This window comes from Centruroides sculpturatus, unplaced genomic scaffold, assembly GCF_000671375.1.
Source record: "Centruroides sculpturatus isolate CEXI.00-Female unplaced genomic scaffold, Cexi_2.0 scaffold4, whole genome shotgun sequence".
In the NCBI taxonomy this organism is placed as follows: domain Eukaryota; kingdom Metazoa; phylum Arthropoda; class Arachnida; order Scorpiones; family Buthidae; genus Centruroides; species Centruroides sculpturatus.
The window spans coordinates 1,772,684-1,835,487 of NW_019384444.1; the positions used below are offsets into that span (position 1 = coordinate 1,772,684).

Sequence of the window (62,804 nt, forward strand, 5' to 3'; positions counted from 1 at the left end):
ACTTAATATATATTTAACTGGAATCCATTCCAATAAGTTGAAAAATTAAACATTATATACAATATACAGTATGTTCTAGAAAGGTCATGCTAAACTATGAATCTTTGGTCCTAATAGATATAGAAGTTTAAAACATGGAGTATACTAATACAAATACAAGCTGCATTTTTGTTATTTTTAATAATTTAACCTTTACCACAAGTTTTTTTTATAAGACTCATTTTCAACTAAATATTGTAATAAATAATTCTATAAACACAGATTTAATCCTAAATATACAATTTTAATGTAGTAGTTTATAATTTTCTAATTTCATATAAAAATTTCATTTACTTTTATAATGCATAAACAGTCAAAATATTTCTTATTAAATTTTTCGCAATTATTTATTGTATTTTAGTTTTAAAAGAATTAAAATAATTTAATGTTTGATTGTAAAAATAAAAAATGGCTTATTGTTTATTAAAAAGAAACACAAAAATTTTATTAATGATGAGGGACTAACACTTTTCCTGAATTCGAATATTAACCAGACCTCCAATACACGAATACACCGAANAAGAAAATTTGCAGTGTAAAAATTTTATTATTTACATTTTAATAAAATTTAATAGAAAGTCTTTTTCAAGAACCATCATTATTATTTAAATAAAAAAAGACACTTCGCAGAATCGCAAAAGCCAGAAACTTATCGGAATTGGTTAGTCACGACGAAAAATATCTTGCTCTATTTTGCATCTTGTGTGTGTGTGTGTGTATGCAAGAAAGCTTGGATAAAAGTGTCAGATCATTTTTGATTAGACAAACGGAAGAATGAAATAACAATAGAAAAGCAGTTGTGTCGAGTATAATTGAAGTCGAGAAGTTCATTGATATACAAATATTGCCATATCGAGTATACAGGAATGAAGTGGCATTTGCTATTGAAAGTAAACTATCAATCGCGAAAACTTTGGAATTGATTCTGTTATTAGCTGGAACTGGTGATAAGTTAAAGTCACATGTCAGTAAAGTGACAGCAAAAAAGAAAACGGTAAAAGGAATTGTAAAAGGAAAAGACTACCAATAGAAGAAAATCTGGTAGAAGAATTTTGGTTGCATTTCTGAGTCGAACTTTTGTTATAAATATCATGAAAGAAATTAGAATCGAAATGGTTTAAGAAATTTCTGCAGATGTTTGAGAGGAGGTAATTTATTCAGTTAAAATGGATACAATCATAAATATCTCAATTTATGATGAGTGTGTTCTAGTTTCGTGGTATGTGTTAAAAGACGGTTTTTGAACATCTAGGACAGATTTAAGTGTTTTTAAAACCTTGAAGACTATTTTCATAGACCAAGCGATTCCTTTGAAAAATGATAAGTAAAAGCATTCGATGGGGCTTCTACTATGTCGAGGCAATATCCGGGTGTTGCAGCACGATTGTGAGTAGTTAATTCCCAATCATATCCATAAGCGGTATTACGCCCATGTACTAAACCTCGATTTACAACCTTCTACAAAAGACTAACACATTCTTAAAATAATCCTAAGAAAGGTATTTGTCTATGAGAAGTAGAAAATAAAAACGGTGAAAAATTTCTCCACCTTTCAACCATTGGTAGAATGAGATGTCCAGCAAAAGCGATATTACTGTTTATATACTAAGCTCACGAACTGATCTTTTCGTGGATTGAAAGCATTTCCGAAGAAGACACGCAGAAAACGCTGCAAAGATCTGTTACTTGTACTTTCTCAACATCAAAATTCTCGAATTTAAAGCAAAGGGACAAAACGATGCCAGACAGTTATTAGGTAGATTTGTTGTTTTGGAACGATTTTTGTCGCAATAACATTTCTAATGATACATGGAGTTCTACTATCGGATTACTTACAAACGAAGAATCTCGACTTTGCTCAATCCTGAAGTCAAATAAATCAAGATTCAACATAGTTTCTCTAACAACAGAGAAACTTTCCGAGAATATTCGAAAGAGCAAAAGTCTCTGCTACTATAATAAACGAGAAATTCTGTAATAATTTCTCAAAGTTGGATATTTGTATTGAAACATCGCTTCCAAGGAAACATTACAGAGATGTTAGAAGCAAGACTAAGAAAATGAGAAACACGAATTTATTGGCGAAACGGAAGAGTAGTTTTGACTACTAGTTTCTAACCGTATAACGGATAAGGTCGTATCAAACATGAAAAAACAATTTGCCGGAAACAAGGAACTTTATCAGGATCGTAGATGTTTTGATTTACCGATATCTCGAAACAGATATCTGCAGATTTTTAAAATGTCTGTAAACTAATGTCATCGCTTGATAAGAAAAGTTGATATCTTTTGTATCGCTATAGCCGAAAATTACTAAATCTCCATTCAATGATTGTTACAAAACTGATACAGCCCTAACGAGGAATGGGCCTAAGATTACAGAGTGACACCGAAAAAGAAGTCGGAGAATAGAACTCAAATGCAATTTCAAGGAAAAATTGACCATTGTACCAAACAACGCAAGCCATACAACCTCTGCTTGTCTTGTGTACTTATACATATAATTTTTTTTTAGTTTGATTTATTTGGTAACATCTGCCTCCCAGGAGGTTTAATATGGGAAACTGACCTATTTACGTTGTTACTAACGTGAAGAAAACCCGGAAAATTCCACGTGACCAGTCCGTTGGCGAGGCGCAAAACCACAACCAACTACCAGCGTTTAGTAGTTTTAGCCACTCTGCCAATGGTAGGCTTATGTTCTCTGGAAAGTAGAAATGTATACAACGTTTGCTAGTTTCTTCTAACAATTTTACTCACCAACTTACGAAACTAAAAATGCTTAAAACGAGAATCAAGTCAATGCTTACTGAAGAAGAGTTGGAGTTCGTCTTATGTTTTATGAACGAATATTAACTGAGTGCATCGAACCTAAAAATCGTTGAAAGGCTGTGTACTAAAAGTTCTGAAATACAGCATTTATTAGTTGTATAAGTACTGGCAAATTTTTTAATTGTATAAGTGTTATTGCTTATAATTCTTCAAGTGGGTGTGAGTACTTCCACGAGAGTTCATTTTGTGAAAATTTGGAATTAAAAGCTAAAAAGTAAAGACAAAAAACAAGATGCACATTGGGAAGGCTTTATAGACACCTAGCAAGCATTCATTTAGTAGTGCTAAGTGAATGCTTAGCGCTTGGTGAACCTACATCTATGTAAATGAGACTAGCCGGCCCAGGCTGATAACAATATGTTTTTGGTGTGGTTTGCCCGTCATAGTTACGTTTTGTTGTGGTTTTACTAGGATCACTGGGGAGTAAGTAGCTGTAAATTCCCAGACTTTCTATTGCGCGAATTCTCGAATATAATGATAATAAATTACAAAAAAAAAAAATTAAAGTTCTGAGAAACTTATTTTAATAATTCTATTATTTAGAGCTAAGCATGATTTGAACAAAAGGCTACTATGGAGAAATTTCGAAATTAATTTTGAAAGGATAAATGGTAAATTTACTATCAAATTTTAAACGATATATTATATTTTGCAAACATATGCTTATTATTATAAAAATAACATTAATTTGAAAATATTTTTCCCCTTTAATAAGGAAAATAAGGTTTTATAATTATTGTAATAAAAAAGAAAAGATGAAAAAATATATGAAAGAAAAATTCCTTCATAAGGTATATTTTTAATAATAATAAAATAAAATATGATGTTCAGCTTTGTTTCTGTATACTGTATACATAAATATCTATATTAGAATACAGATTTTAATAAATGTCTCTCAGCTGAAATAATTGAAGGAAGTGTAACATCTACATTTTAACCGTTGAGGGGTCCATTTAGAAATTTATTTTTAGTTAAATTTTTTGTAAAATTTAAAAATCTAGGATGAAGTAAGTGTTTAAAAAATTGAAGACTAAATACAGATAAAAATTTGGTGTACAGTAGAGCATCGATTATCCGACTCAATTGGGGACTGGTTTTAGTCGGATAACTGAAAAAACGGATAACCGAAAAATATGAAAAAATACATTATTAGGATAGTATATTAGTATATCTCATGTAATTAGTATATTAGTATATCGCTATTAACCTACTTCGCGTTGAATTTTCATCGATGTTAAGCCTAATAAAAATTTTTTAAAAATAATAATCGTCGCTATTGTATCGTTAAAAATTAGAAAATTAAGCCTCGTTTAAATACTGGCTCCCTTTCATGGTCGAGTCAGTGTTGCCAGCTAAAACACATAAAAGTACTATTAAAGTAGCCAAGACAGCCAAATATTGTAGCGCCACATCAGTAGCGGACATTTGAATTTGCCGACTAGAACGGTCGGTTAACCGATGTGACGGTTAATCGGGGGTCGGATAATCGATGCTCTACTGTATTTACTTATGCTTTACAATCACAGGAACACAATTCACATAAGCAGAATCTATCTATATTCGTAAGCTCTTCTTTGCTTACGAATATGTAAATTGATTAAAAGTCTCTCTGGAATCCGATTCTTTAAAAATATTTCTTGAAAAACTTTTAAAAATTCAGAATAAAATTTATTTAAAAGAAAAATATATTTCATTCTTGTTAAATTGGGGTTCCTGTGGTTGTAAAGGATGTATGAAGGAATAAAATTTATAGTTGTATTTAATCTTCAATTTTTTTTTCTAATTCTTGGTGTTGTAAATATTGAAGTTTTTATATTATATTAAGCATAAAAGTATGAAAGTCTTTAAGTCTTTAATTTAAATAAATTAACAATTTCATTATAAATAATATAATACTTTAAACTACAATTAAAATTTTAGGCAAACAAATACGCCATTTTAATTTAAAAGATTTTTATATCGTCGAAGTGTTTTTACTTTAAATAAATCGGCTTAAAAACTGAAACCGTTTTCAATCACCCACCCGTGGGAAGAAATCAAGATACAAAATCTAAATAACTCGTTTAATTACTCATTGGTTTTTTTACATTACGTAATAGGATACTGTTCAATTGTCTAGTGTGGTATTCCCCCAACGGACAAAATCGCACTATTATGGGCGAAGCGAAATTTTGATAGTTGAGTAAGAGACTTTTGTAATTTTTTGGTACTTCCGTTCACTTTTTTTGTTGATACCTGTAATAACCATGTATTAATCTTATTAATGATTATTTGGATTTAATGGACTGGTCTCTTCTCCTTGTTAACATTTTTGATAATTTTTTATACAATATAAATGGAAAAATAAATAATAGCGTATATAATTGTTAGTATAAGGATTTAAATGCCACGTTTTTTGATAATTCTTTATACAATCAGAATGTTTCTCTTAATATTTTGTCTTCATTTATACAGGCTAGGTGTAATTCATTGAACTTTTTAAATAATTATTTGAGAGAATCGTGTAATTTTTGTGTCGAGAAAGAAATTGTGGATGCCTGGCATATTTTGGCTAAATGTTGGCATCTTAAAGTGCTACGTGAAGAAATCTTTGGTTGCGAAGTTCTTACTAGATCTTTACTTCTTAAAATTTTATCGGAATCATGTTATCAATTTAAAGTGTTTTGTTTTTTAAGAAAATCAGTTGATTTTTGTTTTAGTCGGCGTGATTCCTCAACTATAAATTTGGCCTTATTACTGGTGTTGTTTGGGAGCATCTGTCAGTTCTATCTTTGTTACTAACTTATTTCTTTTTTATAGGGAGCGAATAAATCATTAGAACTATTTCGAATGATTTCGATAATCGAATGACAGATTATTTTTTATTTGAAAAACCCATATTCATTTTTTAAAACGTGTTTTTCATTTATTTATTATTAAAAGCTGATTAATTTTTATGCAAATAATTTATGAAAATTCTGTTATCTAACAAAAATGATTATATTTTATAAAATTTTTCAAAAATTTGCTAATCAGCAACAATTCAGTATAAAAGTGTTTGTTAGTAAAATATTCTTTTAATTATTTTCTGGCATCTGTTTGCAAGAATTTATGAATGTTTTCATAAATATATAATGTTATACAAATGATTTTTCGGAACATATAATATGGAATTAAAACAGAATTGTGAATAATTTTTTGTTTTTATTTAGACAAACAAATCATAAATTAGTTTTGCATTATTGTATTTGGGTTAGTTGGTTGATTAGTTGCTTTTTATAGTTCAAGGACATTTTGAACTATTCCATTTGAAAATAAATACAAACTATTTTAATTAGAACAAATATCTTTACTTCTAAATTAATAACAGATTTCCTATCATTTTAATTTATATGCTATATTATTTTTTAAAATATTTTTCTTTTAGTCCAATTATGAAAAATTTTTCTAAAACTCTTATTATTTAAAAAATGCATAATGTTTTAATTTATAAGTTTGCCTATCTCTGAAAAAGTTTTGTCCTAATCTAATGAAATTGTCAATAGTAATTTCAAATTTTGCATTATTTCCTAATTTTTGCTGATAGAATTGACCTAGTCAATATCTTGAAAAAATACTGAAACTTTAAGGGGGGAAAACATTCAAAAGAAAATATCATGAAATTTTCAGCAAATTGTAAATGAGATCCTAAATTTTCAAGCATTTCTTTAAATGCTGAATTAACAATTACAAATTCTGATTGGCATTTTTTTCAAATCTAGATTAAAAAAAATAAATTTACAAATAAAAACATTAACAATTTATTATTTATATTAATAAGGTAATTAATAATGTAAATAGATTCTACCAATAAAAAAATTGATAATTAGAAAATAAAAATTTAAAAAAAATAAAAATGTTATCTATATATAAGATATGTTTTTAATAAAAATAACATAAAAAATAATAATAAAAATAATTAATCATCACTTTTGAAACATAATAGTTCCGTATTATAAAAAAGGAAAAATATACATAAAGCAAAATTTTTCATGTATTTATTGTGTAAGTCTATCGAGCTAATAAAATTACATATTGAAATTTTGTAATACAAATAATTTTAAAAGTCATCACTTGAGAATGAATTTTTGACATCAAGTAATTCTAGAAAAATACAGTAACGGCAAACATTTCGAATAGGGAAAATCTAAACCAAAATGATTCAATACAAAAGGATGTGGGATTTTTCAATCGAATTGTGTATTTCAAGAATATTTCATTAGGAAATGCAAATCGTCAGTAAGCAGCCAACATGATTAAAATTGTTTTACGTATTTATGATGTAATAATATAATTATAATGTATTATTTGTTTATTTCCTTATTTATTTGATACATTTGTAGAATGATTATTTGTACAGTATAATAAAAACTGTATTTTTAAAACGCTTTTAATAGTGAATTGTAAGTTGGTGTGTATAATAATTGCACACAATAAATTTTGTTCAAAAATTCATTGAATAAATTAAAAACTACGCTATTGTGGTTCCGTTTATCGTTTCATTTAATAGAAATAATTTATTTTGATCTAATATAATTTTTAAATTAGCTCAAATATTTCTTGCTGATAGATAAACAAGACTTTCTGTAGGAAGGAATAATGACAACATTATTCTATATTCTCATGCAATAATTAAAAGGAAAATCATTTAATTTTATTTTTTTCTTTCTGTTGTCTTTTAATTAAATAGAAATGTTTATCTTTTAAATTTCAGAATAACGTTCAAATTAATTAGAATGCGCTTCTAAATTTATTCTAATCATAAATATATTATTTGTTTAAAGGGTATAAATAATTAAATAATTATAATAATTAATAATAAAGAACTTAGAACAAACTGTTAAAAGGAAATAAATTAAAAATAGAAGGCAAGAGAAGAAAAGTAATATCAAGAATAGAATGGAAAGATGCCATAAGAGAGAAAAACTAGTTGACACCATTAACAATAAAGAAAGATGGTAAAAGAATTCCTTATCCTTGTATCAAGAAAAGAATTACTATGAAATTAGACTAATCTATATGTTTTTATCTATATATTATTATAAATGATTTTTGCTTTATTTTTCTAATTGTAGTTTGCATTTATGTGTTGAAGAATATTAAACTATTATATACAGTATATTATTATGTTTATTAAAAAATAATATTTAGATAGTGCTGAAATCGTTTCAAATTTAAACTTTCAGGAGTTTCAAATTTAAACTTTCAGGAACTGCATATTTTGTTTGGTTGTATTAAATTCTGTTCTATCAATCATTAATCAATTGTTTGTCTATAATATTAAAAATGTAAAAAAGTCTATTCATGATTATTTACTTACAAGCATATTGGAATAAATTTATCTAAATAAAATCCACTTGATAAGTTATAATTAACTCTTAAGTATGGTGTGCTTTAAACAATTATAAATAGCTACATTATATATTTGAAATAATTATAATCATAACGTTAGGCACCCATCAGTGACCGAGTGCATAAAACAGCTGAACACTAGTCATGAGTTTGCACCTCGCCAACGGGATTATTGCGTGAAAATCCACGCAATCATCAAACGTTTTCTTCACGTTTGTTACACCTAAATAGGGTAACAGTTTTTCATAGAAAGTCCTTTCGGGAGGCATCTTCCTTCGGCAGATCGCCTGCATGTTAAAATTGCCATCTACAAACATTAATAATGTTAGCGACAATTTTTCATTTAAACTCTTTAAATTTCTCTTTCTATTTTTATTAAATTACTAAGGAGTTTTCTTTTTGGCGATTTTGGAGATTTGAAAGTATTAAGCGTCGACGGATAGAGGAGGGTTTTGCAGCAAGCCATTTGTGAATGTAAAGTAGTTTATGAAGGAATGTGTGGCCGAATAAAGAGTTCTGTTCGGTATGAATTTTCCGCACTTTATAAATGTCCACTGATCATTATGTAATGACTTATATGTGACCCAAAGCTGTACTTCATTTATTAGATAATGTATGAGAGATCATATGAAGTACTATAAGTTTTCGTGTCCCTGTTACTCACGTGAAAGTGATGATGAGTGGCACATACCAAATGAACTTGGCATACTGAACCATGAATATTTACATTGTGAAGCATTTAATTTCTCTCCAAAATAGATCCAGCGTTCTCAGCGCAATGCTGCCACAATGACCAGGTGTCATTTCCATCTTATGCATAACTCTTCTATGCTCGTGGCTTCCATGTTTTTCTCTCCAATCTTTGCTCATGACAACTTTACGTTGCTGTGAATCGTTCACGGTCCTTCGATGGCTTAAAGATATTAATTGATAGCCAAAGTAGGACTTGGATTCTACTAGTAGGCCTAAAGAAAAAATTTTGTAATCCATTTTTGTAGTTGGTATAGAGAACCCGGATATATTTCATATAGTATCTAGACTACAAGTAACTTTTGATAGACATTAAATTACAATTTTTTATCCTATATTAACTTTTTCTATTCACTGTTTTATCTCGCAGGTATCGCGGGTTGTTCGCTAGTTATATAAAGCATTTTAAAATCAATAATTTCATTAAGTAGTATTTCATCAAGATATCGAACCTCATTATACAGGTGTATCTGAACCCCCGCCAGAAAATTTGCATGCATAAACTTACTAGTATAGTCGTATCGGAGATATCTAGAGCGCCGCTTCAGAATTATTTGAATACCGGATCTTTTCCAAGGGAAAATAGCATATTAAAATTACAAAATTACTTAATTTTTTATTAGCAACAAAATTTAACTGCATATCGTGTGAGTGCCAAAAGAAAACATTTTTGTAAACTTCTAATTGTTTGGTAATTTATTATTATTATGGCCTTTATATAGCCCGATGGCATACGACAATGGTTGGCTTTATTATTATAATGTATCGTGTTTTCTTATAGTTGTTTGTCTAACTTCTAATGCTGCAAATGCACATTTTCTGCGGGAAGAAGGCAGAACTCGTCTAAATATAAGGACTTAAGCGATGTGATTCTCCAGGCGTGTTAATTCGGGTTTTATTCAACTTTATAACACCTAAATAAGAGCCAGTTTCCCTTGGAAGATCCTCGTAAGAAACATCCCCCTGCGGTAGATAGTTCATATGTCGCGTTGCTATATATAAATAAACCATTACTCGATCCAGCAAATTTTTGTTTACGATTGGGCTACAATCTTGCTTAAACTATTTACTAAAATAAATAAAAAATATTGTTGTAAACAAGAGACTTGAAAACAGCAAAAAGTTTCTAGGTTTGGTTAACAGATCATCCTGAGACAATGGGTGCAGGTTGTTAACCAAGCCTGGAACTTTTTAGTTGTTTTCGGGATCCATGATTAATAGAAAGTTTTTTAATAGGTAGTTTATGTATGCAAATTTGCAAACGGGATCAAACATATTCTACCTCGTTTGATTTATATTCAGTTTTAACTGTTTCGATCTTTGGACACGAAGCGGATTTTATTTCTACCCATCATAGATTATGTCAGGACAATGAACGCCGCTGGATAGTGAGTTACAAGGTTTGACGTATTCAGAAATATCCGCCCATAAAAAATTTCTAAGGAGTTGTTGTCTCCCAAGTATCCCAGAGCGGCAGTCTAACTGTCTGTGCCATACGATCGTTTTTCTCAGTGTTTCTCAACCTGTTTTTGATGTTTGGTCCCTTTTGAGCTTAATATTTCTCTGTGGTCTAGTAATGATGGCTCAGGGAAAAATAAAAAAAAAAAAAAACATTAAAGATTCTGCCACTATTTTAAATATTATGAAATGGATTTTTATTAAAATAATTATAGTACTGTATATTCTAATGAATTGCATACATATGTATGTACAGGGCATATACATTGATTTTAAAACATGAAACGTAATAGACAGACATTTAGCCTATTTTATTGACATTCATTTTATGAATGAAAAACAATGTACAATAAACATAAGTTAGAATATCTACGGCCCACCAGTGGCTAAGCGGTCGTCGTTCCCTAAACACTGGTCGTTCGGTCATGGGTTCGCGCCTCGCTCGGACAGTCTGGCCACATGGAGCTTTCCGGGTTTTCTCCACGTCTGTAATGCCTAAATAGGGGCCAGTTTCCCTTAAAAAGATCTCCCGGAAGTAATCCCCTAAGCAGATTGCCCAACTGTTGCGTTGCCATAATGCAAACAAACAAGAATATCTACAGAATATTTTAAATTTATATTTAATTAATATACTGTAAATTAGTAATATTTGTTTATATATCAACTAACTACATTCATTAATCGATTAATATATCAATAGTTAATCAAGTAACAATAACAGAGCTGGACAGTTCACTTTTCAAGGGCTGTGTTTGTCATTTGTCTGCTTTTTTCGTCGATGATTTCAATTGTTGTTTTCTTACAATTATTGTTTTACGGATAATATTTTTTATCTATACAAATCCACTGATCCTTTATTTCTCATTGTTGTTGATTGTCAATATTCTTCAATCGAATAATCGAATGCTTTATATTCTTTTTCTTTGGCTGTCAAAAAAACCAAAAGAAAAACTATACACAACACTTTTCAAGATTTTTTAAGCAGACAAATAATGCTTATGAGAAAGTGTTTACGCAAACACATAAGAATTGGGGACCCCATTTGAAGGTTTCAATTCTATATTTGGAGGAATCGGGGAATCGGAGGATCGATATAGGGGAATCGCTGTACTACACAACATTGTGTAAGTATAACAATTGCAAAATGATCAGAAGTGCAAAAAGTGATGCTATAAAATAATCTTATATTATATTTAATAATTTATTTTACCATTTCTGTACACTTTGCACTAGAAAATTCTCTCGAAATTGTCAAAACCATTATATTTCGATTAAAATTTTGACTATCAGTTTTTTTGGGGATGGCAAATGTCAGCTTTTTTGGATATGATATCAACTCTTTTCAAACTCACAGGTTGAGAACTCTGCAATGATATTGACGTGCACGAGTACCGACAGTACGCATACGTACAGTACAAGATTTAACCTTTTGCGTGCATGTGCAAGACATAGCCCAGTTGAGAAACACTTTATCTTTCCTGATTAAAAACGAAATGGAGCCATATAAATCAAGGCATGTTAAAATTCATCTATTAAAAAAGTAATATTAATATACTGTTATTAATTCTGATTATAATTATTATGAATATTATGCCCACGAAACCATTTTAGCAAATGAAGCGTACGTTTGCCGCTTTAATTTTTTTCATCTGGCAGTACTGTACATACGAAATTGCTTCGTGGCGCACCGATTGGAACGACTGTATTAACAAATCATAAATAGATTTTAATATTCATAATTATAATCAGAATTAATAACAGTATTTTAATATTACTCTTTTATAGAGGAATTTTAACATGTCTTGATTTAAAGATTTTCAGTAAACAATTTGAGGGCTTAAGGGTGCGGCTATGCAGACGCGAATTTAGAGCGAGCGAGAGGTTGCGAGCGATTTAGTTTTCGCAAAGGAAAACCATGCACAAACGAGAAGCGAGAAATAACGCTAGCGAGAGCGAATTTCTGGTTCTCGCACATATCTGACAGGTTTTGATATTTATCGCGTATCGCCTCTTCTCGCCACATATTCTCGCTCTCTCGGAAAATTCGCGTCTGCACAGTCGTACCCTAAGTTCGTTCCAATATAGGAGAGGTATNCTCATGTAATTAGTATATTAGTATATCGCTATTAACCTACTTCGCGTTGAATTTTCATCGATGTTAAGCCTAATAAAAATTTTTTAAAAATAATAATCGTCGCTATTGTATCGTTAAAAATTAGAAAATTAAGCCTCGTTTAAATACTGGCTCCCTTTCATGGTCGAGTCAGTGTTGCCAGCTAAAACACATAAAAGTACTATTAAAGTAGCCAAGACAGCCAAATATTGTAGCGCCACATCAGTAGCGGACATTTGAATTTGCCGACTAGAACGGTCGGTTAACCGATGTGACGGTTAATCGGGGGTCGGATAATCGATGCTCTACTGTATTTACTTATGCTTTACAATCACAGGAACACAATTCACATAAGCAGAATCTATCTATATTCGTAAGCTCTTCTTTGCTTACGAATATGTAAATTGATTAAAAGTCTCTCTGGAATCCGATTCTTTAAAAATATTTCTTGAAAAACTTTTAAAAATTCAGAATAAAATTTATTTAAAAGAAAAATATATTTCATTCTTGTTAAATTGGGGTTCCTGTGGTTGTAAAGGATGTATGAAGGAATAAAATTTATAGTTGTATTTAATCTTCAATTTTTTTTTCTAATTCTTGGTGTTGTAAATATTGAAGTTTTTATATTATATTAAGCATAAAAGTATGAAAGTCTTTAAGTCTTTAATTTAAATAAATTAACAATTTCATTATAAATAATATAATACTTTAAACTACAATTAAAATTATAGGCAAACAAATACGCCATTTTAATTTAAAAGATTTTTATATCGTCGAAGTGTTTTTACTTTAAATAAATCGGCTTAAAAACTGAAACCGTTTTCAATCACCCACCCGTGGGAAGAAATCAAGATACAAAATCTAAATAACTCGTTTAATTACTCATTGGTTTTTTTACATTACGTAATAGGATACTGTTCAATTGTCTAGTGTGGTATTCCCCCAACGGACAAAATCGCACTATTATGGGCGAAGCGAAATTTTGATAGTTGAGTAAGAGACTTTTGTAATTTTTTGGTACTTCCGTTCACTTTTTTTGTTGATACCTGTAATAACCATGTATTAATCTTATTAATGATTATTTGGATTTAATGGACTGGTCTCTTCTCCTTGTTAACATTTTTGATAATTTTTTATACAATATAAATGGAAAAATAAATAATAGCGTATATAATTGTTAGTATAAGGATTTAAATGCCACGTTTTTTGATAATTCTTTATATAATCAGAATGTTTCTCTTAATATTTTGTCTTCATTTATACAGGCTAGGTGTAATTCATTGAACTTTTTAAATAATTATTTGAGAGAATCGTGTAATTTTTGTGTCGAGAAAGAAATTGTGGATGCCTGGCATATTTTGGCTAAATGTTGGCATCTTAAAGTGCTACGTGAAGAAATCTTTGGTTGCGAAGTTCTTACTAGATCTTTACTTCTTAAAATTTTATCGGAATCATGTTATCAATTTAAAGTGTTTTGTTTTTTAAGAAAATCAGTTGATTTTTGTTTTAGTCGGCGTGATTCCTCAACTATAAATTTGGCCTTATTACTGGTGTTGTTTGGGAGCATCTGTCAGTTCTATCTTTGTTACTAACTTATTTCTTTTTTATAGGGAGCGAATAAATCATTAGAACTATTTCGAATGATTTCGATAATCGAATGACAGATTATTTTTTATTTGAAAAACCCATATTCATTTTTTAAAACGTGTTTTTCATTTATTTATTATTAAAAGCTGATTAATTTTTATGCAAATAATTTATGAAAATTCTGTTATCTAACAAAAATGATTATATTTTATAAAATTTTTCAAAAATTTGCTAATCAGCAACAATTCAGTATAAAAGTGTTTGTTAGTAAAATATTCTTTTAATTATTTTCTGGCATCTGTTTGCAAGAATTTATGAATGTTTTCATAAATATATAATGTTATACAAATGATTTTTCGGAACATATAATATGGAATTAAAACAGAATTGTGAATAATTTTTTGTTTTTATTTAGACAAACAAATCATAAATTAGTTTTGCATTATTGTATTTGGGTTAGTTGGTTGATTAGTTGCTTTTTATAGTTCAAGGACATTTTGAACTATTCCATTTGAAAATAAATACAAACTATTTTAATTAGAACAAATATCTTTACTTCTAAATTAATAACAGATTTCCTATCATTTTAATTTATATGCTATATTATTTTTTAAAATATTTTTCTTTTAGTCCAATTATGAAAAATTTTTCTAAAACTCTTATTATTTAAAAAATGCATAATGTTTTAATTTATAAGTTTGCCTATCTCTGAAAAAGTTTTGTCCTAATCTAATGAAATTGTCAATAGTAATTTCAAATTTTGCATTATTTCCTAATTTTTGCTGATAGAATTGACCTAGTCAATATCTTGAAAAAATACTGAAACTTTAAGGGGGGAAAACATTCAAAAGAAAATATCATGAAATTTTCAGCAAATTGTAAATGAGATCCTAAATTTTCAAGCATTTCTTTAAATGCTGAATTAACAATTACAAATTCTGATTGGCATTTTTTTCAAATCTAGATTAAAAAAAATAAATTTACAAATAAAAACATTAACAATTTATTATTTATATTAATAAGGTAATTAATAATGTAAATAGATTCTACCAATAAAAAAATTGATAATTAGAAAATAAAAATTTAAAAAAAATAAAAATGTTATCTATATATAAGATATGTTTTTAATAAAAATAACATAAAAAATAATAATAAAAATAATTAATCATCACTTTTGAAACATAATAGTTCCGTATTATAAAAAAGGAAAAATATACATAAAGCAAAATTTTTCATGTATTTATTGTGTAAGTCTATCGAGCTAATAAAATTACATATTGAAATTTTGTAATACAAATAATTTTAAAAGTCATCACTTGAGAATGAATTTTTGACATCAAGTAATTCTAGAAAAATACAGTAACGGCAAACATTTCGAATAGGGAAAATCTAAACCAAAATGATTCAATACAAAAGGATGTGGGATTTTTCAATCGAATATTTGTGTATTTCAAGAATAAATGTGTATTTCAAGAATATTTCATTAGGAAATGCAAATCGTCAGTAAGCAGCCAACATGATTAAAATTGTTTTACGTATTTATGATGTAATAATATAATTATAATGTATTATTTGTTTATTTCCTTATTTATTTGATACATTTGTAGAATGATTATTTGTACAGTATAATAAAAACTGTATTTTTAAAACGCTTTTAATAGTGAATTGTAAGTTGGTGTGTATAATAATTGCACACAATAAATTTTGTTCAAAAATTCATTGAATAAATTAAAAACTACGCTATTGTGGTTCCGTTTATCGTTTCATTTAATAGAAATAATTTATTTTGATCTAATATAATTTTTAAATTAGCTCAAATATTTCTTGCTGATAGATAAACAAGACTTTCTGTAGGAAGGAATAATGACAACATTATTCTATATTCTCATGCAATAATTAAAAGGAAAATCATTTAATTTTATTTTTTTCTTTCTGTTGTCTTTTAATTAAATAGAAATGTTTATCTTTTAAATTTCAGAATAACGTTCAAATTAATTAGAATGCGCTTCTAAATTTATTCTAATCATAAATATATTATTTGTTTAAAGGGTATAAATAATTAAATAATTATAATAATTAATAATAAAGAACTTAGAACAAACTGTTAAAAGGAAATAAATTAAAAATAGAAGGCAAGAGAAGAAAAGTAATATCAAGAATAGAATGGAAAGATGCCATAAGAGAGAAAAACTAGTTGACACCATTAACAATAAAGAAAGATGGTAAAAGAATTCCTTATCCTTGTATCAAGAAAAGAATTACTATGAAATTAGACTAATCTATATGTTTTTATCTATATATTATTATAAATGATTTTTGCTTTATTTTTCTAATTGTAGTTTGCATTTATGTGTTGAAGAATATTAAACTATTATATACAGTATATTATTATGTTTATTAAAAAATAATATTTAGATAGTGCTGAAATCGTTTCAAATTTAAACTTTCAGGAGTTTCAAATTTAAACTTTCAGGAACTGCATATTTTGTTTGGTTGTATTAAATTCTGTTCTATCAATCATTAATCAATTGTTTGTCTATAATATTAAAAATGTAAAAAAGTCTATTCATGATTATTTACTTACAAGCATATTGGAATAAATTTATCTAAATAAAATCCACTTGATAAGTTATAATTAACTCTTAAGTATGGTGTGCTTTAAACAATTATAAATAGCTACATTATATATTTGAAATAATTATAATCATAACGTTAGGCACCCATCAGTGACCGAGTGCATAAAACAGCTGAACACTAGTCATGAGTTTGCACCTCGCCAACGGGATTATTGCGTGAAAATCCACGCAATCATCAAACGTTTTCTTCACGTTTGTTACACCTAAATAGGGTAACAGTTTTTCATAGAAAGTCCTTTCGGGAGGCATCTTCCTTCGGCAGATCGCCTGCATGTTAAAATTGCCATCTACAAACATTAATAATGTTAGCGACAATTTTTCATTTAAACTCTTTAAATTTCTCTTTCTATTTTTATTAAATTACTAAGGAGTTTTCTTTTTGGCGATTTTGGAGATTTGAAAGAATTAAGCGTCGACGGATAGAGGAGGGTTTTGCAGCAAGCCATTTGTGAATGTAAAGTAGTTTATGAAGGAATGTGTGGCCGAATAAAGAGTTCTGTTCGGTATGAATTTTCCGCACTTTATAAATGTCCACTGATCATTATGTAATGACTTATATGTGACCCAAAGCTGTACTTCATTTATTAGATAATGTATGAGAGATCATATGAAGTACTATAAGTTTTCGTGTCCCTGTTACTCACGTGAAAGTGATGATGAGTGGCACATACCAAATGAACTTGGCATACTGAACCATGAATATTTACATTGTGAAGCATTTAATTTCTCTCCAAAATAGATCCAGCGTTCTCAGCGCAATGCTGCCACAATGACCAGGTGTCATTTCCATCTTATGCATAACTCTTCTATGCTCGTGGCTTCCATGTTTTTCTCTCCAATCTTTGCTCATGACAACTTTACGTTGCTGTGAATCGTTCACGGTCCTTCGATGGCTTAAAGATATTAATTGATAGCCAAAGTAGGACTTGGATTCTACTAGTAGGCCTAAAGAAAAAATTTTGTAATCCATTTTTGTAGTTGGTATAGAGAACCCGGATATATTTCATATAGTATCTAGACTACAAGTAACTTTTGATAGACATTAAATTACAATTTTTTATCCTATATTAACTTTTTCTATTCACTGTTTTATCTCGCAGGTATCGCGGGTTGTTCGCTAGTTATATAAAGCATTTTAAAATCAATAATTTCATTAAGTAGTATTTCATCAAGATATCGAACCTCATTATACAGGTGTATCTGAACCCCCGCCAGAAAATTTGCATGCATAAACTTACTAGTATAGTCGTATCGGAGATATCTAGAGCGCCGCTTCAGAATTATTTGAATACCGGATCTTTTCCAAGGGAAAATAGCATATTAAAATTACAAAATTACTTAATTTTTTATTAGCAACAAAATTTAACTGCATATCGTGTGAGTGCCAAAAGAAAACATTTTTGTAAACTTCTAATTGTTTGGTAATTTATTATTATTATGGCCTTTATATAGCCCGATGGCATACGACAATGGTTGGCTTTATTATTATAATGTATCGTGTTTTCTTATAGTTGTTTGTCTAACTTCTAATGCTGCAAATGCACATTTTCTGCGGGAAGAAGGCAGAACTCGTCTAAATATAAGGACTTAAGCGATGTGATTCTCCAGGCGTGTTAATTCGGGTTTTATTCAACTTTATAACACCTAAATAAGAGCCAGTTTCCCTTGGAAGATCCTCGTAAGAAACATCCCCCTGCGGTAGATAGTTCATATGTCGCGTTGCTATATATAAATAAACCATTACTCGATCCAGCAAATTTTTGTTTACGATTGGGCTACAATCTTGCTTAAACTATTTACTAAAATAAATAAAAAATATTGTTGTAAACAAGAGACTTGAAAACAGCAAAAAGTTTCTAGGTTTGGTTAACAGATCATCCTGAGACAATGGGTGCAGGTTGTTAACCAAGCCTGGAACTTTTTAGTTGTTTTCGGGATCCATGATTAATAGAAAGTTTTTTAATAGGTAGTTTATGTATGCAAATTTGCAAACGGGATCAAACATATTCTACCTCGTTTGATTTATATTCAGTTTTAACTGTTTCGATCTTTGGACACGAAGCGGATTTTATTTCTACCCATCATAGATTATGTCAGGACAATGAACGCCGCTGGATAGTGAGTTACAAGGTTTGACGTATTCAGAAATATCCGCCCATAAAAAATTTCTAAGGAGTTGTTGTCTCCCAAGTATCCCAGAGCGGCAGTCTAACTGTCTGTGCCATACGATCGTTTTTCTCAGTGTTTCTCAACCTGTTTTTGATGTTTGGTCCCTTTTGAGCTTAATATTTCTCTGTGGTCTAGTAATGATGGCTCAGGGAAAAATAAAAAAAAAAAAAACATTAAAGATTCTGCCACTATTTTAAATATTATGAAATGGATTTTTATTAAAATAATTATAGTACTGTATATTCTAATGAATTGCATACATATGTATGTACAGGGCATATACATTGATTTTAAAACATGAAACGTAATAGACAGACATTTAGCCTATTTTATTGACATTCATTTTATGAATGAAAAACAATGTACAATAAACATAAGTTAGAATATCTACGGCCCACCAGTGGCTAAGCGGTCGTCGTTCCCTAAACACTGGTCGTTCGGTCATGGGTTCGCGCCTCGCTCGGACAGTCTGGCCACATGGAGCTTTCCGGGTTTTCTCCACGTCTGTAATGCCTAAATAGGGGCCAGTTTCCCTTAAAAAGACCTCCCGGAAGTAATCCCCTAAGCAGATTGCCCAACTGTTGCGTTGCCATAATGCAAACAAACAAGAATATCTACAGAATATTTTAAATTTATATTTAATTAATATACTGTAAATTAGTAATATTTGTTTATATATCAACTAACTACATTCATTAATCGATTAATATATCAATAGTTAATCAAGTAACAATAACAGAGCTGGACAGTTCACTTTTCAAGGGCTGTGTTTGTCATTTGTCTGCTTTTTTCGTCGATGATTTCAATTGTTGTTTTCTTACAATTATTGTTTTACGGATAATATTTTTTATCTATACAAATCCACTGATCCTTTATTTCTCATTGTTGTTGATTGTCAATATTCTTCAATCGAATAATCGAATGCTTTATATTCTTTTTCTTTGGCTGTCAAAAAAACCAAAAGAAAAACTATACACAACACTTTTCAAGATTTTTTAAGCAGACAAATAATGCTTATGAGAAAGTGTTTACGCAAACACATAAGAATTGGGGACCCCATTTGAAGGTTTCAATTCTATATTTGGAGGAATCGGGGAATCGGAGGATCGATATAGGGGAATCGCTGTACTACACAACATTGTGTAAGTATAACAATTGCAAAATGATCAGAAGTGCAAAAAGTGATGCTATAAAATAATCTTATATTATATTTAATAATTTATTTTACCATTTCTGTACACTTTGCACTAGAAAATTCTCTCGAAATTGTCAAAACCATTATATTTCGATTAAAATTTTGACTATCAGTTTTTTTGGGGATGGCAAATGTCAGCTTTTTTGGATATGATATCAACTCTTTTCAAACTCACAGGTTGAGAACTCTGCAATGATATTGACGTGCACGAGTACCGACAGTACGCATACGTACAGTACAAGATTTAACCTTTTGCGTGCATGTGCAAGACATAGCCCAGTTGAGAAACACTTTATCTTTCCTGATTAAAAACGAAATGGAGCCATATAAATCAAGGCATGTTAAAATTCATCTATTAAAAAAGTAATATTAATATACTGTTATTAATTCTGATTATAATTATTATGAATATTATGCCCACGAAACCATTTTAGCAAATGAAGCGTACGTTTGCCGCTTTAATTTTTTTCATCTGGCAGTACTGTACATACGAAATTGCTTCGTGGCGCACCGATTGGAACGACTGTATTAACAAATCATAAATAGATTTTAATATTCATAATTATAATCAGAATTAATAACAGTATTTTAATATTACTCTTTTATAGAGGAATTTTAACATGTCTTGATTTAAAGATATTCAGTAAACAATTTGAGGGCTTAAGGGTGCGGCTATGCAGACGCGAATTTAGAGCGAGCGAGAGGTTGCGAGCGATTTAGTTTTCGCAAAGGAAAACCATGCACAAACGAGAAGCGAGAAATAACGCTAGCGAGAGCGAATTTCTGGTTCTCGCACATATCTGACAGGTTTTGATATTTATCGCGTATCGCCTCTTCTCGCCACATATTCTCGCTCTCTCGGAAAATTCGCGTCTGCACAGTCGTACCCTAAGTTCGTTCCAATATTAGAGAGGTATTAGAGAGAGAGCCCCGTGATTGACCTGTTCCCGGTCCAGTTAATATTTAATAATAAAGTGTGCCGCAACCTTCGCATGATTATTTAAGTGTGCCGTAAGTCCAAAAAGGTTGGGAACCACAGTGTTAATGGATAAAATAATTAAAAGATTTTTAAGTTTAAATTAGAAAATCATTAAACGTTTATTTATGAAAATATTATTTTAATATCGGTCTATTTTAAGAATAATGTTAAATATCAAAAATTGTCTTTTTTAATAGCGTCTTTCATATCTTACTATTTTTATAAATGTATATTTATATAGTTAAAATTAGTATTATATTTTATCTTATAACTCTAAATTTAACATCTATTAATATTTTATATCCAGTTTCTATTAACGTCGGTCGATCTTTTTTCGTAAATCAGTGAAGCGGAACGATTTTCTTATTTTTTAAAACATTTATTGTGACCCTTTAATCGTCTCGTATAGTATTTACTTATATTTTATACACTCATATATTATTATATCCGCGTATTAAGAATTTTTTTACTTTGAACAAATAGAAAATTATTTAATTTTTTAATTTCGAACCTGTAGCAATTTCGATGCATCGAACGAAATGCTTAATACAAGTTTATTTGTATGAAGAATTAAGATATTGTATATAATGTAAACATATTTGCTTAATCCAAACGATGAGCTCGGTTATCAGTTAACTATGATCTGCATTTGGCGTAATATTCGGAATCGTTTTTCTCAAAACATTTTTCAAATTAGGTTTGAAACTTTCGTTTATTAGGTTTCGTTTATACAGCTAAAGTTTTGAGAAATTCTCTCGCATAGAAAATGCAAGTAGAAACAAGAGAAGCGATGTGTTGTTTCTACTTGCTTTTCGCTAACAGTTACGAATATTATACGAATATTGATGAGTAAGAAATATACGGAGTTTTATTCTATGGAGTAATTTTATGCACTTTTGTATTATATTTTAAAATGATGTATGTTTTCGTTAGTTTTTAATGAGTAATAGTTGTTTTGTTATATTAATGGGAGGGGATATTTGTATGTCTATTGGCATTGCTTTAAAACTGTAAGAGTAAAGAATATTAAAATATTATTTTAAATATAATCTCAAAAATCCCGTTTGAAAGGAAAATGTGATGTTTTATCAGACGACAATTTATTTTTTATTTCTGTCTCTTATTAAAGAAATAGGCTATGAAAAATTAAAAGTTTCACGAATCCATTCTCACTTTTTATCAGGGAAGTGTTTTGAAAAATTCTCTATTGGCTTTTTCTATAGGAAAATTCTTCTTTCCACGTCTAACCTAATTTGTCATATAAATACTTAGCTCTATTTTATGTTAATATTTCTATGATTCTAAGTATTTTTGCTTATCATTGATCTAAACAATTATCATGGAACTAATTTCGATTATATTACGAAGTATATTGTTAAAAAATGTAAGACAGTCTCACATTCATATTAACGAAATTCAAAAACGTGTAGTTTTAATAGTATTTAAAATATCTGTAAAATTCATATTCTCAATTTAGTTATTAAAATCAATTTAAAGATTATTTAAATAGGCCTGATTCTTCATTATTTTATTGAATTTACATGAATATTTGTTGGATATGTCTATTTGAATTATTTCTTAAAATATAACTTAAAGTCTTTTCTTATATTTAACTTTCTATGTTGGTTTAATATGTTGGTTCTATAAGTAATAGTTATCCAAGGCTGCTCAGAGTACAACAAAAGGAGCAAATTGCCCTAGGCCTCGAGGAATTGTGGATTCCTGTACAATGGTTTTTTCGTTTATTTCCTTTACGTTAATATAATAATTTAATTTGCTGTAGGACTCTATATGTATTTTATCCCAGCTCTTGCTAACCTTCGGGCGGCGGGGAATCGGAGGATCGATATAGGGGAATCGCTGTACTACACAACATTGTGTAAGTATAACAATTGCAAAATGATCAGAAGTGCAAAAAGTGATGCTATAAAATAATCTTATATTATATTTAATAATTTATTTTACCATTTCTGTACACTTTGCACTAGAAAATTCTCTCGAAATTGTCAAAACCATTATATTTCGANAAATAATAAATCCGTGTCTTGAATATTATCTTTCATCATATTTCAATTTTTACTGCAACCCGATGAAAACACAAATAAATAGAAGGTAAATAAATGAAAAATTTTATTTATATTGTTATTATATTTTATTTAAATTAATATACATAATATAAAATAAAAATACAGTATTTAGAAATAACCCTTATTCGTTTTTAAATAAAAAATAAGCATGAATAACTAATTCGTCAGAATTTAATTAAATTTATGATAAATAAATTATGCTTTGTTTATGATATTATTTTAAGAAATTAAAATAAAAAATTTTAATTTATTTTATATTAATTTTAAAGAAAATTTTAAAACAAAGTTTAAGAAGCCATTAATTATAATGTGCATTACTGTGCATTAATGCATTTAATACAATTAATTTTAATCATGTACTGCACATTAAAAATATAATTTATAATTTGAACATTTTAATACTAAAATGCTTTTAATAAATTATAATGTAGGATTATATACTCCTGTTTGTCTATTTATTGTATTAAATTGGAATATATTTATTGCAACCTTATATTTTAATTAATAATTTTAATAATATTTTCAGTATTAAATTAATTTGTAAACGATATTTTAACTATTTTGTAATTAAATTTATCTTTATTTAAAAATAAATTAGATTTAGTAATCGATTTAATCAATATCTTAACAATTCGCCGTATTTATTTTATTTTATTTTTATTTTTTAATGGTTAATATCGACTGCTATTAAATTATCAGATAAAATGGGGGAAATGCATAAAAAACGAGGAATAAATTTATCTGAAAATGAAAGAAATTAACGGAAATAGTATTGAATGGATTAAAAACAATTTTTCCAAAAAAAAGGGAAAAAAATAAAATGTCCTGCACGAGTTACGAGCATCGGATGATTTAACATTGGAAAATTCTAGAAATAATTTAGAGGTCGGAATATGGTGGGGCAGTAGCACTCAATTCCAGCTTATCGATCCGAGCGACCCTCAAGACGATGTCAATGGACTCGACCCGAAATTTTGGCGCCTTTACTCCATTCGTTTTCAATGGTTGAAACTGATCCACTTTTTCTTGATAAAAGGTGAATATTATGAGATTTTTTATCTATAATCTATATAATATTTTATCCAATACTCGCGCAATTCTAATATTACACACTCATTCCTTCTCTTTCACATACAGGCAATGACAAAATCGGCGTAACCTTCGATAAATAAACATTATCAATTTTTAATAAGAACTATTGAATTAAATTCAATAATTTCCTAATCATTTTTATTGCTATTAAGTATTATAATTTATCTTGCCGTTATGTTAAATTTTAATTCCGTCATAATAGCTTGAAATTTTATATGCAGCCATCTTTATTGTAAATATCAAAATCTACCTTATAAAATCATAAGCTTATTACATTTTTATAGATTTATTTTTTTTTATAAGTTTTAAAATTAAAATGTTAAATAGCTTATTCGTTGATTTAATATCTTTATTGTTTGTAGAAGAAATAAAATATCTCTTTAATCAATTCATTAATAAAATCCTATATATATGTACACATTAAAATTATTCTATCAAACTAATTTACTGATAACACGTACACTAATTTAACATATATTAAACATGTACTGTACAGTACATTTAATTCTTTCAAATTTTTCATAGAATTTTATTAATTTTAGGGAGCCTATTTCAGTTATAATGGCAGAATCCAGAGACTTTGAGATTGAGTTAAATGTTAAAAGCAAAATTAAAAGGTAAGTAGGCTAATTAAAAGTTAAATGATTTATAAACTATATAAATACATATTATAATTTCTAGAATATCACAAAATTTTTTTGAAACATAATAAGTCTATTGATAATTTAAACAATAAGATCATTATTCTGTTTATGTTTTAATGCATATAAGCATGTGTATAATCATATGATTACATCCAGGTTTAAAGTTTCTGTTAACTTAAAGTATTCTATAGTTTAACTATAGAAACTTAAAGTATACTCTATGGCAGAATCCAGAGACTTTGAGATTGAGTTAAATGTTAAAAGCAAAATTAACAAGTAAGTAGGCAAATTAAAAGTTAAATGATTTATAAACTATAGAAACTTAAAGTATATTCTATAGTTTAACTATAGAATACTTTAAGTTAACAGAAAGTTTAAAATAACAGAATTTTTTCCTTGTTTTAATTACAATTAATATTCTACTTATATCCAATAATAAGATTAATATTATACTATTTACATTACTTCCTTTTTCCTTACATATCGTTGACTTTGATATCCGATAAATTAATCTTCTGATGATAGATACTATTTTCCTATCAATTTTGTAAAGAATATGGTATTTAAATTTTGATTTACCTTGAGGAATCATGTAAAATAACGAATTTACAATATTTCAAGGTTTAATCACTTAGAGTAAAGTGAATTTAAATATGATAAGCGTATTTTATGATTGATTGATCGTCTACTTTCTTTGAAATAAAACTGTTACGTGGTAAATCATAGTGATGTAGTTATATTTTATTATGAGTGATGGATGTTATTTTTGATCTCGGTTGCTCTTCCTATCATCTGCATAATTATTGGGTAATTACTATAGAAATATCGATAATTTTAGTAATTTTTTATAATTCCTTTNCTAGTTTTCCTTCATATCAAAAGAAAAAAAGGGACATAATTGAGTTAACTTTATAATTCAACCCATATTTTGAAAGTCATCGGTCTAAAAAACTACATACAATTTTTTTAAAATAAAATTTTAATAGAAGGAAAGATGTATCAAATTACAATAAACTTAATACAGATTTTATGTTTTCATTTTTTAAATTAAGTTTACCTCAATAACATTAGTTTCTTTTGTAATATTCTATTACGAGAATAAATCTCATGAAAAATTACTTTAAATAGAAAATAAATTTGTTTTCATTTAGACATAATTGAAAAATTTAACCTGAAAAGTGATGGTTATTTCTATTAAAAATTCTCCATTACAAATTTGTAATTGAAATTCTTCGTAAAATATATCATTCTGCAAATTCAATTTCGATATTTAAAGGAGATGAAGTGCTGTATATGCGATGAAATGAAAGCATATGTAATATATACCATGAGTAATTAAACACGATATTTTTATATTTCTCCTATTAAATGACACGAGATCAAAACGATTAATTTAAAATTCTGCTTATAATTACATCTGAGGAAGCTGGGACTCAAGAGGAACTTTACGAGTTTTACTTACTGCTTGAAGAGTTTTGACATAACAGGTTCAAAGAGGGAAAAGCTCCAATGTAAACATTGGTAGCGGTTACGTGACGTCACACCATTCCCATTGAATAGACGAAGTCGGCCGAGCAGTCAAACAGACGAATAAAGTCAGTGTGCTGAGTGGTCGCATCTATCCCCTCTCTCTAGGTCAATGGAAGAAGGCGGTGATCTGCAAGTAGAGGTGAAGACTTGCAGCGCTTCGACCGTTACCAAGAATGACATTGCAAAGTAAGATTTCAGACAAAATCAGATTCCATTATCTTCAATAACGGTTAAGCGCGCATCATCAGCTTTTGTTATTACGTCGCATACATTCGGTCATTTGATCTTTTAACCTCTACTTATGCCTCTAGACCTTGAAATATTATATATATAGTTTCTAAAATTATTTTTCTTTATGATGAAAAATGATCGTGTCAAAGTATAAACAGTTGAACTTTTGTAGTTTGCTTAGACCTAGTTCAAACTTTAATATTTAATAAGTAATTCTGTTTTCAATATTAGAAAAATACTTCGTAGAAGGGTATCGAATTTTACTTTGTAACTTTATCATAGTTATTCTTCCGGTACTAGCTGGATACTGGCGAAATTAGTACCAGTTGGCTTACATTTCATGTCCACTATAAATTGCAACACCTCCTTTGTGTAAAGCTTTCTATTAGAGTTTTCTAGAACGTAAAATTAAAAGATATTTATATTTTTTCTTTTTCTAAACTGGAATTCTTCTTTTGGGCGATATTAAGGACTGCATTGTTATGTAAACAATAGCACTTCAGAGAAGAAATTATTCTTATTCACATAATTTTAAGGTCATATCTTTTAAACTAGATCTTTTTATTTGGAACCGAGTACCGATTTTGAAAATGGCTAAAGTCCTTGAATGATGAATGGCATCAAGTGAGGATATATCTCACTTCAGTAACTTTTATCTAACACCGGATACAAATATCTGTTGTATTTTTTGTAAATCGAAAATATCACATCCATTTTGCTTCACACAGAGTTTCAATAAGTTTCCTGTACAGTCGAGATCATTTTTTGCAGTCATCTTTTTGTCTAGTTAATGGTTAAATTGTCTTATCGTAAGGCCTATTTAATTCTAAAAAAATTTAAGCATTATAAATTCAATTCTTCTACACGTAAAAACTGTTTGATATATAAAAATTAGAAAAAATCATATATAAATAAATTTAAAAAATTAAAATAAGGTCATTTCTAAATTTATCCTATTAAAAGATGAATGTAAATAACTCCTTATCTGTAGTATTTTATATAATTATTAACCTTTTCCCAACAGCTATTTTATCATTAATTAGTGAGGTAATTAGTCATATTTATTAATTAATTGATAGAAAATATTTTGTCAATATCACGAACAATCAAGAGTGTCGATGACCCATGACCTACTGTTCGATGTTCTACTTTGCAATTAAAGGTCTGCTTGGATGGTCTGAATGGGAAAGCTATTTCTGCATGCTTCATATTTAATCGACGACCCAGTTGGCGGGCACGAAATTACTTTTATTCATCCGTTTCAGATTTCATCGTTAAATCTGATGAATCGTCAGTCGCATTTATTTATTATAATACATTTAAGTTATTTATTTTGAAATTTAAATATTAATTTTAATTAACTGAACAATACGTAACAGTTAATTAAATCGTTGGAAATAAATTTAGTCGCGTAAATTACAAACGATTGCTTAGATTGGTTAATTTGCGCTATCCATTTTTAAGAGTTATGTAATTATTCCTAAATTAGTAAAGATGACATTTGTTAGATTCACTTGTGTTCCGGTTGAAACGTTTTATGGCCTAGTCTCTAATTAGATCACGCATAAATAAAAGTACTCTAGGTCGATTTTTTGCTAAAATGAAAAAATACATATCCGAAGAAAAAAATAATCTGACTCTGCATTGCATAATGACACTTAATGAATAGTTTTTTTAGCGCAAAATTTTGATGAAAAAGTTATCATCTAAATATCCGTTTTCTGTAAGTTAAGTATTAAACTTGGCCTCGATTATGAACTCCCATGCTTTCCCTCTTAGAATCTTCTTTTTAATTTAGAAGTGTCCGTTTGCATCGTTTGAGCCGAGGAAATTCTTTTTATTATATAAAAGCCGAATGAAATGTGTCGTACGTCGTTAATCTCTTTTTTTATGAAACGGGTTTTCTTCAAGAAGGACATTGATCCATGCGTTGCAAAATACTTTACAATGGCATATGTGTTAAAGATCAAATGAATCGTAAATGCGTTTTTATTGTTTGGTTTGTTTAAAATTTACGAATAATTTCAATTAAATATAAATTATTTTAAAGTTTTAATGTTAATTACAAAAATTTAATGACACAATCTGTAATAGGGATTAAATTATCTCCAATAATAGCCTTTGTGTTTTGACATTTATATTATAATAAAATGTTTTTTGTTAACTCGAAGATGATTGGTTTAGATTACAAGAAAGAGTTTGTTGTATTTTATAAATGATTCTTCACGTATGGTACAACTTGATTATCGAATGGTTTCTCTGTGTAATCACGCTCTGCTGCTATTTAGGTTTGCCAATACCAGATGGAAACTGGTGCCTATAAAGGTCGATGTACGCTATATTTGGTGGTATTTTATTGCCACCAGCCGCATTATTGTGTTTTTGTCTCGCGGCTCTTAACTTATAATTTATAAACAGTTTCAGGCCACCAGTTCAATTTTTATTACATTGTCCGGAAGGAAACAGAGCATTCTTTTTATTTCTTTTCAGAATTTATTCTTTCTTCGAATTTAAAAATCCCATTAAAAATATAAGTTTTATGTCTTTCAAGTTTGGGAAAATAATTGTAAAGAATATGACTTTCAAAACAGTTCTTTTACATATTAAATAAATATATTTAGGTCTTTATTTAGCAATAATAATAAATTTAGAAATATTAATCACTTGACGAGGTCTTAGGATATTTCCAAATTGATTTACAATATTTTAAAACGGGTTTACAATTATTAAACTAAATAATAACTAATGGATAGAGAATAACCTTGAGAGAATATAATGCTTCTTATGAATTATTGATTCAGCATGTTTAAAATTTATCCCATGTTATATTATAGGAAAACTTTTTATTAAATATAAAATGTCATACTTAAATGGTAATATGTAGGTGATATTAAAAGTATATTATGGCCTACATATTCATAATTTGAATTGTTCATATAGAAGTGATGATGTTAAGTAATGTATTCCCATATTAACTGAAGAAAGGTACTCGAGTGGAACTAGAATAGTTTTTCTACTTATAATTTAATGATTCAACTAAAATTACAATCAAATTTACGTTTAATTTATTATTTATTTTTAGAAATATCGTATCAAAACTATTAATTCTGCCCTATGTATTAATTAAATGTACTTAAAAGTAAATACAATAATCTCTAATTATGAAAATACATAAACATCGAATCTGAAATTGCAAGTATCAATATAAAAAACTGAAATATAAATTTAATACTGTAATATTTCGTGTCTCCTTCACGATTCAACCTTTGTTAAAATCCGTGTTTTCGTATCAATAATTCGGTAATTTTTTTTAACGTAGATAATTATCTATTGAATTCGAACCATTCTCCATCGAAAAAACCCAAATTTTTGATCCAAGGTAAATCTTATTATTTTCTTCACGAATCGAATTCGTGATGATTTCCGGATGAAACATTCGTGAAGATTCATCCCCTGATTTCAACTATTGATTTTCTTTATAATTCTCATATTGTTCAGATATTTAATTATAGGCATTTGTAACAGCTGCCATCCTATTGTTTTATATAAAGTATATAATTTAAAACCTAAATATTAAAATTTCAAAGTGGAACTTACTCGTATTAGAATGTCTAGTAATAATAAACTAAAAGTGTTCACACTAATTTTAACTTATTATTACTTTAATAATCACCTCGAAAGATTTATTTGATAAATTATCATAATAATCATATTAATTTTAATGTAATTTTTCTAATAAATTACGTTACGTAACATGATGAATGAATTAACTGCATAAATATAAAATATAATTAAGCTCATTTCTAGGAAAATAAAAACGGGGAAAAAAAGAAAAAATAGTAAAAATTATAATTACAGAAACAAATTCGGTAAATGAGAGTAATAGGAGTAATTGAAATGATTTTCGCTCCCACCTACTATTTTTGAAAGAGGACATTTAATGATGTCACAAATCTTCTCTTAAAACTAATTGAATATAATGGGTGATTACCCATGACCTGTATATTTTATTAAAATTACTAACAGTAAAAAAATATTTAAGAATGATTTTGTAGCGGTAATTAATGTAGTCATTAATCATGTATTATACGAGAATACTGCAAATGTAGGCGTTAGTTCGCCTATAAAATGTCGAAATTTTTTTCAACAATAAAATATATTTGCGAAATTTAAAGTATTTTAAAATCATCTACTTATCTTGGCGTTTTTTGTGCTATTTCCGACGTTTCCCCCAAAGGGGTCAAGTGTTTCTACATCATTACAGATTCATTTACGCTTTGTGAATATTCTCATCGATAGAGTTAGTGCTCGGAACCATATTCTCTAAATTGCTTCGTGCGAAACAAAATACTAATGTTCAGAATGCTTTTTTTGGCTTTATGATAGTTTTATTAACATTTTTACTAACGCTAATTGACTGGATTGTTAATTTTTCTTTTTTTCTGGCGACGATTTGATGATATTTTATTCGAAATTAATGATTTTGACCATATTAAAATTAAAAAAATTTTTAATTTAATTTAGAAAACTCTAAAATAAACTCCTAATTGAAATGCTGGTCTGAATCTATATTGATATTCTAATAATAGAGNTGTATTCAGTATATATATATATATATATATTTTTTTTTAATATCATTTTTTTCATTAACTGCAGTATTATACCAGTTATATTATAACAGCTAACGTTAACAGTTGTTTTAAAGCTACTGTTTATTATGTTATTGAAATGCATCATATTTATTGTTAAATATATTTAAAAGTATAAAATAAATATAATAGAGCTATACAATTGCGATCGACGATATTTTAACATTTTTATACTTTATTTATAAAACATTTAATGACAATTATAATTTAGTAAATTTGATGCACGAAAAGTAAAACCTGTTGGAGTTGGAGTTATTTTTAGTAAGGGAAATTGTTATAATTCTGACCAAAGACCAAGGGAAAAGTTTCACTCTTATAACGTTCTAAGACGGATCTTCCTGCACACAAACAACAATCACAATCAGCAAACTCACAGACTCAGGTAAGCAAATGTCTTTTATTCTCTTAAATTTTTTAGAAATATAACATTATATATTTTATACAAACACATTTTAGGCTATATATAAAGTTTACGCGTGCATATATTTAATTACTTAAAATAGATATAAATTTTCTTAACGCAATTCTTAACCGGTTAAGTTTGTATATGAAACTACTTTGTATAAAATAACTGTAAAAAAATTATAATGATGAAATTTCAGTATAAAATAAATGTACTATTTATAAAATTTATCATAACTATATTTAGAATTTTAGTAACCATCCTCACTCAACACTTGTATTCGAATAAAAGGAAACTCGCAGTAATTATGATCTGAAGATGTTATACACACTTTACCCGGAAAACTAACCTTCCTTCAGAAAAAGATAAAAATAGTATAGCGATTTTTTAACGATAAGTGATCTTATATGCATAGTCATATAACAGCATTAATTCAGGTCGTCGACTTTTTTTTTGTAAGTTTATGAAATGATTTTTTCGTTTTTTTCACAATTGTTAAATCCAGACTTTTGTTCAGGATACAAAACACGTGACTATATTACACACTTAACATTATACATAATACTTAGCATTTTTTTGTTCACAAAAAAAAAGAAAAAGCATTGATTTGATATCAGAACGATTGAGAAAGACATAAACAGTTGAAAATCTGTATAGAATTAAGGTGTATTTAGTTACTTGTCTTAATTTTGTGTTACTGTTTATAAGATTTTAATTGTATATTTTAAAATTGGAAAACATCTTTAATACAGAATCAAATTGAAATAAATGTCTGAGAAAAAGTTTAAGTCATTCCTTTATTTGTTTCACATTTAAGGACATTTAATAAAAACGAAAATAGTTTTTCATCCTTGCCCTTCTTCATGTTACTTATTTCGGTATTTATATAGGTGAAGGATATAAAAACCCAACCAATCAAAATTCGTTAATTGTTCTAAAGATTAATATTATAAAAATACATTTAAGATTAACATATTGTAGGTTTCGAGATCTATTTATTTCGTAGTATTCTAAGTAAAGCTTAACTGCTTTTTATCTTATGATATTTTTATAATTAGAAATTTCTTCTTATATTTAATTAATTTTTTAAAATCAATTAATAATTTATTGTATTCGAAAACGGCTATTATTATTTGTGGTTAATAATCGAATGATCCTGATATCACGAAACGCAATAATACGTCATTTATAGAAAAATATAAGAAAGAAAGGTCAAATAAATTTCAAAATATCGGACAATTCAATATTTCTGTGCATCGATAAAGCCGGTAAGTTCTATTTTAATGCCTTGCTGCTTTCTAAGATTATAATGCTTAAAACCTGGTATTTTATCCGAATAGTTAAGATTTTTAATATTATTTTAATATCTTTTATATCAATGAATATTTCAGTTATTAATGTAAAGTGATTTAATAAATAAAAAATATTATGTTTATTATTATATCAAACAATTTTTTTATTTAAAATTTAAATTATTATTATTTGATTTGAAATGGAGAAGTTGCATGGCTTTATTTATTTTAAATACATTAGTAAAGGAAAAAGAATTTTTACCGATTTTCCCAAGAATTAAATACAGTATATGTATAAACAATAAACTGTTTCAGACATTTAAAACTTTTTTACCTTAAAAATTTCGCTGTCTAAAATACTTTATATTCAAATATTTCGAATCGTAATTATATATTTTACTTCCATTTAGTTAGGCTAATAAGACATTAAGATAGGGAAATTAATGGAGTAGGCTCAAAAACGTAGGCTAATAGGAATGTATTTATTTTGGAGGGAAAATTGTATACATCATCCGTGTTTATAAGGTGAAGAGTTGTTTTCCCAGGTCACGTGAATGTGACGTCAAATGAACAGAACCTCTAACGATAAAATATATAAAGGGTATAAGTCTTATTCTAATGCCTTGCTGCTTTCTAAGATTATAATGCTTAAAATCTGGTATTTTATCCGAATAGTTAAGATTTTTAATATTATTTTAAATTTTAATGTAATTTAAATATTGCAAATTTTTCTAAATATATAAGAGGAAACAATTGAAAAATTTTCCTAATTTTGTTCAACCAGAAAATGTACAGTTACCAGGATAATATTTTTGCAAGTTCCATCAAGTTTATATGGTTTACAAAATTAATTTAAGTATCACAAATATTTGTCTATGTTAACGATTGAAATATGATGAAGATTCCCTTCTCATTATTTCTTCATTTGCTTTAAATATAAACAAATGAAGTCAAGGACTCCGTCTTTCTTAACTCTAAACTTAAAAAGCTATATACAGTGTTTAATATTTAAAGTTTAAATATACACGATAAACAGGATGTTCGAATAATATGTAGGGCCAGATCAAATTATGTGATGAAGTTTGTTCAGGGTAAAGTTCGAGAAGTTTGAGATTTTACCCTGACCTGGAGAAAACTTAGGGACCCATAGTGGTTCCCTTCCCTATCAAATTAATATTATTTTCACTAACAGAAAATAAAATCTTTAAGACTGCGTTTTATTAATAAAGAAATATTCTACATATTTTATTTGTTCAAAAAAACATGGCAAAAAGGTTCCACAAGAGCTCTGACGATCCTGGTTAAAGTATTTATATAGAGCAAAAGTATTCAGATGTTTATCATTTATTAAAATTTGTATTTTAACATTGAATTTTTATTTTATTAAACAAAATAAATAATATTTATTAATTTTTTAAAATAATAATTTATATATCATTTATTTCAATGTTATTTTGTTTGAAAAACATTTATATTTAATAAAATAATGAATAAATTGTTGCTAAATAAATAAATTTTCCGCCTTTAATTGTTTCAAATATATAAAATATAGAACCTCTAAAGTAGACTTAGCATATATTTTTTCAACTAAAATTACAATCAAATTTACGTTTAATTTATTATTTATTTTTAGAAATATCGTATCAAAACTATTAATTCTGCCCTATGTATTAATTAAATGTACTTAAAAGTAAATACAATAATCTCTAATTATGAAAATACATAAACATCGAATCTGAAATTGCAAGTATCAATATAAAAAACTGAAATATAAATTTAATACATGAAACATTTTTATTTAAAATTTTTATTTTTATTAGAGAAATTAATGGAGTAGGCTGAAAAACGTAGACTAATAGGAATGTATTTATTTTGGTGGGAAAACTGTATATGGCATCCGTGTTTATAAGATGAAAAGCTTGTTTTCCCAGATCACGTGAATATGACGTCAAATGAACAGAACTTCTAACGTGTGATATCTTGTCGTGTACAAGACAAGACACGATGGAATATATAAAGGGTATTCCTGTTGACCATGCCCTTTAACATATTATAATTTCCGTTGTGTGGATTGGTTGTCCTCTGGTAGAGAAGGAAGATAAATTCGGATCGAATGGGTTCTCGGTCAGGAAACGGTAGGAGGCATGTTTTGGGTAAGTTTATAGCTCATCTATAAAAATATAATAACATCCTATTGCTAAAAATATAAATTGTTCGATCATAAAAATAGTTGTAAAATTTCGTATAGGTAGAGATTCGATTCGATTTTGGCAATCAATTGTTCGAAGCATAGATGATATCGTAAGATTTACTTATTATATCTTTACTTTATAAAAATAGAATATTATGAGTTAAAGACATTTAGTTTTATCATTTCGATCTGTTTTGTTAATACTCAACTTGAACGATTGCATGGCAGCGGGCAATTTATTGAATTTGTTCTTTCGTTGGCATGTTTTTCTGTTTACGTGATTGTGGAAAGTATTTTGAGGTAAATTTCTTTGAACGATGATTGAGCTATTGGTAAAAATAGGATAAATTTTGTATTACTTGAGGCGATCGTTACGTTACATTGCACAGATTGTTTACGTATTCAACACTTGAATTGGATTGAGTATCGTAACCAGTAAGTTTTGAAGATTACGAGGTGAGTGAAGTTACATTTTAAGAAATTCTATTGTGTTCGAAGCACTTTTAATATGAAATACGAAGGATTATAATGGAATTTAATACAAAGGAATTAGAATTATTAACCGTTCTAGTTTGTTAAGTAAAATTAGATATGGAAAGTCCATAATTATCTTATGAGAAGTTATGAATTTCATTGATTTTTTTATCGTTTCGTTTTATTTCTAAACAGTTTATATAATTAATTAATTAGAGTAGCCTCATTAAACTAAAGTTTTACATAAAATGGAATAAATTTACGGAAAATTCCCTCTGATTTCACGATTACAATTCGTTTAGCAATGTACTAATTACATCGATTCAATTTCGTATAGGTACAGTACAGTACTTTCCCTCGTAAGAAATTCATTACGCAAATAGAAGTAAATTTCGGTTGTCCTTGAAGAATTTTGACTAAATCTCGTAATACTCGTTTAATTAAGCGAGAAAGCGATGTTAAGACAATACGCGACAAAACAAATATGATGCTCGAAAGATCAAAAATACTATAGGACGGAACTAAAATTGTCATTGACCTCATTTATTAAGTCATTAAACTGTGCAAGATTTTCGTAACGCTATTGTTGTATTTGGAGGAATATTTGCAATCGCTTACCGACTCAAATCATTTTTCGTTTAGATAAACTTTAGTTATGCTTCATGATTTCGATCATTCGTTTACTTCAGTTAATCAGTGTCTGTTTATAACATTTTATGCAATAAAATAATGATTTATTTTAAAATAACTGGTAGACATAACCTACAATTCAAAACGATTAGGAAAATTAATTCAAACTTTATACGACTGGAAGCAAATATGCTTGTATTATGAAATGATGCGGAATATTAATATTTAACTGCAAATAAAATGCCTGTAAAAATGTCACATATCTTAATATTCAGATTTATTAATATTTTCATTTTTTGATAAAAGATTGCAACACGATATACTTAAACAACTAGATTAATCGAGATATAAACTGGTCCTATCAAATCAAATTAAGTTTAGGTCAGTATTCATTTCAGGGCCACTCCGACCTGGCCTAAATATATACTATATAAATATGAACTTCTCGAAGAAACTTTTTTTATAATTATTTTTTAATAGTTTCTGTAATTCAGCATTATGTCATTTGAAATTCTAATATACTTCTTTTTATATATATATTTAAAAAATTTCTGTAATAAATTATTATGTCATTTAATTCAAATGAAATCTTTTTATCCTGTATAATTAGTTTTTTCTAACTTTTTCCTGATGATAATTATTATTTTGAAATATATTGCGAAGCTAAACGTTAAATACAGTCTGTGTTATTTTTAATTCAATGTTAATCACATAAAGGTTATTTTTACAAAATTGCAATTTTTGCAATAACTCAGACTCAAACACCGTTGCATGTTAATTATTCTTACAGACAAAATACAAAACGTCGGAATTAAAGATGTTTCTAATGAAATTAATTATTTAAATATTATTGAATTAAACGTTTTATAATACCTGTATATTTTAATAATTAAATTAAGAAGAGGTAAAGTTTTAACATTACTCCATTTGCATAGTCACAATCTTATGAATTTGGAGAGAATTCATATAATAACTTTTCAAATAAAGTTTCAAAAATTCTTGTTAGGCCTACTCTAATTGTTAATAATCCAAAAAGGAATTAAGGTGGGTCCTGTGTTCTTACAAACTCGTGAACCAGATACTTTTTGGAACATTTTACCCTCACGTTTCTCTAACTTTCATCACGAACTAGCTCATTGTCGATGCTTAAAGGCTTCTTTCCACCTAATAAAGAGTTTACAAAATCTTTTCGTGCATAAATCTCGTAATATTTGTAAAATATGAATACAGTTTATTACATAAATGCCCATTACAACTTTTCCCCTATCATTCAATCACACATTCCTTATTAATTAATAGAATTAGGAAATTCGATTGTTTCTAAGAATATAATTCGTGAATATACAGTTTTTTTCCTTGGAAATATTTACTATATCATAAATTTTTATTGACTTTCACAAAGGATTTTCGATTTAGTTTTTACTTCGTAGCGATTGGAGTTAGGGAAAGTGAAACGTTCACTAACCCCAAAGTACACAATATGCTGAATATAGGACACAAATTTCTTCCTGTTATTTCTCATAACAATATAATGTAATGTGTTTTTCATTTATTTTCGTTACAAACGTTGTTTTTCTCAATCCGCTTCTTACTATTTACAAATTTCAGAATGACTTAAATAATGCATAAAATAATAAAAGGGGATTTTATTTACTCGTAAAAATTCGTTTTCTGTGAATAAAAGTGATTCTTTGGCTTCGGATCGAATAAGAACGCTTGGTTACTTGTATGAATAGGCTTTTATATCTGATACGGTACGTTACTGTTATGTAACGAAAAAATGAAGCCGTAAAAAAATATTATAAACTTCAGTAATCAATAAAGCATTCCTCTGCATAAATAAAATGCATTTCCAGATATTTATGCCTCCTAAATAATTAGAACAAAAATTAACGCGTGAAAATTTTTATACACTTCTTTTTTTTCTATTCCTATAAAACCAACCATAACTTCTTTGTAGAATAATTCTTATGAATTTGTTTCTATCATTATTTGCTAATTTTCTTAACAAATTATGTTAAGAAGCGTATAAAATCACTAATATATTCATTTAGGTCAAATACAGTGGAAATAGTTTATTAAGTTGTCTACAGATGGCATTAATATCCATGACGTAATTGTTATGCAAAAGTCATTTGTAGATGATGTTAGTGATTTTAAATCTATTTTGTTGTTTAATCAAATAAAAGATTTGATTTTTATTTGTAATATAAAAATTATTTTTATGTACTGTATTTTAAAAATAATTATTTGGATAGGGGATTAAATTATAATTACAATTCATAGATGGCGCTACATGAAAAATCGTTCATTCGATTCACACGATAAACATTTGACAGGAAATTTTGATTAATTCCTATGTATCGTCTGAATTTTGTTAATTAAAATAAGAAAAATAACCTCAGATCAGTATATTGCAAAATGAAAAAAAAAATCTAAAAGAAGTTGTTTATTATTATTAACAAATTAAAATTAATTTATGAATGTTACATGTCATATATAAAAAATTTTTATTAGAATTTGGTACAATGGATATATAAATAATTTAAATTCAAATTATCTATCATTTTTCATTCCTAAATTAGTTTAATTCGTTGCGTTATTCACGATCATGTCTATATACAGTAATTCATGCATAAATGTCTTGGCGGTTTTGAGGTCCAGATTTTCTAATTTGGCCTGAATTTGATTAATGTAGAGAATGTCTACAGAATAAATAATTATTTTATTATGGAAGCGCCTCAAAATTCTATATTATTTTAATGTAAAGGCAAGTATAATCAACTTTAGAACATCCAGAGGAGTGGCCTCACTTGTCCAAAGCCTTAAGCAATGCCTGTGGCAAGAGGCCAATGCCGACATCATGCCTCTCCAATTCTTTTTATTCTTAGCAGATGCCGAATAACTAATTTGACAACATGCCAACCTAAAGTATAACTTTTATATTACTTTGTTGATTTGATATATTTCTCTTCACCTTTTAGTAATAGCCAAATATATATTACTCATATAAAAATACTCTCAATTTAAATATGACACGAAATATATATACTATAAAATAATTTTTCTTGTAAATGACATATTTAATCTGTTAATTATATTATTTATTAGACAGTTCTGAGAAATACAATTTCTTCTTACAGATAATCTCAGTATGTCAAAAGAGACTTCGCACATTCTGAACGGTGGCTGGCTATCTTTTGTGCTTACTAACAGTGATCAAGATACAATGAAAGAGACCGAAGATTGTTATCACCATAATAGCGCATCCATCAGTTTGGATAAGGATCGCATCATTAGTTTGTCGTCCTCCAGAGAAACGTGTCTCAGTTCTTACAGCAGAAAGCCGCTTCCTAAAAACGCTAAGTAGGAATATAATCTGATATTAAAATCGAATATAACTTATTTATTATATTAATGCTGTTTGTTTTGGGTGTACTTGAATTGCAAAAGTTTATTTTCACTCAATAATTATGCAGTTACAAAACGCGACGATTAAAATTATCGGAATGATTAGTTATAGATGATGAAACCAAGTTTTGAGTGCAATGACACTAGAATTTGCATCTAATTGAAAGATTTTATGTAATGAAACGATAGGTCTAAGTCAATCTTAATTTCAATGAATGAAATTTAAGTTAAAATAATCGTACGCATAAAAGTCGTATAATCTCTAAAATTGCTCAATAGATATATTGAAGTTGATGAATTTTGTGATTTTAATATATACGAAATTGTGTCTTACAATTTATCATTATATCGCAATAAATAATTCGTTGAAATAATGTACTTGTTAGTGCATTCTTTTTCGTGAAAGTGTTAACAATTCGCGAAAGTTGAGATTATATAATTATAATTATCAAGCGAAAATGGCAACATTGTATTTTTATTGTTTAAAATAATAACGTGGATCAAATAATGCCATTGTATTGTTGAAGGAAGCATTAGCACAATAGTTAACGTTTACGTAACGTTTTCTTCGATGATTGTACTACTTCTCTAAACATTCAATATCATTTTTAAAAACAGGAAATGCTTTTTAATCATTTAAATTACTTTTTAAATCATAAGTTAAACTTAAAATGATCTATTTTGCAATTTTTCATGCTAATATTTGTTAAGAATGACATTCATCTTTTTTTATTCAAATAATAATAACAATAATAATAATAAATTTTTGAATTTCCTTCATTATGAATACACGATATTTCAAGGGTATTTAAGGGAAATACTGTTAAAAGTAGAGCACGGTTCAGGAAATATTGTGTTTAATTATTGTTGTTTTGGGGCAAGTTATCTTTAAATGAACTAATCAGTTATTGTTCTATTAGTAGTATTGATTTGAATTTGTATATCGTCTTTTTATAAAAATTATATTTTATTTTTAAATTATGCAATTGTTTTATTTAAATATCTTAGTAATTTACATTAATTAATTTCTTAAACATCACATACATCTGAAAATAAAAACAAATAATAAAGCTATACATAAATCTTAATTTCATTTTATAGGCATTTTGTTTTATTAAAAGTTTAACTTTGATGAATTCTTAGTTGTTCATAGAAAATCTTTATAAAGGAATTTATGTTAAGAAACGCTTTGAGATGTGAATCTCCATTAATTAGTTGTGTTTGATTATAGCGTTGACTGCAGTTAAGTCTCGTATAATTTTACAAAACGATTTAATACGGCACGATTGTTCTAAACAATGCTAAAGCTATTACGGTAATTGTTTTGGTAATGAAGGGATAAATTACTTATAGTCTGCCTGTTTCGTAAAGAATTTTTCCATACAGAAAAATACGAAAAATATTATATTTATTTACGACTATTCTATTTTTCAGTTCAATTATTTTTAAAGATATTTATTAATATAAAGCGGAAATAGTGTATAAAATTAAGGTCCAAGAGATTTTTCTACTTCATCGATTAAATAAATCTAAGATTAATTTTTTCCTGTTAAATATTTTAGTATCTATAGATATTCCTTCCGAATTAAAATCTATTTATTTTTTATTTTTACAATCTTGAGCAATGCCTCGAGACAGAAGATGACTTCTCCTGCCCCACTAAAGCCACCTACTAGTAGAGATAATTAAATTATTTCATATTAAATATTACTTACAGAAATGCAACGAGATTATAATGTTTTTGAATAAGGGATCTTCACACAAACTCATTTGGAACTAATGACATTTTTGATCTGAGAATAACTTAGTTTAATTCTAGTTTTCCTTCATATCAAAAGAAAAAAAGGGACATAATTGAGTTAACTTTATAATTCAACCCATATTTTGAAAGTCATCGGTCTAAAAAACTACATACAATTTTTTTAAAATAAAATTTTAATAGAAGGAAAGATGTATCAAATTACAATAAACTTAATACAGATTTTATGTTTTCATTTTTTAAATTAAGTTTACCTCAATAACATTAGTTTCTTTTGTAATATTCTATTACGAGAATAAATCTCATGAAAAATTACTTTAAATAGAAAATAAATTTGTTTTCATTTAGACATAATTGAAAAATTTAACCTGAAAAGTGATGGTTATTTCTATTAAAAATTCTCCATTACAAATTTGTAATTGAAATTCTTCGTAAAATATATCATTCTGCAAATTCAATTTCGATATTTAAAGGAGATGAAGTGCTGTATATGCGATGAAATGAAAGCATATGTAATATATACCATGAGTAATTAAACACGATATTTTTATATTTCTCCTATTAAATGACACGAGATCAAAACGATTAATTTAAAATTCTGCTTATAATTACATCTGAGGAAGCTGGGACTCAAGAGGAACTTTACGAGTTTTACTTACTGCTTGAAGAGTTTTGACATAACAGGTTCAAAGAGGGAAAAGCTCCAACGTAAACATTGGTAGCGGTTACGTGACGTCACACCATTCCCATTGAATAGACGAAGTCGGCCGAGCAGTCAAACAGACGAATAAAGTCAGTGTGCTGAGTGGTCGCATCTATCCCCTCTCTCTAGGTCAATGGAAGAAGGCGGTGATCTGCAAGTAGAGGTGAAGACTTGCAGCGCTTCGACCGTTACCAAGAATGACATTGCAAAGTAAGATTTCAGACAAAATCAGATTCCATTATCTTCAATAACGGTTAAGCGCGCATCATCAGCTTTTGTTATTACGTCGCATACATTCGGTCATTTGATCTTTTAACCTCTACTTATGCCTCTAGACCTTGAAATATTATATATATAGTTTCTAAAATTATTTTTCTTTATGATGAAAAATGATCGTGTCAAAGTATAAACAGTTGAACTTTTGTAGTTTGCTTAGACCTAGTTCAAACTTTAATATTTAATAAGTAATTCTGTTTTCAATATTAGAAAAATACTTCGTAGAAGGGTATCGAATTTTACTTTGTAACTTTATCATAGTTATTCTTCCGGTACTAGCTGGATACTGGCGAAATTAGTACCAGTTGGCTTACATTTCATGTCCACTATAAATTGCAACACCTCCTTTGTGTAAAGCTTTCTATTAGAGTTTTCTAGAACGTAAAATTAAAAGATATTTATATTTTTTTTTCTAAACTGGAATTCTTCTTTTGGGCGATATTAAGGACTGCATTGTTATGTAAACAATAGCACTTCAGAGAAGAAATTATTCTTATTCACATAATTTTAAGGTCATATCTTTTAAACTAGATCTTTTTATTTGGAACCGAGTACCGATTTTGAAAATGGCTAAAGTCCTTGAATGATGAATGGCATCAAGTGAGGATATATCTCACTTCAGTAACTTTTATCTAACACCGGATACAAATATCTGTTGTATTTTTTGTAAATCGAAAATATCACATCCATTTTGCTTCACACAGAGTTTCAATAAGTTTCCTGTACAGTCGAGATCATTTTTTGCAGTCATCTTTTTGTCTAGTTAATGGTTAAATTGTCTTATCGTAAGGCCTATTTAATTCTAAAAAAATTTAAGCATTATAAATTCAATTCTTCTACACGTAAAAACTGTTTGATATATAAAAATTAGAAAAAATCATATATAAATAAATTTAAAAAATTAAAATAAGGTCATTTCTAAATTTATCCTATTAAAAGATGAATGTAAATAACTCCTTATCTGTAGTATTTTATATAATTATTAACCTTTTCCCAACAGCTATTTTATCATTAATTAGTGAGGTAATTAGTCATATTTATTAATTAATTGATAGAAAATATTTTGTCAATATCACGAACAATCAAGAGTGTCGATGACCCATGACCTACTGTTCGATGTTCTACTTTGCAATTAAAGGTCTGCTTGGATGGTCTGAATGGGAAAGCTATTTCTGCATGCTTCATATTTAATCGACGACCCAGTTGGCGGGCACGAAATTACTTTTATTCATCCGTTTCAGATTTCATCGTTAAATCTGATGAATCGTCAGTCGCATTTATTTATTATAATACATTTAAGTTATTTATTTTGAAATTTAAATATTAATTTTAATTAACTGAACAATACGTAACAGTTAATTAAATCGTTGGAAATAAATTTAGTCGCGTAAATTACAAACGATTGCTTAGATTGGTTAATTTGCGCTATCCATTTTTAAGAGTTATGTAATTATTCCTAAATTAGTAAAGATGACATTTGTTAGATTCACTTGTGTTCCGGTTGAAACGTTTTATGGCCTAGTCTCTAATTAGATCACGCATAAATAAAAGTACTCTAGGTCGATTTTTTGCTAAAATGAAAAAATACATATCCGAAGAAAAAAATAATCTGACTCTGCATTGCATAATGACACTTAATGAATAGTTTTTTTAGCGCAAAATTTTGATGAAAAAGTTATCATCTAAATATCCGTTTTCTGTAAGTTAAGTATTAAACTTGGCCTCGATTATGAACTCCCATGCTTTCCCTCTTAGAATCTTCTTTTTAATTTAGAAGTGTCCGTTTGCATCGTTTGAGCCGAGGAAATTCTTTTTATTATATAAAAGCCGAATGAAATGTGTCGTACGTCGTTAATCTCTTTTTTTATGAAACGGGTTTTCTTCAAGAAGGACATTGATCCATGCGTTGCAAAATACTTTACAATGGCATATGTGTTAAAGATTAAATGAATCGTAAATGCGTTTTTATTGTTTGGTTTGTTTAAAATTTACGAATAATTTCAATTAAATATAAATTATTTTAAAGTTTTAATGTTAATTACAAAAATTTAATGACACAATCTGTAATAGGGATTAAATTATCTCCAATAATAGCCTTTGTGTTTTGACATTTATATTATAATAAAATGTTTTTTGTTAACTCGAAGATGATTGGTTTAGATTACAAGAAAGAGTTTGTTGTATTTTATAAATGATTCTTCACGTATGGTACAACTTGATTATCGAATGGTTTCTCTGTGTAATCACGCTCTGCTGCTATTTAGGTTTGCCAATACCAGATGGAAACTGGTGCCTATAAAGGTCGATGTACGCTATATTTGGTGGTATTTTATTGCCACCAGCCGCATTATTGTGTTTTTGTCTCGCGGCTCTTAACTTATAATTTATAAACAGTTTCAGGCCACCAGTTCAATTTTTATTACATTGTCCGGAAGGAAACAGAGCATTCTTTTTATTTCTTTTCAGAATTTATTCTTTCTTCGAATTTAAAAATCCCATTAAAAATATAAGTTTTATGTCTTTCAAGTTTGGGAAAATAATTGTAAAGAATATGACTTTCAAAACAGTTCTTTTACATATTAAATAAATATATTTAGGTCTTTATTTAGCAATAATAATAAATTTAGAAATATTAATCACTTGACGAGGTATTAGGATATTTCCAAATTGATTTACAATATTTTAAAACGGGTTTACAATTATTAAACTAAATAATAACTAATGGATAGAGAATAACCTTGAGAGAATATAATGCTTCTTATGAATTATTGATTCAGCATGTTTAAAATTTATCCCATGTTATATTATAGGAAAACTTTTTATTAAATATAAAATGTCATACTTAAATGGTAATATGTAGGTGATATTAAAAGTATATTATGGCCTACATATTCATAATTTGAATTGTTCATATAGAAGTGATGATGTTAAGTAATGTATTCCCATATTAACTGAAGAAAGGTACTCGAGTGGAACTAGAATAGTTTTTCTACTTATAATTTAATGAGATGTTATCTTTTGTTGGCATCATTTTATGTCGAGTATTGTAATGATGGTATTCGTTTCTTGCCTAATTAGCTGTTCAAGTCTCGAATAATAGTAAACATTTCAGTAGCTCGTAAATAACAAAATAATCTTAATGCATTAGGTTTTGCAAAATCATTACATGGAAAAATTAACTTAAAATCTGACATCTAACAAAAATTAATTATCAAAATTTCTATTTAATAATAATTTGATTGAAATAAATGCCAAATGAAAGGAATTTTTCCTTCATTTTGTATTTTGAGGATGAATTGTTATTGATATATATCAATACATAAATAAGATTAAATATTATAAATTTAAAATGGATGTATAGTTTTAATTTGCACCTACGTGTTTAATACAAATGTTAATATCGTTATTTCTTTTTAAATATAGTGCCCTATATTATAGTGTAACGTTTGGTTAATGAAAGAAAGATCATTGAATTTTAAGCATTATATATATGTTTTTTTTTTTTAACTTTTCAAAGCTTAATGCAATATAAAACTATTATATTTTGATAATGTTACTGCTCTATTTTCATATATAACGTGAATAAATATAATAGCCACAAGGTCCACTCACGATTAAAAGATTCAGATACAGAATTGTTATTCTCTTTCAAAGCAGATCACTAAACAAATAGTAGACTTTCCTATTGGGTGAAGTTCAAAATAACAATATAATAAACTTTCATATATAAACACTGTTGTTGAAGTTTGCTTATTTTGTTTGGAAATGGAGACCTAGGCCTATATTTTAATAAAAATAAAAAAATATGACTTTTAAGCATTATTTAGGACAAAATTAACATAAGAAAAAATCATAACATTTGTAGAATATAAGAAAATAAATAAGGTAATGAATATTTTAATGAATAAACGAATTATTGCTAAATATTAAACTTTTAATGTACAGTATAATGTAATTTTTGTTTATTAATCTGATTTTAAATTATTGGGAATTGGCGATGGTTTGCATTTAAATATGAAGTTTAAACTCATAAATCAAATTTAACTTCTCTATCTAAATGAATTATGTTAATAAAGATACTATAAGTGGAATAATTAAATGTAGCTAAAATAGTAACACCACATTACAATTTCGTATTACAAACAGCTTATAGATATAATTTGAGACATAAAATGGCTATCACCTCTCCTAGATGTTTACTGTACTAATTGAATCAACTTCAGCCGGCTGTTGGGTTTCCTTATACTGTAATTTGGTAGATAAAATATGTTATAATAATAGTTAATATCCTGCTGGTAACGACGAACTAGAAATAAGTAAGAAGGGAACAGATGTGATATTTTTAAATTTAGATCTAATTCCATTTGGTTGGAATAAGAATGAAGGCGATATCTTAAATTCAAATTGTGTCTATAACATTAAATATATGCAGAATAAAAACTCAACAATGTATCAGGAATAGTTTTTGAAGAGGAATTTTTGTTAAAGGACATTTTTTGTTCGTCGTGTGACTTTTTTAAAACATATTTACATGTTTCTATGAAAAAGAATGTTGCAATTATAAACAGTATTCAAGGAAAGAATATTATTTTAAAACATTTTTCACTTTCTTATTAATTTATTTCGTAAATATATTTGTAAAGATATATATTTTTATTTGAAAACAGTTATTAAGATAGTTTCAACTTTCTATTCATTTTCTACTTGTGACAGGTCGACGATTTTAAATTTTATGCGTATTTTATAGAGCATCAGAGCAGATTCATTTGAATGTGACAAATCTTTTAATAAAATTTATATTTTAAAGTAAGTCTAAGTAGAAATTTATATTCAAATACGCCATCGGTTTTCTTATGATTGGCTTGCTATCGTTGCAAACTCGATTCGATTCGTTAGACACATTTTAGATTAAACCTTTCCGCTTGAGGCATACTAAATTGCATTTAGTTCCGGAGAGCAATAAAACAGAAATAACCAGAATACCAAAAACAATAAGGGAAAGAATTATCCAAAGCTTAAAATATTTCAGTTAAGACATATTTTAAAACAAAAGTTATTAATTTAGAAATACGGTATCTCTTAGAAGAACGAACATTTCTATATTAATAAATACTGTAATAAGTTTAGAATTTTCTATAAGGATTCTATAGCCACATATATATATATATATATATATGCCTTTTCACTAAATGATCTCATTTTAAGTTATCGGGAGTTATATAATTTAAATATTATGTAACATTGTTGCTGTTATTATAGGGAAAGCTAGTAGAATAAACTTTTACTGAAAGGTGCTTCATTCAAAAAACGAATCGGTTATATCTATAATCTTATGTGAAAAGTGGTGGCTGGTGAGATTTTCTTATGCAGCTAGGATTATTATATTGATTAGTTAATTAAAAGTGTAGTGTCTAGGTAGAACAAAGGCCGTCTATTTTCTGTTTAACGTTGAGAGTAGATCGTAGATATTTGAATTTGAAATGATGCGTATGTACGTACTGTACATTTTTAATAAAATAAATTTCATTTTCTTTTATTTTTATAAGCAGACGAATTAATTACAGTATATGAAAGTCTGTTTACCTTACTAGTGAAACACAATAGTCATTGAACAATAACGAAATTTTATCTTAAGAGTGTAATGAGCTGAAAGAATGTGTAATAAATTGAGGTAGTAATTACCAAAAGATAAAGCAGAATCAGTCGTAAACACGTTTTCGTTGTCCTATTAGAAATATTTGATTGAATGAATATATACTGTACTATACCTTTTTTCTTAAACATTTAACTAATTCTAAGTAAATTAAAATAGAAAATGGTTTTGAAATTAATAAAATTCTATTATTTTCTGTTATTTAGTAATTAAATTCGAAATTGATTCAAATACAGAGTATTGAAGTTTAATCTTAACTTTTATCGATTCGAATTTTAATTTTACGTATCAATAAATGATAATATAATTAAGACAGATCTTTCTTAATTAATGTAGTAAAGTAAAATGCATGATTTTAAAGTAACATTTATTTTATTAAATTTTTAAATTATATTAATTAACAATTTTATAAAGAAATTTACTGATCGTCCATTTATGATATTATAAAATCTATAGACAGAAATACGAATATTTAACATTATAACATTATATAAAAATAGTATGTACTGTACAATACTTATTATGTTGATATACTGTACATTTCTTTATTTAATTTTTTCACATATATATTGTTAAATAAATTACTCTCTGTGTGGATTTGCTATCAAATATATTGTAAAGTAAAACTTGAATAGTTTATATATTACATTATTTTTAATGATAAACATATCAAACGTCTTGCTTTTTAAGGATCAACATATTATTAAAAATAATATAAAATATAAAAGCTATACTTTTTATTCTAAATTTTATTTTTAAATATATTTGATAACAAACCCTTGTAGCATGTAATTTATTGATATATAATAATAAATATATAACAGAAAATAAATATTTTTATAAAAATATTCTTCTGTAAGGATATATTTTAATTAATGATTAATTAAATGAAATATAATTTAGTTTCACTATTTTTATATACTTTTTTAAAGTAATAAATTAAGTTTTAGTTTTTAAGTTAAAGTTTAATATAATATCTGAATAAAAAAGAAATTAAATATTAAAATGATTATTATATATACTATTACATTGTTACATCATGTAATTTATAAGATACCGATATCAATTAAAAATTTATATACAACTTTAATCTACTTTCAGAAATAAATCGTTACTATAAGGAAAATAAAGTATTGCACTTTGGCTAATTATTTTTACCTTTCTCTTCGGACGATCATTTATAAAGATAATAATTGGATGTTTGTTACTTTATCATTAAATCAAAATGTATTTATCTAAAGATCTGAATGGACAATGCACTTGAAACTGTAAAAAAAAAAAAACCCTTCGAAAAATATAACATAAAAACAATAGCCTCTTCGCTATTATTGTAATAATAAATGTTAAATCATGGGATAGCTAGCTTTGAGGATACTTGTGTTATTATTAACGAAATATTATATATACATGTATTTTAATTTAAAAGAAATTAGTTCTTACGCTATACAATATCATAAATAAAAATTGTAATTGATATAATAAAAGTTAAATTAATGATCCTTGTTTGCATTAATTTGGTAAAATAATTACATTATTACAATTTGTACACGAGCATTCAAGATAAATTATTTATTAAACGTGCTTTAGCATAACGATCGCATCTCGTCAGACAACGGTGAACATAAAAAAAAAAGAAATAAAGTAGAGCATGCTCAGTAAACGTTATCAACGGTCGGTGAGAGTCGGGTCTAGGTGACAAACCTCGTTGATGTAGGACATTAGCATGGCCTGGAGTAAAAAACAATTATTGCTATTTATATTTCGAGTTAAGACAAATTGAATACAGGTTAATCAGTCGTTTATACATGATATTGAAATGGAAATTTTATATTTTAGGACACAACAGTTTATTATGATGAGTTCTATGTATGCCCAACTTTTGGTAGTCATTTGTGTGGTATTTTTTACATCGGAAATCGTAACTCCTCATGTACCTTTATTTTACTTTGAGGTAAGTTTTAGACATATTTTCTACTTAAATATTAATTTCATTTCTATAAATTAATCTTATTATATTCTGTTATAGGGATTTTATATGTTTCTTTATTCCGTGAGTTTGTTGTTTTTGTTCTACGTGTATATTTATCTACTGAGAGATCCGCATATAGGCCTACCGAGTACACACATGAAATCTAGCAAACTTAGTATTTTGGATAGTTTGAAGAAAATAACCGAAAAATCACCGAAATTAGAAGTAGGAGATGGTCCAATTCCACCTCGGTTAAAAAAACATCGAGTTTCAGAAAATGACCGGAGTCACGGCAGCCTTTTTCTTAGAATCGGTGCCATTGGTGAGTTTCAGTTCGGATTAAAAGTACAACAATACAACTTCCGGTTGTCAAAGTTAACGTGCCACCTACTTTCTCTTTTCAGCATTCGGCTTGGGTACAATGGTCTATAATGGCTTGGAATTTGGATCTTTTTTCGAGTATCCATCTACGTCTCCTTGTTACAGCATCCTATTAGGAATTAATCCAATTTTACAGATGATGTTTACCTTCGCTCAGATGTACTTCATTTTCGTTAATGCACGGGTGAGATAACCTTACACCTTTCCCATATTAAGTTTAAAAGCGGCTGATAACTAATATAAGCGTATTTGTTTTCAAACATCGAGGAATACAGTATTATCAAAGTTTAAATAAAAAGTTTAATATAAAAATAGCCTTAGTTGACAAATTTTATACTTGTTTCTGCGATTTTATTAAAAATTTTTTTAATAAATAGAGATAAAAATTGTAAACCAAATAAAATTAATAAAAGGAATAGAATGTTTTATATAAATCAAATAGTTATCGTGACTTTTACTATATAATATATGAAGTTCGCTTTATATTTGTTATTTGAACCGTGAAGACAAATGGACCGTTAATTTCGATAAGATAAATGATATATAATTTAGAAATATAATTTTAAAAATATTTTTACATTAAAATATACGGGATTAATATAATTTATGAACTTATTAATTAGTTTAGGTTAAAAATAAACAATAATCGTAACTTTAAATCAACTTTTAAATTTTATTTCAAAATATTGAATTATCGATTTTTATAATTCATATAAAAATTTGAAATTATTAAATCGATAATTCGATTAATAGAATATATTGATTTTCTACATTTTTATTTCAAATTCATTATTTTCTAGTTAAACATCCACAAATTTAAAGTTTTGGCTAGGTTTGGTCTCATGCATGTAGTAGCTACCAACATCTGCGTTTGGATTAGAACGTTAGGCAAGGAAACTCTGCAAGAAATAGCTGATCATCAATTAAAAACTGGAAAAGGTAGCAGTTTAGAAGAGCTTATTCTTCCTTTTAGAGGTGAATGTTCTTTCTATTGTAATATAAAGTGTTAAAATAAGAAAATTAAATTTTCTTAGAAAATCCTAATTATTTTTTATATAATTTCAGAGAATTATACTGGCAATCGAAGTAATCCATGCCTGAAGCATGATATTATGGGATCAATAGTTTCTGATTCGTCTCCATTTCTTTATCCATTTATTGTAGAATATAGCCTGATAGGAGCGGCTGTTCTTTACGTAATGTGGAAAAATATCGGCAAAGATCCAATTTTTCAAGTAGAAGCAAATAGCGAAGACGGAATATCTAGGACTTCTAGCTCTCAATCAGTACGTTCAGTTAATTGTGCAGGATCCAGTAAAGGGCTCTTCTTCGGGTTGTTGATGTTGGTTGCAGCTACCATTTGTTTGATTGTCTTCTTTGTCCTAATTCAGCATAATAAGTATAATTTACTCGCAATCTATCTATCAGATTTATCTCACGGAGCAATTATGATCTTGACTATTTTTGCAATTATTATCGGTTTCTACAGAGTCCGGTCTCTGCGTTTTCAATCTGATCGCCACGATCATCTAAGAGAAATTTTACTAAGAATAGCAGCTTTTGGTCTATACATGTATGCTATGTTTAGTATAATTGCTGGTTCTCTGTCTGCTATGGATCACACTCCTAATCTTCTAGTTATGGTCACTAGTGGATTGACTATAATTCAAGTAACTTTACAATCATTGTTTATTGCTGAAGTCACATGCCGTACTACATATTTACCCGAACATGATCAAACCAAACCTGGAAGACAAGTAGTAACATTTTTATTAATGGGTAACATGACTTTGTGGATAATATACACTTTTGAGATGCAAAAAGTAGAAGCCAGCCCAGTACAATTAGGTTTTTACGGATTTTTAGCATGGTCAATTATAATCCGCGCAACACTTCCTTTAAGCATTCTCTATCGGTTTCATTCTTCCATAACGTTTGCGGAGATATGGAAGAATTCTTATAAAGCTGTTGCTTCATGATCGATCAGTTCCTGTTTTATAATTTTTTATCTTTATAAAAAATCAAGAGCAAGCAATTTGTGATCGGACCAGATCGAAACACGTAAAGAAGAGCAATAGAAAATTAATTGATTAATGTTAATGTTTCTGCTCTTGCAGCTATCATTTTTAAAGAAAGTATTTCAAAGGAGATTTTTCAAACTAATGTATCAAGATTTTGTGATATTTTATATGCATAATTTTTTCCATACGTTTTGTTTTGATAAAACTATGAAGGGCAAATAACATTCCGAAATATCATTTTACAAGAAACTGAAGCATTTAACAGCATACATAATTATTTCAAATAAATGTATAGATATTATGTAGATTATAGAGGCTAGATATGTAAAAAGTAAGATTTTTCGATTGATTTACTGAAATCTGTACAAGTATTTGTGTATAGTAGGTTATGTAGAATGAATATTATTGTAGAATAATATATGAAAGAAAAAATTCACTTAACAAAGCTAAGCTTGCGCACAACAAAAGTTTTAAAACTTCGTTAACAGATGGCAGCATCGATATAATATAGATTAAAAGCTAAATTGTTCGTTAACAACGTCTGTTTGAAATCATCTCATAAAGTTTATTTATAGTCTATTGTATGTAACCAGATAGTGTAAAAGTTCTAAAAAAACCTTTATATGCCTTTGTCATAAATATGAACAAATCATCTGCATAATTTTTAAAAGTTTGAATACTTTACACTGTAAATTAATTATTTCTGACTTTTAAAAAATTTATTAGCTAAAACTTTTAAAAAAGGGATATATTAATACAGATCTGTGCCATGTGAATATTTATAATAGCTTTTATATATAGTTTGTATACTTTTGTATTGTGATACTTTTCATACCGTATGTAGTTATTATAAAATGATTTTAAAGTATGTTATCTATGTCACCTGAAATATAAAATTTNAAAAAAAAAAACCCTTCGAAAAATATAACATAAAAACAATAGCCTCTTCGCTATTATTGTAATAATAAATGTTAAATCATGGGATAGCTAGCTTTGAGGATACTTGTGTTATTATTAACGAAATATTATATATACATGTATTTTAATTTAAAAGAAATTAGTTCTTACGCTATACAATATCATAAATAAAAATTGTAATTGATATAATAAAAGTTAAATTAATGATCCTTGTTTGCATTAATTTGGTAAAATAATTACATTATTACAATTTGTACACGAGCATTCAAGATAAATTATTTATTAAACGTGCTTTAGCATAACGATCGCATCTCGTCAGACAACGGTGAACATAAAAAAAAAAGAAATAAAGTAGAGCATGCTCAGTAAACGTTATCAACGGTCGGTGAGAGTCGGGTCTAGGTGACAAACCTCGTTGATGTAGGACATTAGCATGGCCTGGAGTAAAAAACAATTATTGCTATTTATATTTCGAGTTAAGACAAATTGAATACAGGTTAATCAGTCGTTTATACATGATATTGAAATGGAAATTTTATATTTTAGGACACAACAGTTTATTATGATGAGTTCTATGTATGCCCAACTTTTGGTAGTCATTTGTGTGGTATTTTTTACATCGGAAATCGTAACTCCTCATGTACCTTTATTTTACTTTGAGGTAAGTTTTAGACATATTTTCTACTTAAATATTAATTTCATTTCTATAAATTAATCTTATTATATTCTGTTATAGGGATTTTATATGTTTCTTTATTCCGTGAGTTTGTTGTTTTTGTTCTACGTGTATATTTATCTACTGAGAGATCCGCATATAGGCCTACCGAGTACACACATGACTTATAATTTTAATGACTTATTTTTGCTTATTATTTTTGACCACTTAATTCGTCATAAACTAAAAATACAATGTTAAATAATAAATACAAAAAAAATTAATTTTTTATAATTAGGTTATTTTTTATTTTAAAATATTGAAGTTTAATAACATTTAATTAGTAATATTAAAACATTTTGTGACATTACTCATTTACTTATCATAACGCGTGTTCATTTCAGAAAGATCTTGTAAATTTATTACATCTATTTAGAACATTGCAGATCCATAATAAGATCTCAATAGCCGAGATCGTATAATGTTATAGGCTGTTATTTCAAGCTGTTTACGTATGTAATGCTCTTCTTAAATTATGTCTTTTGGTTATTTATTCTACTTTATAAATCTAAGATTTAAATCTTAACGCGTTTCTTAACACACAGTTTATTGTTTATTTATTACACTATAGCTTAGTATTCAACTAAAATATACAATGAAATTTAAAATTAAAACAGAAAACATGGAATTGAAAAATACAGTATATATATAATTTTAGTTGTTAAGATTTATTCCTTTAAATTGAGCCTACGGTCAAAAATAAAAATAAATATTTAAATCTAATATTATGTGTATAAATTAAATCTTAAAAAGTTATTAGAAGCTTCTATTGTTAAATGCAGATAATTTTAATTACATACAAGTACTGTATATTGTAAATTTAGCGCAAAATTCTAACTCATTTCACTTCTAAGGATATAAAATACCAATAAAACGAATCAATTTGTTCTCAATTTATTGCCATTAAATTGAAAATATCGAATAATTTATTCGATATTTTCTGTTTAATGGCAATAAAATATTAGACCATTGACATAAGAGCAAACAAAGTCTTGTAAAAAATATCTTAATAAAATAAATTTCATTTTCTTTTATTTTTATAAGCAGACGAATTAATTACAGTATATGAAAGTCTGTTTACCTTACTAGTGAAACACAATAGTCATTGAACAATAACGAAATTTTATCTTAAGAGTGTAATGAGCTGAAAGAATGTGTAATAAATTGAGGTAGTAATTACCAAAAGATAAAGCAGAATCAGTCGTAAACATGTTTTCGTTGTCCTATTAGAAATATTTGATTGAATGAATATATACTGTACTATACCTTTTTTCTTAAACATTTAACTAATTCTAAGTAAATTAAAATAGAAAATGGTTTTGAAATTAATAAAATTCTATTATTTTCTGTTATTTAGTAATTAAATTCGAAATTGATTCAAATACAGAGTATTGAAGTTTAATCTTAACTTTTATCGATTCGAATTTTAATTTTACGTATCAATAAATGATAATATAATTAAGACAGATCTTTCTTAATTAATGTAGTAAAGTAAAATGCATGATTTTAAAGTAACATTTATTTTATTAAATTTTTAAATTATATTAATTAACAATTTTATAAAGAAATTTACTGATCGTCCATTTATGATATTATAAAATCTATAGACAGAAATACGAATATTTAACATTATAACATTATATAAAAATAGTATGTACTGTACAATACTTATTATGTTGATATACTGTACATTTCTTTATTTAATTTTTTCACATATATATTGTTAAATAAATTACTCTCTGTGTGGATTTGCTATCAAATATATTGTAAAGTAAAACTTGAATAGTTTATATATTACATTATTTTTAATGATAAACATATGACATAATTGAAAAATTTAACCTGAAAAGTGATGGATATTTCAATTNAATAACCGAAAAATCACCGAAATTAGAAGTAGGAGATGGTCCAATTCCACCTCGGTTAAAAAAACATCGAGTTTCAGAAAATGACCGGAGTCACGGCAGCCTTTTTCTTAGAATCGGTGCCATTGGTGAGTTTCAGTTCGGATTAAAAGTACAACAATACAACTTCCGGTTGTCAAAGTTAACGTGCCACCTACTTTCTCTTTTCAGCATTCGGCTTGGGTACAATGGTCTATAATGGCTTGGAATTTGGATCTTTTTTCGAGTATCCATCTACGTCTCCTTGTTACAGCATCCTATTAGGAATTAATCCAATTTTACAGATGATGTTTACCTTCGCTCAGATGTACTTCATTTTCGTTAATGCACGGGTGAGATAACCTTACACCTTTCCCATATTAAGTTTAAAAGCGGCTGATAACTAATATAAGCGTATTTGTTTTCAAACATCGAGGAATACAGTATTATCAAAGTTTAAATAAAAAGTTTAATATAAAAATAGCCTTAGTTGACAAATTTTATACTTGTTTCTGCGATTTTATTAAAAATTTTTTTAATAAATAGAGATAAAAATTGTAAACCAAATAAAATTAATAAAAGGAATAGAATGTTTTATATAAATCAAATAGTTATCGTGACTTTTACTATATAATATATGAAGTTCGCTTTATATTTGTTATTTGAACCGTGAAGACAAATGGACCGTTAATTTCGATAAGATAAATGATATATAATTTAGAAATATAATTTTAAAAATATTTTTACATTAAAATATACGGGATTAATATAATTTATGAACTTATTAATTAGTTTAGGTTAAAAATAAACAATAATCGTAACTTTAAATCAACTTTTAAATTTTATTTCAAAATATTGAATTATCGATTTTTATAATTCATATAAAAATTTGAAATTATTAAATCGATAATTCGATTAATAGAATATATTGATTTTCTACATTTTTATTTCAAATTCATTATTTTCTAGTTAAACATCCACAAATTTAAAGTTTTGGCTAGGTTTGGTCTCATGCATGTAGTAGCTACCAACATCTGCGTTTGGATTAGAACGTTAGGCAAGGAAACTCTGCAAGAAATAGCTGATCATCAATTAAAAACTGGAAAAGGTAGCAGTTTAGAAGAGCTTATTCTTCCTTTTAGAGGTGAATGTTCTTTCTATTGTAATATAAAGTGTTAAAATAAGAAAATTAAATTTTCTTAGAAAATCCTAATTATTTTTTATATAATTTCAGAGAATTATACTGGCAATCGAAGTAATCCATGCCTGAAGCATGAATATTAAAATGATTATTATATATACTATTACATTGTTACATCATGTAATTTATAAGATACCGATATCAATTAAAAATTTATATACAACTTTAATCTACTTTCAGAAATAAATCGTTACTATAAGGAAAATAAAGTATTGCACTTTGGCTAATTATTTTTACCTTTCTCTTCGGACGATCATTTATAAAGATAATAATTGGATGTTTGTTACTTTATCATTAAATCAAAATGTATTTATCTAAAGATCTGAATGGACAATGCACTTGAAACTGTAAAAAAAAAAAAACCCTTCGAAAAATATAACATAAAAACAATAGCCTCTTCGCTATTATTGTAATAATAAATGTTAAATCATGGGATAGCTAGCTTTGAGGATACTTGTGTTATTATTAACGAAATATTATATATACATGTATTTTAATTTAAAAGAAATTAGTTCTTACGCTATACAATATCATAAATAAAAATTGTAATTGATATAATAAAAGTTAAATTAATGATCCTTGTTTGCGTTAATTTGGTAAAATAATTACATTATTACAATTTGTACACGAGCATTCAAGATAAATTATTTATTAAACGTGCTTTAGCATAACGATCGCATCTCGTCAGACAACGGTGAACATAAAAAAAAAAGAAATAAAGTAGAGCATGCTCAGTAAACGTTATCAACGGTCGGTGAGAGTCGGGTCTAGGTGACAAACCTCGTTGATGTAGGACATTAGCATGGCCTGGAGTAAAAAACAATTATTGCTATTTATATTTCGAGTTAAGACAAATTGAATACAGGTTAATCAGTCGTTTATACATGATATTGAAATGGAAATTTTATATTTTAGGACACAACAGTTTATTATGATGAGTTCTATGTATGCCCAACTTTTGGTAGTCATTTGTGTGGTATTTTTTACATCGGAAATCGTAACTCCTCATGTACCTTTATTTTACTTTGAGGTAAGTTTTAGACATATTTTCTACTTAAATATTAATTTCATTTCTATAAATTAATCTTATTATATTCTGTTATAGGGATTTTATATGTTTCTTTATTCCGTGAGTTTGTTGTTTTTGTTCTACGTGTATATTTATCTACTGAGAGATCCGCATATAGGCCTACCGAGTACACACATGAAATCTAGCAAACTTAGTATTTTGGATAGTTTGAAGAAAATAACCGAAAAATCACCGAAATTAGAAGTAGGAGATGGTCCAATTCCACCTCGGTTAAAAAAACATCGAGTTTCAGAAAATGACCGGAGTCACGGCAGCCTTTTTCTTAGAATCGGTGCCATTGGTGAGTTTCAGTTCGGATTAAAAGTACAACAATACAACTTCCGGTTGTCAAAGTTAACGTGCCACCTACTTTCTCTTTTCAGCATTCGGCTTGGGTACAATGGTCTATAATGGCTTGGAATTTGGATCTTTTTTCGAGTATCCATCTACGTCTCCTTGTTACAGCATCCTATTAGGAATTAATCCAATTTTACAGATGATGTTTACCTTCGCTCAGATGTACTTCATTTTCGTTAATGCACGGGTGAGATAACCTTACACCTTTCCCATATTAAGTTTAAAAGCGGCTGATAACTAATATAAGCGTATTTGTTTTCAAACATCGAGGAATACAGTATTATCAAAGTTTAAATAAAAAGTTTAATATAAAAATAGCCTTAGTTGACAAATTTTATACTTGTTTCTGCGATTTTATTAAAAATTTTTTTAATAAATAGAGATAAAAATTGTAAACCAAATAAAATTAATAAAAGGAATAGAATGTTTTATATAAATCAAATAGTTATCGTGACTTTTACTATATAATATATGAAGTTCGCTTTATATTTGTTATTTGAACCGTGAAGACAAATGGACCGTTAATTTCGATAAGATAAATGATATATAATTTAGAAATATAATTTTAAAAATATTTTTACATTAAAATATACGGGATTAATATAATTTATGAACTTATTAATTAGTTTAGGTTAAAAATAAACAATAATCGTAACTTTAAATCAACTTTTAAATTTTATTTCAAAATATTGAATTATCGATTTTTATAATTCATATAAAAATTTGAAATTATTAAATCGATAATTCGATTAATAGAATATATTGATTTTCTACATTTTTATTTCAAATTCATTATTTTCTAGTTAAACATCCACAAATTTAAAGTTTTGGCTAGGTTTGGTCTCATGCATGTAGTAGCTACCAACATCTGCGTTTGGATTAGAACGTTAGGCAAGGAAACTCTGCAAGAAATAGCTGATCATCAATTAAAAACTGGAAAAGGTAGCAGTTTAGAAGAGCTTATTCTTCCTTTTAGAGGTGAATGTTCTTTCTATTGTAATATAAAGTGTTAAAATAAGAAAATTAAATTTTCTTAGAAAATCCTAATTATTTTTTATATAATTTCAGAGAATTATACTGGCAATCGAAGTAATCCATGCCTGAAGCATGATATTATGGGATCAATAGTTTCTGATTCGTCTCCATTTCTTTATCCATTTATTGTAGAATATAGCCTGATAGGAGCGGCTGTTCTTTACGTAATGTGGAAAAATATCGGCAAAGATCCAATTTTTCAAGTAGAAGCAAATAGCGAAGACGGAATATCTAGGACTTCTAGCTCTCAATCAGTACGTTCAGTTAATTGTGCAGGATCCAGTAAAGGGCTCTTCTTCGGGTTGTTGATGTTGGTTGCAGCTACCATTTGTTTGATTGTCTTCTTTGTCCTAATTCAGCATAATAAGTATAATTTACTCGCAATCTATCTATCAGATTTATCTCACGGAGCAATTATGATCTTGACTATTTTTGCAATTATTATCGGTTTCTACAGAGTCCGGTCTCTGCGTTTTCAATCTGATCGCCACGATCATCTAAGAGAAATTTTACTAAGAATAGCAGCTTTTGGTCTATACATGTATGCTATGTTTAGTATAATTGCTGGTTCTCTGTCTGCTATGGATCACACTCCTAATCTTCTAGTTATGGTCACTAGTGGATTGACTATAATTCAAGTAACTTTACAATCATTGTTTATTGCTGAAGTCACATGCCGTACTACATATTTACCCGAACATGATCAAACCAAACCTGGAAGACAAGTAGTAACATTTTTATTAATGGGTAACATGACTTTGTGGATAATATACACTTTTGAGATGCAAAAAGTAGAAGCCAGCCCAGTACAATTAGGTTTTTACGGATTTTTAGCATGGTCAATTATAATCCGCGCAACACTTCCTTTAAGCATTCTCTATCGGTTTCATTCTTCCATAACGTTTGCGGAGATATGGAAGAATTCTTATAAAGCTGTTGCTTCATGATCGATCAGTTCCTGTTTTATAATTTTTTATCTTTATAAAAAATCAAGAGCAAGCAATTTGTGATCGGACCAGATCGAAACACGTAAAGAAGAGCAATAGAAAATTAATTGATTAATGTTAATGTTTCTGCTCTTGCAGCTATCATTTTTAAAGAAAGTATTTCAAAGGAGATTTTTCAAACTAATGTATCAAGATTTTGTGATATTTTATATGCATAATTTTTTCCATACGTTTTGTTTTGATAAAACTATGAAGGGCAAATAACATTCCGAAATATCATTTTACAAGAAACTGAAGCATTTAACAGCATACATAATTATTTCAAATAAATGTATAGATATTATGTAGATTATAGAGGCTAGATATGTAAAAAGTAAGATTTTTCGATTGATTTACTGAAATCTGTACAAGTATTTGTGTATAGTAGGTTATGTAGAATGAATATTATTGTAGAATAATATATGAAAGAAAAAATTCACTTAACAAAGCTAAGCTTGCGCACAACAAAAGTTTTAAAACTTCGTTAACAGATGGCAGCATCGATATAATATAGATTAAAAGCTAAATTGTTCGTTAACAACGTCTGTTTGAAATCATCTCATAAAGTTTATTTATAGTCTATTGTATGTAACCAGATAGTGTAAAAGTTCTAAAAAAACCTTTATATGCCTTTGTCATAAATATGAACAAATCATCTGCATAATTTTTAAAAGTTTGAATACTTTACACTGTAAATTAATTATTTCTGACTTTTAAAAAATTTATTAGCTAAAACTTTTAAAAAAGGGATATATTAATACAGATCTGTGCCATGTGAATATTTATAATAGCTTTTATATATAGTTTGTATACTTTTGTATTGTGATACTTTTCATACCGTATGTAGTTATTATAAAATGATTTTAAAGTATGTTATCTATGTCACCTGAAATATAAAATTTGTTTTTATGTATTAAAATGTGTACTTAATTTTTTACACTGTTTTTATTTGAAAATTTTTATAATCATAATGCTTAAAATATATCTTAGTATTAATATCTAAAGACAGTTGAAAACATTCCACCAGATTAAACACTCGATACACATAAAATTATTTACATTCTTTACCTTAAATTTTTTAATATTGAATGCAGAAGGTTATAATAATTACGTATATAAAATCTTAACGAGTGTTTCTTTTTGAATTTCTCCTGATTTTAAACATTAAAACATTTTAGAACGTTCTATAAAACGGTTATATCATACACTTGATAACAAGTACTCTACAAAAATTAGTATAAACGACACACAATTTAATTTATTTAAATTTTTTACTATATATTTTTTAATTAAACAAGTTAATCACAAAAAGTTCAAAAACTGATTGTATTAATAGTAATAAAAAATTTTCTTTTAAAATTATCTCACTAACATTGTATTGAATTATATTATTATATTATATATCTAAATTCATATTGCATAGAAATCAACTGCAAAATGAAAAAAAAATGAAAAAGATTTTATGAATTGGTAAAGTAGTATAACATTCTTATTAGTAATATTATTTAAATTTGACATTATTAACTGAAAAATATGACAATTAGATTAGGAAAATAAAATATTAGCAAAAAAATAATGTTAAAATATTTCATTTAAAAAAAGAAAACAGGTTCAATTTTTATCAAAAGATTTTGAAATAAAAAAAACACTTATTTTTTATCATGTTTAAATTGTTTTACTGTTTGTTTATTTATTATTTTTTGTACTGTTTATTTAAGCAAAATTAATTCCAATAAATTTAGTGAATGCTGTATATTAAAGCACGCTTTCTGGATGAAGTAATTTCCATAATGGAAAATTTTTCACTTCTAGAAAACATATATATATTTGTGATTTTCACTTTAAATGTTTATATATCGTAAAGTCTTTGCAAATCCGCACTTAAAATGTAAATTTTAATATTGGCGGTAGACTATCACACAGCTTTAGCCAATGATTTCACTTTATTCTATTACTATAGATGCATTTCGGTCCTTTTCTAAAAAAGGTCCCTCTTCAGTACTATAAAATACAAAAGTTTACATAAACTTTTTCTGCAAGTAAATATTTAACATAACAATAAATATTTTAGTATTACAATACCATTTGAGTACACAGTTTTATTTATACATCCCTT

General features: G+C 27.4%; 2 protein-coding genes across 2 annotated transcripts; both read left to right on the forward strand.

Moving 5' to 3' along the window:
* Positions 1 to 23,990: 23,990 nt before the first annotated feature.
* LOC111620312 lies at positions 23,991 to 32,391 on the forward strand. The gene is made up of 4 exons (XM_023362229.1): positions 23,991 to 24,251; positions 24,850 to 24,924; positions 31,573 to 31,743; positions 32,011 to 32,391. The coding sequence occupies exons 1-4, from the start codon at positions 24,217 to 24,219 to the stop codon at positions 32,078 to 32,080; spliced, it is 351 nt and encodes a 116-aa protein (XP_023217997.1). The 5' UTR covers positions 23,991 to 24,216; the 3' UTR covers positions 32,081 to 32,391.
* Positions 32,392 to 34,927: 2,536 nt separating this feature from the next.
* On the forward strand, positions 34,928 to 60,683 carry LOC111620263. The gene is made up of 14 exons (XM_023362158.1): positions 34,928 to 35,209; positions 39,495 to 39,717; positions 49,990 to 50,104; positions 50,180 to 50,444; positions 50,527 to 50,687; positions 51,304 to 51,478; positions 51,569 to 52,481; positions 53,989 to 54,103; positions 54,179 to 54,202; positions 58,107 to 58,271; positions 58,347 to 58,611; positions 58,694 to 58,854; positions 59,471 to 59,645; positions 59,736 to 60,683. Exons 1-14 carry the CDS (start codon positions 35,170 to 35,172, stop codon positions 60,647 to 60,649), a joined length of 3,711 nt encoding a protein of 1,236 aa, XP_023217926.1. The 5' UTR covers positions 34,928 to 35,169; the 3' UTR covers positions 60,650 to 60,683.
* The last annotated feature ends 2,121 nt before the right edge of the window (positions 60,684 to 62,804 follow it).

Excerpts from the sequence above, each read along its gene's own strand:
- LOC111620263 (XM_023362158.1), top strand. The coding sequence starts at position 35,170 with ATGGGTTCTCGGTCAGGAAACGGTAGGAGGCATGTTTTGG. Across the intron at positions 35,210-39,494 it reads CGGTAGGAGGCATGTTTTGG|ATAATCTCAGTATGTCAAAA; the intron begins GTAAGTTTATAG and ends TTCTTCTTACAG. Across the intron at positions 58,855-59,470 it reads TCATTTTCGTTAATGCACGG|TTAAACATCCACAAATTTAA; the intron begins GTGAGATAACCT and ends ATTATTTTCTAG.
- LOC111620312 (XM_023362229.1), top strand. The coding sequence starts at position 24,217 with ATGGTTGAAACTGATCCACTTTTTCTTGATAAAAG. Across the intron at positions 24,925-31,572 it reads GTTAAAAGCAAAATTAAAAG|TAAATTTGATGCACGAAAAG; the intron begins GTAAGTAGGCTA and ends ATTATAATTTAG. Across the intron at positions 31,744-32,010 it reads CAGCAAACTCACAGACTCAG|AATTTTAGTAACCATCCTCA; the intron begins GTAAGCAAATGT and ends AACTATATTTAG.